The 71392-nt window shown below is 45.1% G+C and overlaps 1 protein-coding gene and 1 long non-coding RNA gene across 8 annotated transcripts in view; one reads left to right on the top strand and one right to left on the bottom strand.

Moving 5' to 3' along the window:
• Positions 1 to 19308, bottom strand: part of Zbtb43 (zinc finger and BTB domain containing 43) — a 19602-nt gene extending 294 nt beyond the window's left edge. The window contains exons 1-5 of one of the 6 annotated variants that reach the window (XM_063227704.1): positions 19173 to 19297; positions 14940 to 15062; positions 13053 to 13173; positions 5612 to 5665; positions 1 to 4936 (exon numbers count right to left, since the gene is read on the bottom strand). The exon at positions 1 to 4936 is cut by the window's left edge and continues 294 nt beyond it. In XM_063227704.1, the coding sequence (XP_063083774.1) occupies positions 3510 to 4936; positions 5612 to 5665; positions 13053 to 13146 (1575 nt within the window). In that variant the 5' untranslated portion in view covers positions 13147 to 13173; positions 14940 to 15062; positions 19173 to 19297 and the 3' untranslated portion in view covers positions 1 to 3509. Of the gene's footprint in view, positions 4937 to 5611; positions 5666 to 13052; positions 13174 to 14939; positions 15063 to 19172 lie in introns of all 6 variants that reach the window. The other 5 variants (XM_013153593.3, XM_063227718.1, XM_013153594.3 and 2 more) reach the window with 5 other exon arrangements.
• A 19428-nt stretch (positions 19309 to 38736) lies between these two features.
• On the top strand, positions 38737 to 61568 carry LOC134474272 (uncharacterized). Of its 2 annotated transcripts, XR_010045023.1 has the most exons (3): positions 38737 to 38912; positions 60066 to 60198; positions 61209 to 61568. It is a non-coding gene; the product is annotated as an uncharacterized LOC134474272 (long non-coding RNA). The 2 variants fall into 2 exon arrangements; XR_010045016.1 differs by lacking the exon at positions 38737 to 38912 and having other exon boundaries at positions 59807 to 60198.
• Positions 61569 to 71392: the final 9824 nt, after the last annotated feature.

Here is a 71392-nt window from a genome sequence, read left to right as displayed (position 1 = left end):
GGGAACCTCATAAAAGAAAAGAAGGCAGCAGCAACTGACATAACACAGACTTCAAGCAAAATTAAAAAAACAAAGTCACATTTGCAAAATGTGTTCCAGCATCTTCCCAAAGGGCACTATCAGTAGAGATATGAAATAAGAAACTTGTACCTTTAAATGTGTAATAGCAAAGAAGAAACAGTGAACAAACCCTGGTTTCACTGAACAAAGTCACTCATGAAAGCAACCTAAATTACAAAAATCAGTGGCACACATAGAGGGGGCTTGGCTTCCAGCACTCCTTAAGTGTCAGAGAGCTCCCACGAGCAAACTCCTGGAGTTGAGGCAGAGATGCCCTCTCCACCCCACCTGAAGCTGCAGCAAATACTCCCCCAGGACAGTACACAGCCTGCTGTGCCTCAACCTCCCTTCCACTGCAGTTCTAGGGGTGGCAGCCTCTGTAGAAAGGAGCTACTTGGAGCACATGGCTTTCCCAAATAGCTGGAGGCCTGCCCAGGGTCAGTGAAGTACAGCAAATGCTCATGAGAATGGAGGAAACCTTTTTGTGCAAACTCCTTTAAAGCAAAGAGTGGTCTAAAGGAACTAGAGAGCTAGAAATCAGAATGAGCTGAGAAATCTAGGAGCTGAGGGGAGGGCAACCACAGTATGCAGTTACAGTCTTAGTTGGACAGTGAGACCTCACTACCAAGTGAATTACGGTGACGTGTCCCCTAAAATTAAAGGCATGATATTGTAGAACATTAAATGCCATTGATGGTATCTTGAAGCCTTTTCCCACAGGGACTGGGGAAAAAAAAAACAAGACTCAAAGTAAGGGACAAATACCTTGGTTGTAGGCCACTGAAACAATCCTTGAAAGACTTTAAAAACTGTCACCCAGAATTACCTAAACTCAACTGGAAGGATAAGAATTTCCTAAAGCTGTTTCTTCTAAGGGGACAGACTATCACTGCAGCCCAGGTGTGGGGAAGAGAGGCAGGAATGCAGTATGGTCTCTTAATCCTAAAAAGTAGAACTTATGAATGCTCACTTTGAATGTCTGGACTAAGGTGATCCCTTTCCCAGCCTCCTGAACACGGCCAGCATCTCAGATACTAAACCACCTCAGTCTGGCTGACCAATGAACAGCCCAACTACCACACAAAATTAAAGACAACAGATGTGAGGAACTTATTTAAGTTCTATACTTAGCAGCTGATACACATATATGGATTTCAATTAGATATTCTTCAAACACATTAAATAAGTCCCGGCACAACTGAATGCTTCCCAACTGTCGCCTAGGGGCTGGCCATACTCCTGGATGAACAAAGGTTCTTTGTTACCACTTAGAACCAGGGTGCTGAGTCAGCATCACTGAAGAACCACGGTTCTCCCAGAATATTTTTATTTTACCTCTCAGACTCTTCTCCTCAAATGCCCCAATGCTCATTTAAATGCAACTTTTAATAGGAAACAGCACACTGGACCCTCTCGACGGCAGAAACTGTTTTGCTAATACCATGGGAGCAGTGATCAGCTTTTGGCAGAATGGAATGGCTTCACTGTCTTAACATGGAAATTTGTAGGAGCAATAAAAGAAAGAACTTCTCAAACATAATGGCCAGGATTATACTTAAAACCCATGGGCCTCTACCATGAGAAAAAGAGCAACTGAGTTTTGATTGTACAGTCACCTTTATACACTCTGTCAGGTACACAGAGAAAGGACTGTTAACTGGCAAGTTTCAACACTAAGAGAAGATGATATTAATGTGGCAAACAACCAAGAAGTAATATCTAGTTTCTAGGATAAAAAAACTATATATATATATATATATTTGTAATAAAGTTTTAAATACAAAGTGCTTTTTATATATTGAGAATGATACAGTGTTAGTGAATAGATCCCTGTTTTGTAATCTTGATTACAAGAATTAACTGGTAGATAAGTATTCTTTCCCCTTTCCAGGTAATGTTCAACAGGTAAACGCCTTCGTTAGGAGCTTAAGGGTTAAGAGACAGTTGCCAGCAATGCTTATCATATTAGAGCAAAGCCAAACTTTAAAAAAAAAAAACTTCACCCCAAATCCAACAGAAAGCATTTTTATTTTAAGGAAAAAAAATTTCCTACTTGGAATACACCCTAATTTTATGGGAAGGTGATGTAATATAGCACCCTGTCCTACGCTGGTATGTCGCACAGTTTAAAAGCATTCTGAATATATGCCTTCTTTTGAACCTAAAACATCTGACCAATCAGTAGAAAAGGTCAGCATAGCTGCTTTTCTTGCTTTTTTGCTAGGTGTAGACTTGTAAATTTGTGCAGCTTTTTATCTGTCACTTGGGAGCATGAATCTGTAGAATATTTTGCTAAAATTAGGACTCCTTCATTCCCATTTTACCATACATTCCAGCACATATAAAGAACAGGCAGTATTAGCTCAGTGTACCCCTCCGAAAACACCCCCCCACCAGTGTATTTTCAAGACTCTCCTTGGGCAGTTTCAGCCTCCCCTCCACACTCCTAAGATTATGCTTTTCCTCAACTCTCACTTTGAAAATGGGAGTGTTCCTGGAGCACTCTGTTAACTCCTCAAGTCCACAGGTAACTCTCAGCGGTGACTTCTGGCTCCTTCCCATGAATGGTGGTCACTGGCTGCCCTTGTTGAGAAGCACCATAAACTAAGAGCAACAGATGGGGTGCTCTGCGTACCGTGGTCCTCTGACCACTCTGCCAGACAGAGCAGAACCCACTGCATGGATATGCTACAATTAGAAAGCATGTGGGGCAGCAAACCAATTAGAAACACTTACCTCTGGCACCTCAAAGAATTACAGGATACAAGAGTTCAACTCAACTTTAGTATTAACACAAAACTGTGCCTTATCAAAGAACGAAACATGACAGTGGCATCTGACAGAAACTGAAGCTTGTACCATGTTATTTCAGACTTGGAATATCATCCTCCTAGTATCTCCATAGTTTTAGTTCAAATATCCTTAAGAATAAAACCAGACAATTTCTCATCCTAGAAATATTATTTGTAGTTTTTACCTAAGTAGCATTTCATTCCGTGAAGCAGCTACTGAAACAAATCCACATTACCTAAGTATGTATAGTAAAAGCAAACAAAACAAAATTCAACATGACCTTGTAATAATGAATGACCAATGCTGCTGCCACCTGAAATGGAACTGGTGGGCTGGAGTCCAGTTCCAAGTGCAGGTCTCTCCATCAAGTTTGCCTGCCTCAATCACAACTGGCTTGAAGGTTTCCCTCACCAGCTGGGCAGTGGGTTAACATATCACCACTATCCATTCCAAGCCAGGGCTGAACATACAAATTTGAGGAATTAGTTTTTTTAATTGGCCTACTTAGAGCTGGTCTTTCAGAAATATCTTCTTTTTTTTTTTTTTTTTTAAAGCTTTTCTCATAATAGCAAGTAGCACGCATCATCTGTGCCCAGATTTGCATTAATTACCATAGTTTATTTTTGTGCATGCCACTCAAGGGCCAGATCCTATTTTTAGTTAGCCTCAGTTGTATTCTGCTCCGCCTTTGCAGCTTCATAGGACTTAGTACAAGAAGTCACATGCCTATGGAAACTGTCCCTCCACATAAATCTCTTTGTACAGATATTACACTCATATGGCTTTATGCCCGTATGAATTTTCATGTGGCCCACGAGATGGTGCTTCATTTTGAATTTCTTACCACAGACACCACAGCCATAAGGCCGAAGACCGAGGTGCATGCTCATGTGTCGATCTCTCTGACTCTTGTGGGTGAAACTTTTACCACACTGACAAGGATACAGCTTGTCAGTGGCTGAGAATCCTAAGTGAGATGCTTCTTCTTTAATCCCTGCCACCATTTCAATATTCTCACTGTAGCCTGCTGCAAGAGCAGCCTCCTGTCTGTGCCCAATTAGATTCCCATCTGACCTCTCTCCGGAAAACTCTTCCATGGAAGAGCCATAGAAATCCACTTGCTCATCATAATTGCTTTCATCAGCTTGTTCATCAAACTCTGCTTCGACTTTCTTCTCCCTGATGTGAAAATCCTCCTCCACGCCCGAAGGCTGGACCGAGTGCTCCATCTGCATGGTATTGATAGACTCAGTAACCTGGTGCTCATCGTAGGCCGCGTGTACGTCCATGCCCTCGCAAGCTTGCTCCAGGCGCTCAGGCTTCACGTGGATCCAGCGTTTGTGAGCCATGATGCTGGGCTTGCTATACATGGGCCGAGTGTAATGGAACTCAGCACTGTCGCTGGCGCCCTCCTCTCCATCCTGGCTTGCCATTTCAGTGCTCAGTCGGTCATGCTCTGTGGACGAGTTGCTGGGCAGGTATTCATGCTCGGTGATCTGAGATGACAGCTCATCTTTGGTGCTTTCTTCTTCATTCTCTCCATCCCTCAGTTCTTGGGCTTTGGAGAAATCAGTGTGGCCCCCAGAGCCTAGCTCAAAGCTCTCTACCAGGCCGTTGTAACTACTACTGCTTGGAGATTGGTGGTCACTGCCATGATTTAGCTTCTGACAAAGGACTGTAGGGTTTCCCTCTAAAACCTCAGTGCATTTATCCACTACATGCCACATCTGGAGGAAGCTGGCCGCTGTTAAGTAACTTACAATTTCTGGAGCAGGCATTACTAGGCGGCCTGTGTAACTAGACAGGAGAATGTTCTCAAACACTCTTGGGTTCATCACATCAGGCAAAACAATTCTTCTGCTGTTTTTCAGGAGTACTTGGTCACAAAAGTAGGGTGAACTGGCAGCAAGAACGGCTTTGTGTGCCTGGAAAATGTGGCCCTGGACAACAATGGAGACATCACATAATTGTCCTTGCTGGCGCTGCTGGTTCAGTTTCTGCAGAATAGTGCTGGAAAAATCAGGAAATTCTACTCGAAAGGAGTTTGTTCCAGGCTCCATTTCATCACAAATCTTGAATAGTACTACAAGAGAAGGAGAAATTGGGATTAATTATAGCCCACAGAAAACTTAAACCCATCCTCCCTCTCCCTCATTAAGAAAAGTAAGACAAGCTCCCAAGTTCCATAAAGCCCTTCTGCCTTAGGACACTAGGAGGTAAAGAAAGGCTTCCCTGTGTGGGGGTGTCAATAGCAGGAGCCACAAAGCACCCTTCACAGTATTAATTCTTAATTTTGCCCTCTGTGAGTTGGTAAAAAAGTAATACCCACAGCAACTGTATTTGTAAGTTATACAAATCCTCTAATCAAAACAATGTAAATATTCCTAATCAAAACAAACATTGGTCCCTATAAAACCAACTGAATTTTAAGCCTCAGATTCAACTCACACTTGCCAAATTGTAGTGAGAGAAGGAAACCTGTGAGAGAGTTCTATGAGAGGACTGGGGTATAGCTCAGTGGTAGGTACAATGCTTGCCTATGACACCAAGACCCTGGGTTCATTCCCTAGCACCAAGAGAAAAGAAAGTCTGGGAAGAAGGAAATGGACACAGAAAGGGTCTCAGGTAGGCATGACTCTGCAAACACCTCTAGAAAGGAGACTAGGAAACTGGAGTAGTGGGGCAAAGACAATCGTGCCTTTGGTTTTTCTGCATCAGAGGGGTATTGCTGAAGCCCAAACAATGCCAATTTCTCTACCTGCTGAGGGAATTTTAGTCTTCGAAGAGCTTCTGATGATGAGGCAGAATAAACCTGTAAAGCAAGGTATTCTATTTATCTGGTGGTCTCCAAACTGTTTCAAGAGTTATATACTAGGGCTGGGGGTTTAGCTTAGGGGCTCAAGTGCCTGCTTAGTAGGTGTGGGTCCTGGATTCGATCGCCTGTACAAAAAAAAAAAATTATACAGCAATGAGGATAGTAAATGTTGTCCTTGCTGCTGAATGGATTCAAGACTGAAGAAAAAGCTACAGCAAAGAATAAATGATTCCCTGTGTTGTTACTGTACATATACTTTGTGGAACATGTTCTGCATTAAAAGATAATTCCTAACAACAACAACAACAACACAAGATGAACTCAACTAGAGACCTGCCCACAACCGTAATTCTGTAGTAAAGTGGATGAAAACAGTCAAATGATATATCACTATTTGTCACCTTGTTCTAATACCAGAATCAAACATTCGCTGCTAAATACCTCTATGGGATGAAGAGCCAGACAACTCAAACACTCCAAATCATCCTTCAGTGACAGGGAGAGAAGACGTGTGAAGGAGTTAATGTTTCCTAACTTTATATGCCAGGGACCACACATCTTTCTTTTGCATTTTAGTCTATAATTACTCTGCAAATGTAGGGCTTGGGATTTTTCCATTCAGCATTATTAGGAACTTTCCCAAGGTTAAAAGCTAGTTTTATTAAGTTCAGCTATGAATCCAGGTCAGTATGACTCCAAAGCCTGAAGTATTTTTCCTATTGCATCACTCTGCCTCCTCTCAGATGATGCAAAAATGTTAGATTAGCCATTAGTAATTTTAAGACACTGTTTTTAGAATAAAACATTAATTTATAGTTTCACACATCTTAAGTAAGACACTTCATAATGACTTAAAACCATGAAATAGATTATTTAGGTATCTGTAATTTCAGAAGGAAAAATTGATTATGTAAATGTATAGACTGGAGGTCTACATTTATATTCTGAGCACTATCTCTGAGTGAACATATTCTCTGGTTGGGGTGGGTTTTTTGTTTTTTGTTTTTTTGGTAGTGGGGATAAAACTCAAAACCATGCACTTGCTAGACAGGTGCTTATGCCGCTGAGCTAAATCCCTGTTCCTCTCTGCTAGTTTTGAACTGGCAGAATGTAAAATTTTGGTTTTAAACATTTGGAAAAGAAGGACAAGACAATGAATGCACATGTAAAAGAACAATTACAAGAAGGTATAAATTTTTTTCTTCATTATTCATTCTTAGTCTCCCTCCACTCTTGAAACTTTTTTTGTGCACATATTTGAGTAAGTCATATATAGCTTTAAAAACCCTCACCCAGATGGTTTTATTACCTGTTTTACTTAGCAGTTGGCCTTCAACATTTAATACATCTTGGGGATAGGGGGTCTTTGCAATATTATCGAAAAGAGGTGTTTATCTTGAATTTCAATTGTTTGGATTTCCCAAATTTAAATCAATACAACAATGAATACTAGTATATAACTACTTTGGTATGCATTTCTGGAAATATCTATAGGGTAATGTCTGTCAGTGGAATTGTTGGGTCAAAGGGCTTTGCATTTGACATTCTGATCTATATTACCAAACTACTTTCCAGGAAGTTGGTACTACAGCACACTAATACTAACATTAAGTGATAGTGCCTACTTCCCACACCTTCTCCAAAACTCGATGTCAGTAAATCAGAAAAAATTTCTGCAAAGGATCTAAGTGAATACCCTATGATTCACTGCTACTTTGACCTGCATTTCCTTAATCAGAAATAAGACTGATAACTCTGTACTCAAATTACTGACCTTTCGTACTTTTTCTATAAATTATCAGTTACAACCTTTGCTCAAATAAATTAAGCAAGTAATATTGATCTTTAAGGGTTTTTGTTAAATCCAGCAAATTAACTTTACCCTTGCCATCCCCCCCCTTTTTTTTTTGGTATGGGGATCAAACTTATGACCTCATGCTTGCCAGACAGGCACTTAAGCCACTGAGCTAAATCCCCGACCCCATTTTTTTCAACTAGTTAATATTACTGAATTTGTTGGCACAGTGAAATTTATAGTAAAATAACCATTCTTTTTTATCTTAAAGCACCAGGGTTTTATAACAGACACAGAAGGGCACTCTGAACTCCAAATTATGGAGTTTACTAAGAAAATCATTAAAAATATACTTAAAAATAAAAGGAGACTCAAAATGATATTAGACACACAGGCACAAAAATTTTTTTAAAAGGAAAAACAATATGGTACACTATCATAAAAATAAAAGATTTGAGGGGCTGTATTATCAGAAACAATAGGTACTATAGAGCTGGGCGTGGTGGTTCATGCCTGTAATCCCAACACTCAGGAGGCCGAGGCATGAGGATCATTGCAAACTCAAGTCCAGCAGGGGCAACAATGTAAACTTAAGGCCTGAACTGTGTTGTGAGACCCTGTCTCAAAAAGACCAAAAAAGAAAACACAAAAAACAAAAAAACAACCATCTAGACCTTGGTACAAGTATCAAAATCTTAACATATCAAATTCCATAGCATATTAAAAGAATTGTACACTAGGACCAAGTGGGATTTATTCCTGGACCACACAAAAAGTTCAATATAACAAAGCATCAAAATATATCACATTCATTAACAGAGTAAGTTGGGGGAGACCCAATATGGGTTTTGTGGTTTTTTAATTTTTTTGGGAGATGTTGCTATATAGTCCAGGCTGGCCTCCAACTCACTGTGATTCTCCTGCCTCAGCCTCCCAGAGTGCTGCTTATTACAACAGGTATTCAAACCCCTTTCTCAATCCTCTCTGCCTCCCCAGGCTACATGAAGAAATTCAACGGCCTTTCATGAAAAATCATTCAAGAAATTAGAAACACTGCACAAGGAAACCATTTCAACATAATAAAAATGATACATGAGCCAGGCAAGGTGGTGTATGCCTGTAATCCAGGAGGCTTGTCTCACATTTGAGACCAACCTGAGCTACAAAGTTAAGTTCAAGATCAGCCTGAACTACCTAGCGAAACCCTGTCTCAAAAAACCCAAAACAAAACCATACACGAAAAAAACCTATAAAGAACAAACAACAGCCAGAGATTTAGCTCAGAGGCATAAAAGCGCAAGGTCATGAGTTTGATCCCTGGTACAAAAAAAAAAAAAAAAAAAAAACCCAACAATCAACAGTGACAGTATGAAATTTTTCTCTCTCCGGATCAGGAATAAGACAAAAATGTCTGCTTTACCATTTCCCTTCAACATAGTGTTATAGGTTATAGCCAAAGAAATGAAGCAAGAAATAAATGACATGTAAATTGGAAAAGATGCAGCAAACTTATCTCTCTTCACAAATCATGACTGCTTCTGTAGAAAATCCTTGAGAGTCCACGTAAAACTGTTTATACTAATAAATTCGGCAAAATAGCAGGATACAACATCAAGGAAAAATCAATTGCATTTCTGTATACAAACAATGAACAAACCAAAAAAGTCAGGAATTAACTAACAAAGGAAGCAAAAAACTTGCACTGAAAAATACAAAAGACTATGGAAGAATACTACCTACAACATACAGAGTCAATGCAGCTCTATCAAAAACCCAAACATAATTCTGTAAGAAATGGAAAACTATCTTAAAATTCATGAATTTCAAGAGACCATAAATAGCCAGAACAATGTTTTTTTGGGGGGATGAGGTATTGGGAATCGAACTCAGGACCTTGTGCTTGCCAGGCAGGCACTTGTGCCCCTGAGCTATATCCCAGGCCCTGCCAGAACAATCTTGAAACAACTAAGTTGAAAGACTCACACTTCCCAATTTCAAAACTTACTATGAAGCTTCCACAGTCAAAATTGGTAATGGAATAAGGTGAGACACCTGGATCAATGGAATATAACCGAGAGCAAAGAAATAAACCTTCATATCTATTGCCAATTTGATTTACAATAAGGGGTACAAAGGCCTCCAATGGAGAAAATGCAATTTTTCTGAGCAAAGGGTACTGAAGAAACTGGATATTCACATGCAAAAGAAGGATGTTAGACCCTTCCATATACCATCTACAAAAATTAAAATGGATCATAGACTTATAAGATGTGAACTATAAATTCTTAAAATAGAGATGGCTTGATGCTGGCTTTGGAAATTGATTCTTACATATGATATCAAAAGTATGGGCAATAGGACAGACAAACTGGACTTCATTAGAAATAAAAGCTTTTGGGCATCAAAGGAAATGGTCAAAGGCTGGGCGTGTAGCTCAGTGTGAGTCCCTGAGTTTGATTCTTAGCAGAGCAAAAACGAAACCAAACAGAAACATGATCAAGGGTGAAAAGATAGTCCACAGAATAGAAATATCTACAAAACATACATGACGTAAGTCTAGATATATTTACTATGATGATTATAATAAAAAATAAAAATGAAATCAAAAGTTAAAATACGACAAAGACGCAAAGAAAATAAAATGTCCATATACTGCAGATGGGACTGTAATATAGTATAGCTGCTTTGGAAAATTCTGTCAGTTTCTTAAAAAGTTACACATAGAATTAACATATGCCACCCAATTCTACTCCCAGGTATATACCCCAAACCACAGGGGCTCAGACACTCAGGCAATTTTCAGTGGCAGAATTACTCATTAAATTGTAAAAGGCAGAAACAAGCCAAGTATTCATCAACAGATGAATGGAATAAGCAAAATGTGATATTCAATCAAAAAAAGGAATGGAGGTCTGATACACATTCCAACATGGGTAAGTACTGAAAACACTATCATAAGTAAAATAAGTCACACACAGAAGGACAAATGCACAGTTTCACCTACGTGAAGTATCTATGGCAGGCAAATTAATAAAGACAAAGTAAGATTTACTTTCTGTTTACCAAGGCACCTGAGCACTGAGGAACACTGAGAAATGGGGGATTATTGCTTAACAGGTAGCTTCTATGTAAGGTGACGAGAACAATTTTCAAAACAGTTTGTTACACAATACTGTATGTAATTAATACTATTGAATCATACACTCAAATAATGGTTAAAAGGACAAACTGAAAGTCATCCATTTCAATACACACACACAAACATGGACAAAAATTGTCATGTATCTTTTAACTATATCAAAGAGGTAAAGGTCATTGTAACTTAGGAAGTATACCTCTACCCTTAAATGGAGGTGAATCTGACAACACTCTGTATTGTTTTATCTTAGTAACATGTAGTCTGTTATAGGCTTTCCTGCTGTACAATATTGAAACTCCCAAGCAGCTGTAATCTATATTAAGAATACAACTGCCTTTTTTTTTTTTTTTTTGGTCTTGTTCTTTTTTATCGGTACCGGGGATAGAACTCACGACCACACTTGCAAGGCAGGTGCTTATGCCGCTGAGCTAAATCCCTAGCCCCCAACTGCTTTTTCAATTGATTAACACACTATAAACATACAATGTACAAGGGGGAACTTCAAGGACAATCAAGAAATGTTACTGTCCTTGGAAAGTTTATAATCTGGTAAGGGAGGTAAAAAAAAAACCTATGTATAACACTTATATTCAAGGCAAAGCCTGATAAATACCATAAGAAAATTACAAACCCAGGAGGAATGGGGAGAGGAGACAGAACCTGGTATACTCAAATGTGGAGACGGTGAAACTTGCAGAGCTTTCAGTGATACAAACAGTCTTCTGGAGCACATGTGCCATAGTTGGGTCACCACTGCTTTAGAGGTATAAGCTCTCAATATAAATTTTGGTATCACCAGGGTAAGAAGACAACTTGGAAGACAGGCATATAATTCTTATTTACCATATCCTTAACTCTAATCATCTAAGAAATATGAAAATATTATGCTGAATCCTGGAACTTAAAGACAGTGTTACCTACATGCCATAAACTTTAAGAAATGAAAGACAGAGTGGAGATGAAAACAGACTGAAGAGACACACTGCTCCTGCACTCCACTTCCTGCTCTAGGCAACGCTGGCACAGTAGTAGGAATGCCCACAGAATACCAGTTATATCCGTTCATTTGGAGAGCCCAGCACTAAGACCTAGGGTGGGTCACGGGGCAGACAGGTGCTGCAGTTTGGTAACATGCAGAAGTTGGTGGTGTCAGGGTACCGCTGGCCCCGGCCATTCCACTCAAGCAAATCGCTGGAGTCAATATACGACGCAGTGTCATACCCAGTTTACGAACAGTCCGTAATTCTAGCACTGGGGAGGCTGAGGCAAGAGGACTGCTCCAGATAGCACAGGAGATGCAGTATCAAAGAAACTAAGCCAACCAACAAAACAAAAATAAATAAATAAAGCCAACATGGGTGTGCAAATAGATTCTACAGTATCAAAAAAGAAAATGACAAGGGATAGGCAATTTGAACACATTTGTGAACACTTTTGTTAAACTGATGTTTTCCATAAAGTTCATGAAAACATGGTCTCTATGAAGTACAAGGAAGATGAGACAAAGATATCAGAATGATATAGAAAAAAGCTAAATAAAGACACTAAAAATTAATATAGAACAGAAATTTAAACAGGTCACAGAGAACATCAAAAAAATGCCCCAAACTGAAATGCACAGGGCACATTTGACTACATCTGTCTACCGATATAATAAAACTGGAAATATTAAAAGGAGGGTAGGGGACAAGGATATAAGGGTAGAAAATCTGCCAACTAATTTCACATAAAACCCTGGCATCAAAACTGGACAACATATGGAAAAATTACCTAAGCAAATATCCTTTATTAACACAAAAAAATTTGAAGTCACATGGCATTCTGGTTAATCTCTTGTGGGTTTAGTGCACCAAGATTATGGTATATTGAAGAAACTGAATTACTAGACCCATCACACTGAAGGTAAGAAAGGCATTTCACAGTATCTTTCCTGGCTCTCTTGTAGTTAAGATTAATCCGAGTGACACAGGGATCATTACTAGTGCTTTCTTCTACAGGTGGCAGGCAGTGACAGAAGAGCAATCTGAAACTACCCTACTGGAACATTAAGTGTGAGCACTGGGTACAGTACTGAAAACTTTGGAGTGAGATGCTATGGCTCAGGAGGGTTAATGTGTTGATGGACTAAAGGAGGAAGAAGTCTGAAGCAGCGACTAATTATAAGATTTTTGCCAGATGTGAAGTAATCAGAATATAGTGAGTCTGGAAATAGAGGAGAAACTGATGGGGCTGACAGAAATGGCAGGCAGGAAGATGCAAAAGTAAAGGCACAAATGAGATCACCAACAAAGTAAGGAGACAACCCACAACAGGGTAAGACTATAGCTGCAAACCATATACCTAATAATCCAACTGAAAACCAAAGGATTCAGTATTTACAAAAAACCAATAAACACGTGGTATCATTAGCCATTAGAGAAACAGAAATCAAAATTACAAAAACTCCATACCTATGAGGTTGGTGTAATCTACCAAGCAGACATTAACAAGTGTCAATGAGGATACATGGAGATTAGAACCTTTATACCCATTGCTGGCAGGCATATAAAACAGGACAGCTGCTGGCAGTCTCTGTAACAGGGAAACACAGTCACTGTGTAAGCATTAATTCTACACCTAAGTATACACTCAAGAGAAATGAAAACAGATGATCTTCACACAAAATTTGTGCCTTGAATATAAATGTTCATAACAGCATTATTCATAAAAGGCAAAAGTAGAAAACTAAAGTGTCCACCAATCCGTGGATGATAAACTATGGTCTATCCATACAATAGAGTACACTGTATTCGGCAAGAAGAACGAATGATGTAACAACACCGAACCCTTGAAACACCTAAAGCAGAAAAGCTAAATAGAAAAGGCCACATTTTGTGTGATACTGTTTATATCACATGTTCAGAACAGGCAAATCTATAGACAAAGAAAAGTAGTGGTTGACAGAAATTAAGGGTAAAGATGCCAGGCATGGTGACACATGCCTATACTCCTGGTACAATCCTGGAGGCTGAGGCAAAAGGATGGCTGCGTGTTCAAGGCCAGCCAAAGCTATACAGTGAGTTCAAGGCCAGTCTGAACTACATAGCAAGACCCTGCCTCAAAAAAAGGATTGGGAGTGAATGATAATTGGGTTCTTTTGGGGGTAGTCAAAAGTTTTCAAATTCAATTATGGTAATGATTACAAATGTGTGAAGATGCTTAAACCTTTTTTTTTTTGGGGGGGGGGTGTTGTTGGAGATTAAACCCAGGGCTTTCACAATGAGCTACATCCTCATTTTACTTTGAGACAGAGTCTTACCGAATCACTAATTTATCAAGGCTGGATTTGGATTTGTGATCCTCCTGCCTCAGCTTCTCTGAGTGCAGACATTATAGGCTTAAAACATCTTAAAATGTTTATGAATTAGGTCTCCATAAAATTGTATTTTTAAAAATTTTTACTTATCTATTTTTGGGTTTTTGAAACAGGGTCTCGCAATGTAGTTCAGGCTGGTTTTGACTCACAATGGCCTCAAACTCATGGAGTTCTTCCTATCTCAGCCTCCCTAACACTAGGATGACAGCTACGCGGGCTTTTAAAAGCAGATGATGAAGGGCAATATACTGAAGAATTCCTCAACTACAAGAGGGCCAAGATAACTTCCAATTCTGCTGTTTAATAGTAGCCATTACTTATTATTCAACTGAAGAAATGAGCAAATTTTATATACTATTTAAACAAGGACTAAACATCCTAAAAGTACAGAAGATAGCAATATAACAAGGAAGCAGACCCAACCAGCTACTTGTCTTGAAGCGTTTTAAGAGATTTCTTTAATGAGAGCATATGGTAATTTACATGCTGGCTGTATAAAGCACATTTAAACACAGTAAATGTTACTTTAGTAAATTTAAAGTCTGGCACAAACATACAAAAATACCGGCATTCCATGCCTGCCAGAATTCTTTACATTAGTCAAATGCTTTACCGTCCACACAGTACACCACATACACAAGGGTCTTGCAACACTTCTGTTATCATCCTACTCAGTTTAGAGGGAAGTAAACTCAAGATCAGATTAAAAAAAAGGCCTGCCCAAAGCTACACATCTTATAAGGGCTATGTCAAAGTTCAAATAGAAATGTAACTCCAAATCGAATACTTTTCTAAGAAAAAAATCATTTAGCAGAAAGTTTTTCTGAACTGCTCTGTCAGTGCAAATTTGGTATGGCTGTATTTGATTTTAAAATATGCACTAATTCATCTTCAGAAAACCTCAACAAACTACATTCTTATTTTTGCCAAAAAGCATGATTAATGTAAATTTTAAAACTGTATTAGCATATTTATAGCTTACCTAATGCAAAGTCGTAGGGTTGGAATAACCTTCCTTATGCATGGTCATCAAAATGCAATATGAATGAAAAAAAGGGATCCATTTCTGTTTTCTGTTTTGCTTCAAATTAAATCACACTGACTTCTGAAAGGAAAAATCATGTTGAAAATGTAAAAGATGCTGGTGCTACTCATTGTGTACATGTGCCTTCCAAATTAAAAATTATATGTGAGCAGCACAAAGGAATTCATCAAACCTGCTGTTTCTGCTTCTGTGCCTTTTATCCTGGAACTTCTCAGTTCTGTCTTTGTTATTTTAAAATTCAACGTTATTTGTTTGTTTTGGAGACAGGTTCTTCCTATGTAGTTCAATCTGGCCTTCAACTTGTGGCAATCCTGCCTCAGCCTCCCAAGTACTGAAACTGTAGGCGTGTGCTAGCATGCCCAGCTTAAATTTAACTTTGTCTGTCTGTCTGCCTATTTTTTTTTTTTTGGTACCAGGGATTGAACTCATGACCTCATGTTTGCCATGCAGGCACTTAGGCCGCTGAGCTAAACTCCTGGCCCAATCTGTCTATTTTTGGAGATGGAGTCTCCTGTAGCCCAGGTTGCTCTCCAACTACTGGGCTCAAATGATGCTGCAGCCTCAGTGCCCCAAGTATGGACTAGAGGCAAGTACCACTGTGCCCCACTCTTTGTATTTTTTAAATAAACTTTTGTTCTGTAATATATTTATGGAAGAATTAAGAAGTCAGGGCTGGGGATATAGTTCAGTGGCACAGTGCCTGCCTGGCAAGCATGAGTCCATAAGTTAAGACTCCCAGCAGAAAAAAAAAAAAAAAAGAATTAAAAAAAATCAGTGCATAGTTCCCATATGGCCCTCACCCCATTTTCTTCAATATTAATACCTATGTTAATATAACATGTTTATTAAAAGACATCAACCTAGTCAATGCCTGTGTAACCTTGTAGAATTAAAATATCCTTTGGGGACCAAAGGTGTAGTTCAGCTTACAGTATGTGCTTGCATGAACAAAGAAGGCCCTGGGTTTGATGCCCAACACCAACTGACTGACTGAATGAGCGAATAAATAAATAAATAAATAAATAAATATTCTTTGAAAAAGTGCAGCTGGTTCCCTGACAATTGTCTATCTGTATTTTCATATCTTTTCCTAATTGGCGCACTTCAGTGAAAGAGCTTAGTAAATTTATTTTAAGATTTTAAAACAGAAAGCCACCTACTTTGTGAAGTTAAGATTCCAAACCCTCTTCAATTTTAAAACACGGGTTTACTTAAAGCTTCAAAGCTTTAAACTCGTTGAGACTTAAAAGGTATTGTTCTGGGCACTAAACCTTCACTGATCAGTCTTTCTATCACTGCCCTTCAGAAACCGAAAGGAGAACTTTTAACCACACCTTGCATATGTATGAGAATACAAAATAAGAGGCTCAAGAGAGCAAGGGCATGGCAGCATGTAATCCCAGCACTCAGGAGGCTGAAACAGGATCACCACCTTGAGCCGCAGGCCAGCCTAGGCTCTGGGAGCTCTGTTTCTGTAGTGGGTTCAAGGCCAGTCTGAAATGCACAGTGAGATGGCGGTTTTAATAGTCGTCATCACTTAACACAACATTCCTGTGAACCTTATCAATATTTCTGATAGCCCAAAGGAGGATATGTAGAAAAAAACATGCACAGAACTGTGAATTGAAGTACTCAGTAGAAAAGGGCTTGGGATATTAAAAAGTCCAATGGACACTTCATTTTTTTTTAACTTATGCTTTTTATACATGCATTAGAATATCACTGATATTATATTTTACAGTTCAAGTAAATCAAAGTGTTTTCAATAAGAATGAAAAATGAAGTCTGAATAATAAGCATTATTGCTTACTTGACATTGTTTTCCCCTTCTTGGTGATACATAAAATAATCAGCAGCATCAAAGATTTGATGAAATATGTACAGCATTCTGTTGTTAGATCTTCTTAGAAAGTGTGATAAGATGGGCATGGTGGCCCATGCCTGTAACTACAGCACTCAGGAGACTGAGACAGAAGAATCACTGCTAGTTTGAAGGTACCCTAGGGTACCTAGGGAGTTCAACACCAGCCTGAACTACATAGCAGGACCCTGTCTCAAAAACCCAAAAGAAAGCTCAATGAAAATACCTTCCAGGCAAACCGAAGCCTTAAATAAGAGAAAAAAAACAAAACAAAACAAAAACAAAAACAAAGAGCCCAGTGTGGTGGCCCAAGCCTATAATCCCAGCACTCAGGAGGCTGAAGCAGGAGGATTGCTTGGAGTTCAAGACCAGCCTGGGCTACAAAGTGAGCTCAAGGCCAGCCTGAACTGCATAATGAGACTGTCTCAAAGGAAAAAAAAAGAAAAAAAAGGAAATGTATTCCTTGGTAAGAAATAACACAGTTTTTGTATTATGATAATAAAAGGGCTATTTTTCTAACCTTGGAAGTTGTTATGCAAAAAGTAAAACCTTTCTCAAGTTTCCTCAAGTAGATTTCTGCACTGATTCCAAAGGTGGGGGAAAGGGGGATTTAGTGCAAGCAGTGATCTTAAAGATTGGAACCAAACTGATTCCACCAAACTCCTTTTCTAAGACCCTGAGCTATATCTACTGCTGTAAAAAGCACCAATAAACACAGGTTTGACTAAATGTTCCTAACAGTCTCAATTTAAAAATCACATTTAAAAAGAGCTTACTTGTTCCAGGAGTCTCCAATGAATACCTAACATAAAACTTACCATTTTTACATGCACAATTCAGAGGCAATAAGTTAACAATGTCTTGCAACCATCACCACAATCCATTCCCAGAACTTTTTCATCATCTCTAAAACTCTGTATCCACTGAACAATACTCCTACCATTCCCTGGTTATGATAAACTCTTCTACTTCCTGTCACTACAAATCTGTCTGTTCTCGGTACTTTGTTTCTGAAGTCTCAAACAGTATTTATCCTCTTGTTTGATTTCTCTCTCCAGTAGTACTTTGGTAAAGCAGGGACAAATAATGACTAGGTTTCTCATAGTTTAAATGAAGACACTGACACAATCTCTGAGCTAAGCATGCAGCTCTTCCAGAAATTCTGCTACTGTTCCCAGGGCCACAAAGGCAAGTCTCTCGGCCTGACCCTTCCTCAGCCTGTAGGCAGCCTGGTTAAACAGCTGTAACTCAGAGAGGTTTCTGACAGCCTTGGAGGCCACAAATGGGTAAGTGGATGGAGCAAAGAGATGTGGAGAGCTGTGCAGGCCTGAAAAACCACAGGCAAGAAAAGTGAAGAATCATCAACTTGCTTTGGCCTGCACGCCAGGCATTCCTGCACCCATTAACTTGAGTAAGTCAGGTGACACCTATCAGACTTAAGACCAGACTGCGGTCACTGAGGATGGCACCCGTGCAGAGAGGCAGGGAGTTTTACGGGGTCATGAGTCACCTTCTATGGCTCAGAGGTCTTGTCCTGCAGGGACAAGGCAGACTTGTCCTGCCTCGCCCACAAAACTCCAGTTAGGAGAGACAGCAACAAGAGAAAGATGAAGTTGGCAGAAGTTGCCCACCTCCAGCAGCACCGCCACCAAATAAGAATCTGGTGTCACACTCAGGCTGAGTGAGAAGGACTGAGGGACAAAGACAGAGTCAAGAGACACACAAGGCAGAGAAAACAATAAAAGACAAGGTCTAAATGTGCAAAAACAACTCCAGAGGCACAGCGGAGAGACTACCAGGTTGACCGTGAGTGGGCGAATAGGGATGAAGAGAAACAAAAAGGACAGGTGACAACAAGTGAGAGAGACAGCAACAGAGGCGACACAGAAACAAGAGACCAGAGAAGTCCAGGTGCAGCTTTCCTTCTGGCCTCGGCACGCCAGTCAAGTCCGGGAAGCATCTGCCTGGCGTCCCAAGAAGGCTAACGGGATCGCTAGCCGTGGGGCCCGCCGAGTTCCGCGGCCGCGGGGTGACCTTGGCGAGAGGCTGCGGGGGAGGGGGCGGGGGCAGCGGTGGGGATGGGGGTTGGGGTGGGAGATCTTGGTGCCGCAGCCGGCTCTCTGGCCAGGCTAGGGATCGCAGGGGTCGGACCCAGGGCACTCGGCGCTCCGCGCCTTGGCATCCCGGTCGACCGGTTAGGCCCTGTGAGGACGGCGGCCAGAGCGCGGAGGCCTACAGCGACGTCCTTAACCCTTCCCCCGGCTTTTCTCCTCCCATCCCTGCCGGCCTTTGTCCGGACCCCGCCGTACCTGCCAAGGGCTCTGAGCTCACATAACCCGCCCGAGGCACTCTCTTCGCCGCCAGCGTCAGGCCTCCTCAAACTGTCGCGGCAGCGACAGCCTCAGCCTGTGCCTCCCGCCCCCGGAAACGCTTCCCGGTCCCCGCCCCCCGAAACCACCAGTGCTTCCGGAGGTGCGTCAGCGAGAAGGCGGTGTGCGCATGCGGGCTCCCGTTGGGGGTGGAGCTTGGGGCGGTGAGTGTAGGTGTCCAAGACCCTGGTGCAGAACTGCCTGGAGCAGGACGGTCAGGTTTGGTGGCTGACTATATTTCTGGACATTGGAGAGTCAGTAACTGAGTTCTAAACCTTTTGAGACCTTCACATATATTAGCTTGTCTAGTTATCTTCTAGACAAAATCCTTCACACACCGCTGGGCGTGGTGGTGCACACCTGTAACCCCAGCACTCAGGAGGCTGAGGCAGGAAGGTTGAGAGTTCGAGAGCAGTCAGGTTATGAAGTGAGCTCTAGGCCAGCCTGAACTCACTCAGCTTGACCTTGTCTCAAAAAGATTTTTAAAAAAAGTCCTTGACTGCCTCCACAGCGCCCAGCTTGCAGTTGGCAAGTAGTGGATGCTCAGTGAATGTTCAGTGGAATAATCAGTGCCCTCTATGTGGCTATCATTGTGTTGAACACAGAGTCGCAAAAATAGTGGACAGGACCCGTGCCTGTTGTCCCCAGTTCTGCCACCCCCAGCAATGCTCTTTTGCTTGCCTTAGACTTCTGGACCTGTTTAAGCCCCTCAATGCAGGAGCAAACTGCTGTAACTTCTCTTCCAGGCTGCTGTTGGAATTTGGTCAAAATTGTTTCTGGATTTAGGGTGGATGCATTTTTTGGGTCAGATACACCTTTTCGACTTTGTCTTCATACAAAGTGCTCAGTTTCCAAGCTGGTACTACCCCTGCCCTGCTTCTTCTTGACCTCTAGAACCCAGCAGTTTCAGAAAGGATTCTCAGTGTTCTGAGAAGGTTCGACAAAGAAATTCTGGGAAACAAAGCCAAAGCAAAGAAATGAAATATTGAAGCATCAAAATGGTAGTTCAGAGAAGCATGTCAAAGATTCTGAATCAAGAATCTACCTCTGTACCCTTTTTTACTCAATTATCGCAGATAAGACTATTGCAGTAATTCCCTTTCTTTGTGAGACCTCCTAACACACACACACACACACACACACACACACACACACACACACCTCAAAACAAAACCTTCCTTTTCTTCAGGTAGAGGAAATCCCTTGATCTCACAGGAAGTAGACCTTCACTTCAGCTGCAATAAATGGCAATCTCATTTTCTTTAATAATCGGGCTAGGCATGGTCACATGACTGATTTTTTGCTGATACTATATTAAGTAGAAGTCATTGAGTGGGAATTTTGAGAAAGTATTTTTTATACAGTTCATTAGGATTTCTATTTCACTGCTCTTTAAGTGCTTTACCATTTTAGCTTTCTTGTTGCCTCTAAGCAGACCTGAATTTTTCAAGTTCAGCCACACTGCATGTGTCCATGCAGTGACATGCAAATCCTAATGCTGGTAAAGCAAAAAAACAGAGTCTAGGTCTCATGACATTAAGTTATACTTCCGGTTTGGACTACTTATCAGATGCTTCGCATGAGCCAAGTAGTCTTTTTTTTTTTTTGCCTTTTTCCTTTTTATCAGTACCAGGGATCGAGCTCACGACTGCCTGCTTACAAGGCAGGCGCTTATGCTGCTGAGCTAAATCCCCAGCCCCCAAGCCAAGTAGTCTTAGTTAGACTTACTTATTTTTCTTTTTTGTCTTTTTGAGACAGTTTCTTGCTATGCAATTCAGGATGGCCTTGAGCTCACTTTGTAGCTCAGGATGGTCTAGAACTTGCAATAATCCTCCTGCCTCAGCCTCCCAAGTGCTGGAATTATAAGAGTGTGCCACCATGCCTGGCACTTAGACATTTCTATTAATATTGTAGACTCTGTGTCTCCAAGTATGATGACAACAAAATATAAAAGGTTGCTATGAAACAAGCTCTCAAGAAAGTCAAGAAAACCATCTGAAGAAAGGGAAAATGCAGGAACACTAACCTAGGAGGTTAGCAAATTTAAATGTCAGAAGTTATACACAGGTACTTCTGCACCTGTTTGCATTGTCAGTATGTCCCATAACTGATAAATACTTCGGAAATTGCTGAAGATAGATAAATGCTGCTATAGGGGCATTTACCTTGATCCAGGCAGGATAAGAGCTAAGTTGCAACATCTGGTTAGAACCTAAGGAGGAACATACCCTCAGGGGAAGGGTAAAGTAGGGCATAAAAGTCTGTCATATAGAGATGGGCAGCAAGGAAAGTTGTGTGTCTTTGCTCTGACTCTAAATGGAGGAAAACTGTCTAAGATTATTTATCGCTATAGTCTGGCTTTCACATGGTCATAAATTTGCATGCTTCAGAACTCCACAAACTGAACATTTTAGTGTAAAATGGACCTGACTAGGTAGTGATGGTGGTACTTGGCCAAAGCAAACAAAAATCTTCTCTGGAAAAACTTATGGTCAACCTAAGTCTCAAAGAATTCTCACAGTTAAATTCCAAATGAATATGCACTCATAATCAGAAACCACAAAACCCCTGAGGAAATAAGCAAAAAAGACAATCAGCAGATGCAAATCCAAAATTATGTTGAATGGTAGATATTTTAGAACCAGAACATGAAAAAGCATATTTAAAACTACAAGTGAGGATCAAGATACTCTCAAAAATTACCAGGCAAATGTGATAAAGGAACCATATAAGAATTATAGATGTGTTTATTATAATAGTTTAAATAATTTAAATGTATAATTCATTGGATGGTTCAACTAAATAAGAAATAGCCAAAGACAGATTAGTGAACTAGAAGATAGACTTGAAGGGAAAAAAGGCACCCTAGAGAAAAGAATATGGAAAAGAATATGGTCTAACATATGTTCATCTGTCATCAGAGGAGACAGGAAAGGGTATGTGAACACTGCCAAATAATGATGGTTGAGAATTTCACAGAATTGATGAAGGAGTAAAATCCCTTAGTATATATGATGCCTTCTAAGCAGAATAATGAAAAAGAACACCAAAGAACAAGAGATGAAAAGGAAAATCAGATTATGATGGAATAAATATTACCAACATGTGACTGTGAACAGCAATAATAGGAGTAGTGATAATAACAGTAGCTTGAAATAATAGCATTCATGGGAGAAGAGAAAAACCTGTCTAGATTTAGCAAAATAATCTTTCAAGATGAAAACAATATTTTTCAGATCAACAAAAACTAAGAGTTATTACTAATAGAATTTAAATGAGTGATTTTAGATTTATATTTTAGAAGCTGGATAGGGTCTCACACTTTAGTAAACCCAGCTATTTGGGAACTGAGGCAGGAGAATTATTTAAGTTAAAAGTTCTAGACCAGCTTGGGCAACATATTAGGAACACAGAAAAAGAAGGAGAAGGAGATATATTTTCAAGAATAAAATTATCCCAGGAGGAAGTTGTGAGGAAAAATAAATTTGACAAGAAAATATAATGGCCAATATAAATAAATGTAAACAAATATCAAGGGCAAAAAAGAAAAAAAGACGATAGTTCATCATTTATAGGATTTAAAAATGTAAAACTAAAATAATGGAACAAGTGGATATAAAGTACAAAAGGATCACTAAAGTTAAATCATGGTAGAAATGTGTCAGTAATCCCTGGCAAAGCAAATAACCTTAAAACCTCAAAGACACCTACATCTGATTATTGCTCACACATCTGAGGTCAGCTGGGAGTAGGTAAGCTTGCTTATATGGCCAGGGTCAGCTGATCTAGGACAGATGTGTCTCTTAGTCACCAGCTGGGTTCCCTGGCCAAGTCCTTGGGGCATTAGCAGAGAGGCAAAAGGGGATAAAGGAGCGCACAGGCACAGTTTTTGACTCTTCTTAGGTTTCAGTGACCAGTGCAAACCACATGGCCGACTGCAGTTTTGTAGGCTAGAACTACGAAGGTTTACAGCAGAAGGTTTGCATATAAGGAGAGGTAAAGAAGTTGTAGACATTTTATTGTGAGCAGCTGAGTTAGATAGAAATATTATAGGTAGGGCCAGGCCTTCGAGGGAGCCAGAGCAAGAGGACCAGACATCTTGTGACTTTGGAGGAGACGGACACCTCCTGCTGTGGGCCAGATCTCAAAACAAAAACAAATGCAACCACACCCTAAATATAAACATCAGAGACTGATATTCTAGGTAGGTGTGGATCACTTAAGGAAGCTAGGAGTCACCATCCCAACCCCCTAAGGAAAGAGTCCATTGCTCTTTAAGCATGCCCACTTGCTAAGCTACTCACTTCCCCATTTGTCCCTGATTTGGTCAATTTTACCTGAACAATTAATCTTATTGGTTGATCATAGTTCTGTCCCACCTCATGCCCTCCTGTCTTGCCAGTTCCCACATTTTCCCCACCTAGGACCAGTGACCTTGTGGTTTTACTCTATAAAAGTCCTAGAAAAGACTGAGTCTTCAATAAATACATCTGCTTTTAACCTCCGTTGTTCCTAAAATTCATTCTTCAATTTTAGAGAACACGAGCTTGTACCGGACATTTAGTAGGTTGGGTTTCAATCCCCTATATCAATTTGAATAATCCAAAAAGTTGTCCATAAAAGTTTAGACTTTAAATACAACCGCTAAAATTTTGAGAGTTACTGCTGAAAAACAGAATCCTATGCCAAGCGAGAACCAAACAAGAGGGGCTGGGGATTTTGCTTAGTGGCATAAGCGCCTGCCTTGCAAGCAGGCCGTCATGAGTTCGATCCCCGGTACCGATAAAAAGGAAAAAGAAAAAAAAAAAAAAAAAGAAGAACAAAAAAAAAAAATTGTGCAATTTTTAAAACAGAACATGCAGAAAAGAAGGAAAGATATACAGAATGACAGAAATAGCAAAAACCAGAAGAAGACAAATCACAGAAATGGGGACAAATAAGTTCAAGTGTATCAGAACACAATAAACACATTTTTTAAAAAACCCTAAATAATCTAATTAAAAAACAGACTGTAACACCAGGTTTTCAGCAGGTTTTTTTTTTTTTTTTTTCTGCTATTGGAGATTGAGCCTACGACCTTTACACTAAGCTGTGTCCCTAGCACTCTTTTGTTTTTTTTATTTTGAGATAAGGTCTTGCCAAGTTGCCTAGGCTGGGCTCAAACTTGAAGTTCTCCTGCCATACCCTTCTAGAATTCTGGGCTTATAGATATTACACCAAGCTGGATATAATGTAAGATTCTTTTTTTTTTTTTTCCCTTTCTTTTTGAGACAAAGTCTCACTATGTAGTTCCCCCAGGCTGACTTTGAACTCACTTATACAGCCCAAATTGGTCTCGAACTCATGACAAAATCATGGCAACCCTCCAGCCTCAGCCTCCCAAATGCTGTAATTACAAGCATGCACCACCACACCCAGCTAAGGTTTTTTGTCTTTAAATCAAGCTATATACTGTGTAAAACACAAAGAAAACTTGAAATAAAAGAACAACGATGGGGCTGGGGATTTAGCTCAGCGGCATAAGCGCCTGCCTTGCAAGCAGGCAGTCGTGAGTTCGATCCCTGGTACCGATAAAAAAAAGGAAAAAGACAAAAAAAAAAAAAAAAAGAAGAACAACGAAAGATGTTCTGTACTGGATTAGCTACACTAATATTGGATAAATAGAAAAGGCATTGCTAGAAATATTGTGATAATTACCTTATTATCTCAGCACTGCGCTGGCCCTCTTGTGGGAGGCCTGGCCTCACAGCCCACCGCCCTTGGCACTCAGGGAGAAATATGCACAGCTAGAGCTTTAGTGAGCATCCATCAGCTGAAACAATTTGTTCCTTCTGCCTTGTCTTTGTTACTTTCCTTGTTGCTGAGACAAAATACCCAACTTTAAACAGCAGAGGTCTGTTTTGACTCACAGTTTGTAGAAGTTTCAGTGGAGAGTTGGCCAGCTGGCTCCCAGAAAGTGTGGCCTGGTAAAAGGGCCCAAGCAGAGGAAAGCCACTGACATCACACATCCAGGAAGCAGAGAGAGAGCTCAAGTGAAAGACAGAAAAGAGTGACAGACCTTTCCCAGTCACACCCAAAGTGACCTTCAAACCTGACCCCACCTCCTAAAGGCAAGCAAATCAGCTCTAAGCCCCATAATCTTAGTGTTTTCCCTAACACGAGACTTTGGGGGCAATTTTAGATCTAAACCATAGCATGCCTAGAATTTGTAGTAAAGATGCCAGAATGAAGACGGATAGATAGTGCCACAAATGACCCATAAAGGATATAGTATAATGGGAATAAGAAACTAACCCTGTTTTTGTAAACCTCAGGGATTTTGGAGGTAGGCGTGGTCAGGTGACTTGACTATGTAAGATGAAACCCTGAGAGGGTGGTTTAAGAGCCAGTGCCTGATTCATGCTACCAAGGTATTATTGTAGGACTCAGTAAAAGATGACTCATATACACTAGCTATTTTGTAATAAGAAAAGGCTCAACTCACCAGGAATATGTAATACTAAATTGTATTCACATAATACTTTAGCTTCCAGCTATGCTGTAGAGTGACCATGGATAGAAGTAGAAAAAGAAATAGATTCACTGTCATGGCAGAGACTGTGGAAGTCATTATTGAATGTTTGTGTCCTTCCAAAATTGCTAGGTTGACACGAATCTCTAAGGCAATGGTATTAGAAGGTGCGGCTTGGGTGGGAAAAATAGCTCCGTGACACAGCGCTTGCCCGGCAAGCATGGGTCCCTGAGATCTATTCCCGGTAACCAAAACAAAGGAACAAACAAACAAAACCAAAGAAGGTACAGCTTTTCATTAGCTGATTGGATCATTCATGGGGGCTCCATCTTCATGAATGGAATTCATCAAGGTAATTGTACTGATAGAACTGTGGGGGGACTGGCGGCGGCTGAAAAGATAAGAAGTATGAAATATAAATGACCTTTATTTTGAGAATGTGGGGAGAGACACCCCTGATCCCCTGGGCGCGGCATCTCCCCCTGGGATCTCTCCGTGGAACACGTGGGGTGGAAGCATATAGTAGCTTAGGTTGGGGATGGAGCCTGAGGGGCATTAGGGATGCACAGGTAGCCCATTGGTATTCACTGGTGCCATAGGTAAATTCCTAGGGGTGGGGGAGATGGAGCTCCTTGGTTCCGCCTGAGGCTTTACCGGCTACAGTGTCCTGTCTGGGCCAAAACTCTTTCATGTACAACTACTCTTCTTTTATAAGGTCTGGTGACCTTATAGAATAAAATCAGACCTTATAAAAGAAGTATAGTTGTACAATTACCTCTCTAACTACAGTTGGGATAAATAAGGCATGGATAACCAAAAGATGAGATTCCCTGTTGTGACATTTTAACTCATGAAAATAGCAGTTTAAAAAAAGATATTTTTAAAAACACTTTTTATTTTGAGGCTCAGTCTCACTACGCAATTCAGGCTGCCTTTGAACTCATTATGTAGTCCAGTCCTTGAATGATCTTCCTGCCCTCTGGAAAGTTGGGATTACAGGCCTGTTAGACCATGCTCTGCAAGAAAGTTTAAATGTAATCGAATGATAGTGAAAATACATTTCAAATTTATGTTTTCAGCAGAAAGTTTTTTTGGCCTTATTAGGGATTAATTTTTCCCTGGACAGGATCTGAGGAGGTTCCCCACAGCGCAGATGGGGAATCTGGCATTATCTCACCCATCTGGCGGATTGCAGGTTGCTAATATCCATCACAGGAAAAGAATTTTCAAATTGTACCATTGTAACCAGCACTGAAAAATGGAACTTTAAAGATAAGATTTTTGTCATTTAGAAACAAGCAGTTTCTCTAAATTTCCTCAGTCCTGAGGTATAAATGGCTGCCCCACCTCTCCTCAGCTTAGATGAATGGACAGAACATGCAGATGCTGGTACCAGGATGTCAAAGCCCAGTTTCATTTCCTTAGGCCAGAGAGGGACTGAGTAGGGTCCAGGAAGAATGACAGCTGGGCATGGTGGTACACACCTATAATCTCAGGATTGGGGAAGCTGAGGCAGGAGGATCACTGTGAGTTTGAGGCCAGCCTGAACTGCTTATCTAGATCCTGTCTCAAAACAAACAAACAAAGGAGCTGAAACAAGTCTGGTCATTTCTATTGTCTATTGTTTGTATTCCCTTCTACCCCCTTCTTTGGTATAAAAGACTCAATACATGTGTAGATGATGAAACGGTGATTTGATTTGAAACAAATGAGCCCCTCTATCTCCTCAGAGCTAGCTTTGAATAAATCCTTTTTCCCTTTTACCAAAATAAATGACTTTCTGTGATTTGGTCAGCAGTAAGCCAATGAACCTGAGCTTATGAAGCTAAGAGATTGGTAACATCAGTAAGAGACATGAAGAAGTTTATCAGGAAGAATTTTAAAAGTGCACACTAAAAGAGAATAGTGTGAGCCCTGAGGGGGAGAGAGAGAGAGAGAGAGAGAGAGAGAGAGAGAGAGAGAGAGAGACATGCCTTGGAGTCCAGGGTGGGGGTGTTTTACTTAGCCATGGGGGTGTTCTCAAGATGGGTTACCTGGGATGTGTATTCCTAGTGTCTCTCTGGTTTACCCAACTGGCAGGCTGTGTTAGATGCAAACCATTTACATCCATGTGTTTGAAGCTAAGATATGTTCTTTAGGAAGCCCATAGGAAGTAATGAAACACATAGGTGAAAGACAGGTTAGATCCTAGTTTATAGGCTTATTGTCTTTAAGAAACTTAGGAAAACAATTTTTAAAAAAAATGAGTTTCCTGGAAGAGAAAAAGGACAAGTAATATTTGGGTCCTGAAACTGCAGTGTTTTTGTTTTTTTTAGAAAGTACAATTTAAAAATTATGATTTTCAGCTAAGCATGATGGCACATGTCTACAATCCCAGAAGTCTCAGGAGTGAAGCCAGAAGGATTGCCAAAAGTTCAAGGCCAGTCTGAAAAACATAGCAAGACTCTGTCTCAAAAAAAAAATTACATTTTTTGTCTCCTTTTCATCTACCTTCATTGCTTCAAAACCAAGGCCTGAGCTACCTCCCTAGTGCGTATGCATGTGAATATGTGTGCATGCACAAACACACATACACACTTTGAATTTTTGAGACAGAATCTTGCAAAGTCACTAAATTACACAGGCTGGGCTCAAACTTGTGATCCTCCTACTTTGGCCTCCCATAATGCAATTGCAAGTGTATGCTGCCACACCCACCTAGCAGGAAGCATTTAAGAGAGAAATGCACATCCTCTTACTCTTATAAAAGAACAAAGGTGTAAAGTAAATGTGTTAATCACTTAAGTTTTTATGGTTCCATACCACATTTTACTTCTCCATTCACAAATTGATGAGCATTTGCATTTCCCCCACTTTTTAGCAGGTGTAAATAATGTTACATGGACGTTAATGTCCATGTTTTTTAGTGACGAAGTTTTCTTTTCCTTTCTTTTGCATATATACATAGGGTTACATGGTAACTCCATTTCAAATTTTTGAGAAACTAGTAGTTTTTTCTTTCTTTAAAGACAGGATTGTTACCGGATTCTGGGGTTCTGTAGATTCTGTCCAGCCTTGGTGTCCTGAGTAAGGAACTGGACCAGACACATGAAAAAAGTAACGAGGTTTTATGTTTATTAAAGGCAGGAAAAGAAGAGCGCCGTACAGGGTGAGAGCAGGCCAGGGAGAGCTCACCGTGGATCCGGCTGATGTCTTCAGTACTCCTCTTTCCTCAGGCTACTGTCAGATCTGGGGCATCAGAGCTGCTCTATTTCGTGCCAGTGCCAGTGCTATATGCAGCACTTTCTGATGGGTGCCAGTCGCAGGGCGGAGGACCTGTTTTCTGTGAATGTGTCCCGGATCTCTGTGATTGGCAGGTCACAGCACTTGCACAACAAGTTTGCCACAGCCTAGTCTCCTACCTCATGGCCTCCCTCTCTAGTTCTAGTTGGCCTTGAATTCTGTGTAGTCTGGGTTGGCCTTGGACATGCAGTGATCCTTGTGCTTCAGCCTCCTGAGTACTGGGATTGTGGGTGTGTGTCACCCCAGATTGTTTTTCAAGATGTCTCTAGCACTTATAATCATACCATTTATGTCTGAGGGATTGTTTCTTTACACCTTCAGCTGCATTTGTCATTTTATGTTTTTGTTTACAGCCATCCTAGTGGATATGAAGTGGTTTTAACTGTGGCTCTCGTTGTGGTTTTAATTTGCATTTCCCTGAGAACTGATGTGTAACTACTTAATTAAAAGGTTAGGCTGGAGGTGGTAGCACAAGCCTCTAGTTCTCATACTTGGGAGGCTGAGGCAGAAGGATCATTCTCAGGTGGAGGCCAGCCTGCTACATAGTGAATTCAAGACCAGCCTGAACTGCATACACAGTGAGACCCTGAGCTACATATGAGACCCTGCCTCAAAAAAACAAAAACAGACAAAGGTTAAACAAAACAGGAAAGAAACTCAAGGAAAATTTTAAAAAGGGCATATATTAATTAGAAAACAGATACAATAAGAAAGGTTAATAAAACCTGAAATTTTTAGTAAAGCTTGGTTAAACTGACAAATTTCTGATAAGGTTGATATATACCATGTATATATAATTGTATATGTATATTTACATATTTACACACATATATTTAACATATAATTACATACATACGCACAAACATACATATATATAATCTCTGTATGTCCATTCATTTATCAAATTTTATCATTTAAAAAAATATTTTTGTATTGGGAAGTAGAAAAGAAAACAGTCCCCAGACTGGACCCTATTCAGTGGCACAAATTTTATCATTTAAGTCACTATTTTGGGAACTTTTCTCTTACTAATAGCCAAACATATTTCCACTGATAACCAATCAAAACAGAAAGTAAGATTGTGATTGAAAACTATGAACATTTTCTAAGCAGGATGGAATGTGTTACAGAAAGTAATCTTAGTAAGGTTTTTTTGTTTGTTTGTTTGTGTTGAGAGAAGATCTTGCTTTGCATGTCAGACTGGCCTAGGAATCACGGTGATTCCCCTGCTTCCGCCTTCCAAGTGCTAGGATCCCAGGGTTTTCTGTTTGAGAACCTCAGTGTGGTTTTGAAATGTAAGGGCCAGCCTGGAGCTGATTGAGAGAAAGGGTCACAGGAGAAAGGAACGGGGAAGAATATCAGTTAGCTATTGTTAATACTAAAGGCTTCTCCAGCTGGTGGGTTAAAGCAGCTTAACTCATGACTTCTCTGATTTAAGCCCGGTCTCCAGCTGAGCCAGCTTTGCTCTGTAGGTTGTGTGTCAGTCTGCCCCACAGGTACTCACTCCAACAGGCCCAGGCTGCAGGGACCGCAGCTGGCCACAGGCTGCCCACCTTGTGATGATGTCAGAGGCCCTAACGTTTAATCTTTCACTTTTGGCTTTTTGGTGTGTAGTACATACTGACTATATTCATCACGGGCAGTTGGTACATGCACACAACACATCTTAATTCTTTGGACTTCCATGTTCCCTCCCCCTTTCCTTTGTCACTTTAAACTTTGTCTCATTTTACTTTGTGGAAGGAAATGCACTCTACTTCTAGAGGGAGAGACCATAAAGCAATAGGACAGCAGCTGTGACCCAGGGACAGGTGAAGAATTGAGCGCAATAAATAGACTGCTAGAATTTGCCGCTCACAGCTCTTTGAATTCCTCTTCAAAACAAATTCACTCCAATTCCAGGCCTTCCAAAGCCTCAACCATATTAAAAATCTTTTAAAGGCTCAAAGTCCAAGTTCTTACCATATTATTGAAGTCTGGGTGTGGTTTCTCTGGATTCCATGATCAATGAACAAAAAAGACACATTATCTGTCCCCTTACTCCAACACCCAACCTACTGTGAAGCAGTACTAAGACACCTTTCAAATCACTCATTTGAAAAAGAGGAGAATGGTAGTGAATAGTGGTCACCAACCCATAGCAGTTCTGAAATCTCCCTGGACGAACACTATAAGGTCTCCCTGTCCTGGGATTAAGGTATGTCTCTAATCAGGCCTTTGATTTCTCCCCAGCAGTGGTTTCCAGTTCATCCTCCACAGTCATTTGTTCTGCCCTCTTGAAACTCCTTTTCTAACAAATTGCTTGGTTAATTCTGAAAGGCTGTCTTTTTTTTTTTTTTTTCCTAGTACTGGGATTGGAAGCCGGTACCTGGCATTTGCTAAGTAAGCACTACACTACTGAGTTATATCCCCAGGTCCTGTCGAGTACCCTGGAGAAAGCACTGAAGAATTTACTCTTGATAGCCGATCAGCTTTCTTAGCTTGGTACATTCCCATAGAAAGTTGGGAAATCTCTACTTCTTTTAGTTTGGGATGAAGTGCTGTTGCCAATGCATAACTCTCAAATACATTGTGAGATTTCTTTGTATTTGATTCCAGTCAACTCCATGTGACAAGACCCACTTAATTCTGTCTCTCAGGGCTTCATGATGTGTGTATGCACATGTGGTTAACTTGCTGATCATCTGGGCATCAGACTTTTATAACACATCATTTGAGTTCTTTTGTCATCATCTGAGTCCTTTTGATCTCAAAGGATCCATACTTTTGATTTGATTTTTGCCCCCAAATTGTATTTTAATTTAAGAACATTTTAGGACAGGGATTTAGCTCAGTGGCATAAGCACCTCCCTGGCAAGCATGAGGTCATGAGTTCGATCCCCGGTACCACAAAAAAAAAAAAAAAAAAAAAAAAAGAACATTTTACTGGCTAGAGAGGCTGAAGGGTACAAACTTCTATTTTTCATGTTAGCAATTTCTAGACTTACATTTTCCCTAATGACTGCTTGCAAAGACTAATTTGTTCTTTACTGAAATGTCTTTTGAATTTATAATATCAGAAAGTCTTACTTATGACATTTTGCCTTTATACGTCTTCTCCTAACTCTAAAAATTCAGTAGACAAACTTTCTGCCATCTACTCTTCACATACAGTCTTGCTAACATTTCCCACTGTTTCTGCCTCTTGTGAATTTCCTCATCATATTTCCAGCCTCTTGTAAATGTTTCCCTGTTGTTTGTTGCCTGGTCCCACGCCCAGTGCCCCATGTTTGAGGTTTTGTTATGGCAGTTTCCCCATCTCCAGGACCAATGCTGTATCATATCAGCCTGCACAACAATCCACCCCATGTTCCAGTGGCTTAAGATAACAGTTATTTATTTTCACTTGCGTGTTTGCACATCAGCTGTGGGTTGGTTGATGTTTTAAGTCGAGCTCAACTGGGCTATTTCTAGCCCAGTTGGGAGCTGGGAGTCCATCTGGGATTTGCTCTTCTCTGCAGGTTGGGTTCAGATCATGTGTTTTGATGGATTACAGAGGTGTAGGAGAGCAAACCTTGCTGTGCGAATCTATTTTCATCCTTCTATCATTGCATTGACCAAGACAATCATGGAGCTGAGGCCAGGCCAGGGAATAGGAAAGTATACTGCACCACTAGGGAGTGGAGCTGCAAAGATCCGTGGAAAAGGGCATAGGGGTAAAGAATGAGGGCCAACAGTTCGGTCTATCACTGTTACTCTACACATGGAATGAGAATTGGGAGCAGTCCGTCTAGGGGAGGGTGATGAAGAGGAAAGATGAAGGGGTGGTGAAAATCTGTTATGAACAGTGAGAAATCTCTAGTGAAAGAAAGATAAATATCCATTTAAGATAGATGATATTTAAACTGGATGTGTTGGTGCATTCCTGTAAATCCAGCACTCTGAGAGGCTGAGGTAGGAAGATTGCTGGTTCAAGCTCAGCCTAGACACTTCAGCGACTTCTTGAGACACTGTCACAAACAAAACAAAACAAAACAAAACAAAACAAAACAAAACAAAACAAAACATACTGTGGGTGCATCTTAGTGCAAAGACCCTGGGTTTAATCTCCACTACCAAAAAACATGTTTATCTTTTAAACATATGAATCTAAGAAGTTTTATGCTTGATGCTTATGATGTTAAACTCCTTCTGTCATCTCAGACTTTCAATAAAGATTGAGGGATCCACAAAGGCCATGTAGAGATGGTGGTGGTGGTGGTGATGATGATGATGATGATGTGTGTATGCACATGTGTACATCAATGCTAGGGGCGTTTCTTTGCATACAGTGAGGTGCCAGGGCAGAAATCAAACAAATTCTACATAAGCTGTCACTCAGGTCCGGGAATGAGTAGAGAGACGTCTGTCCTGGCTACTTATAGACATCTTGGCAGCACACTGAGAAGTCCACAGAAGAAGGGATGGTGGTTGTAGCGGATCATATTTGTATTTTAAGGATTCAGGAATCTAATTGACATCGGAATTGTACCTAAGATGATCAATTTCCGGCCTGAGGGAAGTTAAATCTACCTCCCTGCCATTCCACCCTTCCATCTGGGATTTCAGTTCTTCCATATTGGCCCCAGGGTACTCTAGACCTCTCTTTGTGGAGAAGGCTCTTCCTTTCCAGCTCCCTTCCTCAGTCCCACATCGTCCTTGTGCACTATCAGCTCAGCTCTCTCTCTCCAGGCAGGTGGCAGGCATTGTGCCAAGCACTAAGACTGCCTGGCTCTGGCATCATGCCCTCATCCAGGCCTTCTTTTCACTGCTGATTTCAATAACTTCCATCCATTAACATGATAGATCAATATCTCCTCACAGTTGTTCATGACCTCATCTCTGGAACCTGTGTGTCTTAGCTACTTTTGTCGTTGCTGAGACAAAATACTGGACACTCAAGTTTAAGGGAGTAAAAGTTTGTTTTAGCTCATAATTTGTAGATGCTTCAGTTTATAGTTGGCTGGCTCCAAGGCAGGCAGCACAGCACAGCAGAGGTGAGACAGTTCATGGCAGGGCAGTCAGGAAGCTGCAGCAGCATCAAACCTCCCTTCCCCTTTTGTCCCATCTGGGATACAAGCTTATTGGTTGGTGCCACCCACACCCCCACAGCGGGCCTTCCCATTATCCACACCCAAAACTATTCTAAACCAGTCAGTAGGCTACTTTGGTTATCCTACACCCTTAATCCATATTGGCACGTCCTAGATCAGTGATGGCAAAACTTTTGGAGATGAGTACCCAAACTGCAACCCAAAATCTACTTATTTATTGCAAAGTGCAAAGCTGCAACTGAACCTGAATATTGAAGTTTCAGTTTAGAAAAAACAACTCACACATTAACATTTTTTTGTCTTAGAAGAAAAACAAGTAACATGCATGTCACAGGTTTGCACCAGATCTAGCCACCTCCAAAATGCCCAACCTATGAGGGCATGAGGCTTTAGGAGGACCTCTAGATTTAAGCCATAAAACAGTGCAAACGTTATTTTGTATGGAAAAGAGAACTTTGCAGATCTGATTAAAGTCACAGATCTGGAGATGGGGATTTATGCTGAATGCTCCACGTGGACCCATTTAAATCGTAAATTCCCTTTTAAGGGAAAAGCTTTTCGGGGGGGGGGGGAGGTCTGAGAGATGAGATGAAAGAAGAGGGAGGAGACATTTGAAGCATGAAGACAGAGGAAGATGACACAAGCCAAGGGCCTCTACAAGCCAGAATGGCCCTCAGCTGACAGCTGGAAAGGTAAGTGTCAGTCCCTCAACCTCTACAGAATCAAATTCTGCCAACAACCTGAACATGCAAGGAAACAGCCTCCACTTTAGCCTCCAGAATGAGTGACTAAGTCAGACTTCTGACCATACCCTCATCCACAAGGTGGTTCTACAGAACTATTTAAAAAGTCATGCGGCTCAAGCTGCTAAGTACGTGTGAAGTCAGAAAGACAGCAAAAGATTTGGTTTGGTATTAAAAAAATTGACCATATGTGCATGATAGCAGTAACCTTTGCTTTTCTTTGGTCCAAGTTTTCTGTTTATTTTGCTTGTCATTTGCTATGTACTTTAAAAAGGTGTCTTTATGAAGTTTGCTGTTCTGGCAATAAACTTTTAGACTTCGGAAAAAAAAAAAAGAAAGACAGCAAAAGAGAACAATTACCATTAGCAAATGTTTACAGAGGACTTAGGACGGTATTCCAGGCCTAGTGCCAGACCCCAGGATTCCCTCACAGTTCCTGCCCTCAGCAGAGTTCCTGACATTGCAGAGAAGCAGATGACAGTAAAGGCAATTCCAATCCAGCGTGGCAGCTGTGGGCCGTGGGAGTGCAGAGGCTCCAGTCTGGGCTTTGGGTTCTGGGGTCAGGCAGAGCTTCCAGAAGAAGTAACAGCCAACCAGAAACCTAGGGAAAAGCTGGCCAAGGCGGAGAGAAAGGATCAGAGTGTGCGAAGTCCCAGTGATGGAGGAAGGCCCCTAGTACAGGCTTGTGACGTCATGGTGCTTGGGATGGGAGGGGTGGAGATGAGCTGGGGGCTGGCAGAGGTCTCATCACTGCAGGCTTGGGAAGCCACATGGGCTTGCTTCAGAGGACAGGAGAATGTGTAGGGGAGTAAGGTTGTTTGGGCTAGAATGATATTGGGGCCATTTGGAAAGTTTGTGATGGTTGCCAAGAGAGGTTGGAGACTGAGGAAGTGAGCCTGGGTGCAGAGACCTGTGAGGAGGCTGCTCCAGCTTGCGATGGGGGAGGGGTATTAGCATGGGTGTGGCTACATTCAGGAAACAGAAGATGGTTTTCTCATCTTGCAGATGAGGTGTCTGAGGCCCTGGCAGAAGCAAAAGCCAGATTTTGTTGCCTTGGAGAGGAGCCTATAAAAAGGAGGACCCCACCAGCTATAGAGGACCGGGCTTGGAGCGTGGCTAACCCTCTTGCTTTACTGAATGACTCGGTTCTTCCAAGTTCACAGCCACTGTACATATTTTCTCAGGCTGCCAGAACAAAGTGCTTAACAATAGACGGGGCTTAAACAATAGACGCTTGTTTTGTCACAGTTCGGGAAATGGAGAGGTCTGAATGAAGGTGTCGGTGAGAAAATCAGTACACCCCATTTTCCTGTTACTAGGATATGTTCATGTAGCCCAATCTAGACACTTCAGGATTTGTGGGTCAGCTCTTACAAGAGACTCTTTTTTGGTCTGATGGTAGGAAAGGGCATCAGGTTGGGAACTTTGTGGACATCTTATTGCTACACAAAGAGAACTTGCAGATGCAGGTATCCAGGGGTGTCTACGAGGGGCTGCAGATGTAGTTGACAGCAAGAAAGACATCAAAAAGAGAAAAAATCAATTTCCTAGTGCATGTTTGGATCCAGCTTTGCCTGTTACCAGGTTTGAGGATGCAGGAGTCTCCTTCTGGAGGTAGTTTTGAGGTTCTTTCTATCCTGAGCAAAAAACTGGTCAAGATAAGCACAAATGGTAGCAAAGTTTTATTAAAGACAGGAAAAGAGCCCAGGCATGGTGGCACATGTCTGTAATCCCAGAATTTGAGGGGCTGAGGCAGAAGGATCACTGAGTTCGAGGCCAGCCTGGGTTATTTAGTGAGTTCAAGGCCAACCTGAACTACGAAGCAAGACCCTGTCTCAAAAAAACCAAAACAACAATCAAAAAATAACTAAAAATAAAGGCAGGAAAAGAAAGTTTCTGCAGAGTGGGTCTGGGCCAAGTAAAAGGAAAAGAGGTACACCCTACAGCTTGAGGGTGTCCGCCATGCCAGAGGGAGCACAGTCGTGAAAAGTCATTGTGGACTGTGCTTTTTGTATCACCCCCTCCTCAGGCTCTGGACCATCCCATGAAACCTGCTCCAGTTCTCGCGAGAACTCCACGTGCAGCCCTTTGGGAAACTAGTATGCGCATGCGTCCTGGAATTTGGTCATGCTGGCTTACCCAGCCAGTTTTAGCCACGCACCACCTTCCTGTCTCCTGACCGGACCCACGAGAACAACTATATCCCTTTATTGTGCATTAGTTTGAGAATTTGCTGTATTTTGTTTTTTATAATCAAGGTGATTTTAATTGGTACACAGGGAGTAGGCGGCTGCCTCTTTGCTCGTGGGTCCCAGCTGTTGGAAGATGGGTGCACGGGTATTTGGTAGTACTGAGTTGCATGGAAGGAGGGAGGATTTCAGCGGAAAAGGGATGTACTAACGGGGTCACACAGCTCCTGGGAGGGCTGGAGAGTCAAACCCCGTGATTGTATGGTAAATCACACCTCAATCAGGCCACAGCATTGGGGCCAGATGGCTGCTTCCACCACCACAGCTGTGACCATGGCCACCACCATTGCCACTGCTGACCAGACGCTCCGGTCTTCTCTGTTGCTGATTTGCTGCTTGGGAGGCAGATCTGGCTTCAGCTTCCACCACTGCCTTCCTGAGCCACCAAGTCAGAATCCTCGGGCTGGCTGCACCTGAGCCCCATCCTGCCTCCTGGCAGCAAGGGAGGCTGCGGAAGCAACTAAGAGGCCTTGTGGGCTTCTGCAGTGGGAGGTGGGTTTGCCACCTCCAAGTCCTGTGAAGTGAGGATTCCTCAAACATGAGATGGGGCTCCCAGCGGGGCAGTCAAAGAAGTGAACCAAATATTCAACCTAGGGAGCAGGAGACAGAGATCAAATAAGGAGGTTCAGCTTTATTCATCGTGAATTTGAATTGGAGAATGCCTCTTGAAGGTGGAGCCACGATGAGGCTTCCAACTCCTTTAAACTAAATTTCCCTGGGGCCGTGGGGACCCCATCCACCTCTGCCCCACCCGGAAGGGATGCTTTTCCTAGAAAAGCAGCAAGAAGGGGAACAAAACAGGCGCTGTTCCTGAAGGCAGGTCAGGCGAAGGTGCAGGTGCGGGCAGCAGGGGCAGCTTTCCCAGTGTCCTAGAGATGAAGTTGGACACCCGGAGGTCCAGGAAGGCGATGGCAATGAGAGAAGAGGAACTGACACTTCGCCTCAGATGTATGGTCTTAACTTCCACACAGAACAATGCCCGCTTTTATTTGTCTTTAAACATTTGCTCCTCGCTGCCTCTCTGCATTTTTGGTCTTGTCACTTCTGAAGGACACAGCCTATGGCTGTCTTTTTCTACTTGGACCTTCCTTCCTTCAGATCCTTTCTGTCTTGCCTTCCTGGCTGTGTGGTGGGGGGCTGACCTGCGTAGGCTTCTTTGTCTGCAGCTTCCAGCTTTCTGGGGGCCCATGGGAGCCCCAGAGGAGGTGGGAGGGAGGAGAATGCATTTGAAACACTGTTGGGGGGCTTCTGTCCTTGAGGCGGCTGTGGTGTTGGTCTGTAGTCCCTCTTCAGGCCCCCGACCACATCCCTTCAGAGCTGCCAGTGTTAGTACCCTGTATCATTTATTCCCTGTTGCTTTTTCTGGGCCCTGGCAATACCTTTACACGTAATTCTACTACTAAATTGTCCTCAATCATCCAGAATGAGTGAGCCAACTGTTTCCTGCTGGAACCCTGAATGAGTCAGGGGTTGGTTCTCAACCCACTAAAAAACAACAGCTCACATGCACCAACACACAGGATTGCAGGGAGTGTTGCAGTTCTGAGTGTAAGGAAGACAGTAGGGAACAGTAGGGATTGTGACAAATGGGAAGTTTGTGGTCTCCCAGGCACCAGCCTTTTGTTACCATGACAACAATAGTTCTTTCTATTTTTCAAGAGTAGGGCAACTTCATTAAAGTGAGATCTCCTGATGATACAGATCCGTTTGCATTTTTAGAAATCGTGATTGGATCCAGGCATGGCAGCTGGACTTGGCCCGTGGATCACCAGCGTTTGGTCTCTCTTTCTCTACAGTGTCCTGCCAAAGCCCAACCCCAGCAGGTAAGAGCAGCCCAGGGAAAGGGCTACGTGTGCAGGCCACTCATGAGACCCTCAGGGGTGCCCTGCATAAGCCCCTGGCCGCGGCTCCTCCTCCTGGAAGGCTCAGGGATCCAGACCACAAGCTCAGGTTCCCAAGATGCTGCTCCAGAGCCTGCAGCCTTGCTGCGCCTGCCTGGTCCATCACATCTAATATGGGTGTCAGCCGAAAGTAAATTAAATCCGCTAGGCTGTAATTTGCAAACGAAACATTTTATGGCAGTAACTAAACAGAGCATTATGTTTTAATCAGGGTTTTTAAATGTTGTTTTAAAAATCATTTTATCGTGCAGAAGCGGGTATCCTAAGAGCTATAATTCCTTAACTAACAGTATGCTAATGCAATACCCTCTAGTCTCGATGTGCATAGCAGCTGGGGCATTTGTCTCGATGCTTTTAAAGTATATATGTTCAGAGTAGAAGTGCTACACTGCCTTCCAGCTGCTCAGATGGGAGAAACCTGACAGCAACTTCCTTAGAGGGCAGTTGCTTTTTGCCTTGGCTTTGAGAGAGAAACGAAATAATTTGTCTTTATTTCACTTTATTTGGTAGTATGTGTATGCCGCTTATGTGTGTGTGTGTGTTTATTTAGAAAGTATTTGTGTTCTGCTGAGTATGCATTCTACAAGCACTAGCCCAGTGAATTCTATAATCCCTCGAGCGAGGTGCTCCCTTTTGGATAAATACTTTGAGGCACAGAGAGGTGGATAGGAGGTCTCATAATTAGTAAGTGGTGGAGATTGACGCCTGGCTCCCAAATCCATACTCTGGACCACTGCTTTCCGCTTCCCACCCGAAGCCTCCAGCTCACCCATCTTTCAGGGCTCTTTCCTGTCTCTTCTCTCTCAGCCTCTGCTTGCTTTTTTTCATTTTTCTCTCTCTTTTTTTTTTGAGACAGGGTCGTATGTAATTCAGGCTGGCCTTGAACTCATGGTGATCCTTTTGCCTCTGCCACTGTCTCCTCTAAGTGTTGGGATTACAGGCATTGGCTCCCAGATATTCATTTATTCTTGCATTTTATGTACATTGAGCACGTTCTGTGTGATGTGCCAGGCTCTATGCTAAAAGCTGGGGAAACCACGGTGAGCTGTGCTGACGGGGTCTCAGTCAAGTGGGGCTCACAGTTGATGAAATAAAGGAAGCACGGATATCCCCACAAGAGCCTATTAATGCCTGTGTTAGGATTAGACAAAAATGCCTCTTGCTCCATCACTTTACTGCTACCTCCGGGAAAAGTCACAAAGATGCTCGTGGTGAAGGGGAATTGTGCCCTTGGAGCTGTGCGCATCTCTCTCTATAGCTGTATTCGCGGTGGGCTGTGGGGCGGGGCCGGGGGGTCAGAGGAGGGGCTGCTGAAATCTGGAGGGAGGGGAGAGAGGCATCCAGCAGGTAGTAGAGATCGCAAGGATGAGCAGGTATGGGGAGAGGGACAAGGGAGACCTGTGTCCCACGCAGGGAGGCCAGGACATAAGAAGAGCTGCAGGGGGCTTTGGACAGGGTCTGCTTAGCTGAGCAGGCACTGCGTTTCCCGGAATGGTCTTCTGTGAGGTTCTAAGACAGGGCTGCCTTCAACAGAAACCCGTGTTCAGTAGTTAGAAAGGAGAGACCGGGCGGCTGGCTTAGTGACGCTCAGAGAGGCGCTGTCCCAGCTCAGGTGTTAGACACAGGGAGACGGACTTAGAAAAACTGCTTAATCCAGTTCCCGAGATATAACGTCAAGTTCCAACGCTAAATCCTTAATGAAGAGGCATCAGTTGGGAATAGTGGTGCGTGCCTGTAGGCCCAGCACTCTGGGAGACTGAGGCAGGAGGATCAAAAATTTGGGCTCTATCTGGGCAATCTGGTGACGTGGCAAGACCCGATCTCAAAATGTATAAAAAGGGTCAGGATGTAGCTCGGTAGGCCAGGGGTCAGTCCCCAGTGGTGGAAAATGAGTGTTCCAGGGGCTTTGCATACGGAGTTGAGTCGTTGGTGCAGTGGTGAGCAAGGCATGGGCTGGAAGGTCAGGCCAGGGCAGATCAGGAATGGTCCTGGGGCACTGGGAGCCACCCTGAGTCAGTGTTTTCTAAGTATGAGATATAATTTCATACACTGTGTTATCCTCTAAAAAATACGGTTTAGTGATTTTTGACATATTCATAAATTTGTGCAATCCAGTTCTAGAACATTTTCATGTCTCTAGAGAAATCCTGTGCTCATTAGCAATCAATTGTGCCCCATTCTTCCTCCCTCAGTTCCCAGAAATCACTAATGTACTTTCCATCTCTTTGCGTTTGCCTATTCTGGATGTTCCTATAAATAAAGCTGAGTAACTTTTGTATCTAGCTTCTCTCACTTAAGTGTAATGTTTGCAGAGTGCATCCACACTGTCTGGGTGTCAGTATCATATTTCCTTTTTTCTGGCTGAATAATATTCTGGGTACTTCAGTTGCTTCTACCTTTCCTGCCAGTAGGAAAGATGTTACTGTATATATTCATGCGCAAGTTTTTGTGTGGATATTTGACATTTTAAAATCTCTTGGTTATATACCTTGATGTGACATTGCCGGTCATGTGTTAACTCCGCGTTTCAATTCATGAAGAATTGCCAAACTATTTTCTATCGTGGCTGAACAACTTTATATTCCTACCTGCAAAGCGTGAGGGTTCTCCTCAACCTTGGCAAGCCTTGTTATTGTCTCTCTTTCTGATTACAGCCATTTGGGTGGGTATAAAGTATCTCATTGTGGCTTTGGTTTGCATTTCTCTATCGACAAATCATGTTGAACTTCTCATGTGCTTGTTAGATCTGTTTATCTTTCTTTTTTTGTTTGTTTATCTTTCTAGGAGAAATGCTTATATAGATCACTTAACCCTTTACAAACTGGTTTATTCATTTTTTTTTGTCTTTTTGAAACAGGGTCTCTATGCAGTTCAGGCTGGCCAAGTGCTCACTTTGTAGCCCAGGCTGGTCTTGAACTCTCAGTGATCCTCCTGCCTCAGCCTCCTGAGTGCTGGGACTACAGGCATGAGCCACCAGCCCGGCTATTCATCTTCTTATTACTGAGTTGCAATCACTCTTTGTGTACTCTGGATATTGCATCCTTACTCTGTATATGGTGTGCAAGTATTTTCATTTTCTCAATAGTGTCCTTTGAAGCATATTTATTTATTTATTTTTATTTTAAAGAGAATAAAATAAAGCAAAACAAAAAACCAAAGCAGATTAGAACAGAACAATGCAATCAACACAGGACTTCAAAACAAGACAAGAGGAAATCAACAGTGGCTACCATAATGTCTTTTTTCTTCAAAACAGCTGTCCATACCTTCACACATATTGACATCAAATAATACAAAACAGACTAAAAACAAAAGAATGAAAGCATTATAGGACTTCAAAACAAAGTAACAGGAAGTGAATAATGATTACTATAATGTCTCATTTTCTTCAAAACAGTTGTCTACTATCATACACAATAAAGTCAAATAAAAGCTGGGGATTTTGCTCAGTGGCAGAAGCACCTGCCTGGCAATCGCTAGATTGTGAGTTTGATTCCCCCCCACACCCAAAAATTCTACCTATAGCCGGGCATGGTGGTGCACACCTATTATCCCAGCGTTTGGGAGGCTGAGGCAGAAGGATCATTGTGAGACCAGCCTGGGCTATAAAGTGAGCTCAAGGCCAGCCTGGACTGCATAGTGAGACCCTGTTCAGAAAGGCAAAAAAAAAAAAAAGCAAACACAACAGAATAAAACCAATCAAAACAAAAGCATAAAAGCATTATAGGACTTCAAAACAAGATGGTAGGAAATCAGCAATGGCTACCAAAATATTTCATTTTTTAAATTTATTTTTCAGTTACTTAAACTTTTTCTTAAAAATTAAAAAAATTTATTATGCGTGTTTGTAGGGAATTGGTACCTGTACATAGCACAGCCCAATTCTTTTTCTTCTCTTTCCTTTCCACTCCCGTTTTTGAGAATTTTTTCTGCCAGCATCAGATTAATTTATTTATTTTATAAATTATTATCAAGTTTAGACATAAATGCAGATTAACCACCAGACTAGCAGGCCAAAAAACATACCAGACATTTATACTAAGTCAAGGTACACTTTTAGATACGTTGTCCACGCTCCATCTTTTCTATCTTTCTTCCTATGGTCTCTTTTATTTTGTACTTTATTTCTCTAGTGATTTCTCACGAAAAGGAAATTAGAACAGCTAGCACAGTTGGAGCTGTGAGCCATGCTCCCTCCACCCAGCCAAATTTGGGCAAGAGCCATCCTCCTTCCATTGTTCTAGAGAGGCACAAATAAAAATGACAAAGACCCTGGAGATCTCTACAGCTCCAGGCCAGAGCAAGTATCTGCTAGATGTTGGCCTGAACTTCTGTAACCGTTTCCCCCATTCTTCAAACATTTCTGTGAGATAGGTTAAAGGCTCATAGGGTCAGGCTTGGTACTGCACACCTGTAATCCCAGCCCTTGGGAGGCAGGAGGAGCCCCCTGTGAGCTTGAGGCTGCCCTAGACTACAAAGAGAGTTCAAGGCCAGCCTCTGCAGTGAGGCACTGTCTCAAAAAACTAAAACAGCATGGGGCTGGGGATTTAGTTCAGCGCATAAGTGCCTGCCTTGCAAGGGTGTGATCATGAGTTTGATTCCTCGTACCAATAAAAATGAAAAAAAAAGAAAAAAGAGAAAACTAAAACAACAAACCTAAATGAATAAATAAAATGAAAACAAACCACAGCAGGTTCATACCTGTGGACTGTGTCTCATGTATGTAGTTTAATCGGAATGGGTTTGGGGGGAAGTACGCATGTGGGAACCTCAACACGCTATCAGTCTTATCCAGAGACCCCGGAGAGGCCTCTGAGAGACCCTTCTTTTAAAACCCAAAAGCCTGCTTTAATGATTTGCTTTTCACTTCCCCGTTGTCCTGACACCACTTTTCTGTCTGCGCCATCTTTTTGCTTCTGTTGGACCTGCCCTGAAGTCATCTCTCAGTAATCTCCAATAAATGCAGCTGCTTTTTCTTTTACTGTTGGATGTATATTTGCAATTCTTTGCTTGATGTACAGAAGAGCCTGGAATCTATCCATTGGATCCATCACTTGGTATCAAGACTACACGATGTATAAATTTGTGCATCTAATTTACTTCAGTCAACATTATGATCTAAAGGCACGTTTATTTTCTTGCATTTATCTTTCTTTATGTACTCCATTGTGTATAAATAAATCTCACATTTTCTTTACCTGTTGATGGACATTTAAGATGCTTCTACCACTTAGCTATTAGGAATTATGCTGCTATTAACGTGGTGTGCATACGTCACAGTGATATCATGACTTTAACTCAGGGATGAAGCATAATTTTTTAAGAGGACAGGAACTTGCTACATTGCCCACGTTGACCCCAAACTTCTGAACTAAAGAAACCCACTTCCCTCGTCTCCTACGAAACTGGAACTATAGGTATACACCAGGGCGCTCAGCTGAGGCACAAGAATTTTCAATGCTGTTTTGGAGTTGAGTCATTTTTCCTTTGGTTACTTGTGTTTGATGTTGTATTTAAGAAACAGTTGCTGAATCCCAAGTCCCAAACGTTTCTACCTGTGTTTTCTTCCAAGAGCAGTATAGTTTTAACTCTTTGTCTTTGATCTATTCAGGTCTTTGAACCCATCTGAGTTAATTTTTGTGTATGGCGTGAGGTAGGGGTCCATCTTCATTCTTTTACATCAGGACATCTGGTTATTGCAAATAAACAAAGGATTTCTCTCCTGATCATTTTGGTATCCTTTTTGGACATTAATTGACCATTGCTGTAGTTGGGATATAAAACGTCCATCCAAAAGGGGTGTTGGAGGGTTGGTTGCTGATGGGCTTCTGGGAAATGTTTGCTCATGAAAGCTTTAACTTCATTGGTGAATTCACCCACTGATAAGATCGTAATTTGATGGCCGTATTGGGGGGTTACAGAGGCTTTGGAGGTGGGACCTGCCTGGAGGAAAGCAGCCACCATGGGCCTGCCTCTGTGGAGCGGATCTTTTCTCTGGCTTTTGCTCCCTACTCTGCTTCCTGGCGGCCATGAAGGGAGCAGATTTCCTCTTCCCTGCCCTTCTATCATGATATCTCTGCCTTTGAGCCAGTCGATCATGGGCAAAACCTTTGAAACCACAAACCCAAATACACTTTCTTTCTCTCTCTCTCTTTGAAACCTTTACTCTTTTAAATTGTATGTGTCAGGTATTTTTTCTTAGCAATAGGAAGCTGACTAATACAACCATAAATTTGTACTTGGACTCCCAATTCTGTTTCATTGAGCAATATGTCTGTCACTGTGCTGGTAACTGAAAAAAAAATTTTTTTTTTCTATGCATTTTCTTTAGTGAGAAAAAAATTTTTTTTGCACCAAGATTGAACTTAAAACCTCACACGTGCCAGGCAGGCACTGTGTTGCTGAGCTATATCCCCAGCTATTTTTTCTTCTTTTCTTTTTTTTTGTCTTTTTCATTTTTATCGGTACCAGAGATTGAACTCATGACCGCACACTTGCAAGGAAGGCACTTATGCCGCTGAGCTAAATCCCCAGCCCCATTTTTTTCTTTTCTTTGAGACCAACTCTTGCTATGTAGCGCAAGCTGGCCTCAAACTCACTGCAATCCTCCTGCCTCGGCCTCCCAAGTCCTGGGACTACAGGTGTGCACCACTATGCCTGCCTGTAACCAGAGCCTTTAAAGGGAGGGCTGACTCACCTACTTTAACACAAATGGAGAGAGACCTGTAAGGAGGCTCACTAGCTGTCCATCTGAGGGTTTTTTTGTTCATTGGTGCAGGAATATCTCTGCAAGTTTAAGGCCAGGCCAGCCCGGACTACTTAGTTTAAGGCCAGCCTGAAATACGGGAATATATGGTGAGCCCTGTTATAAATAAATAAATAAATGAATAAAGGAAAGAAAGAAAAAACAGCAAACAAACGTACAAAACCCCTGAAACCTGACATTTTCACTCTAGGGAATGAGCCAGTTCAAGGGGGTTTCTGCATTTTGCAGCTAGAGCACCCCAACTTCTGGGCTCTCCATTCCACTCTGATGTGGCAGCCAGCATGGCTGAACTTTGGCATGACCTGGGCAGGGGAGACATAACTGGGCCACCTGCAAGGCCCAAGAGCCAGGGGGGCGAGCTGCAGGGAGGGCCCGAGCCCGAGCAGTCCTCAGGCAGAACTGCCCGCTCAGGTCCAGATGTCCGCCTCACAGCAGGCCGCGTGGTGAGGAGAGCCAGTGTGACCCTGCTTTCCCACTGTCCCCTGCTCCTTCTTAAGGGGGAAGGGAGGAGGCTGGCAAGCTTTCTGGGTGGTATTCTAGGCCCTCCACAGTCTGGTGCTACCCACCACTCCAGATATACCCACCACCTTTCTCTCTCTCTCTTTCTTTTGAGACAGAGTCTGGGTATGTAGTACAGGCTGGCCTTGAACTCACTATGGAGCCCAGGCTGGCCTTGAACTCAGGGCAGTCCTTCTGCCTCAGCCTCCTGAGTGCTGGGATTACAGCTGTGCACCACAATTGGCTTTCATTTGCTTTGTATCTGTTATTCTCCCAGTTCCCCCAACACCTCAAGCCCGTCTCAGTGCACTTCTTGTCTATAGTAAGGCCACCACAGCACAGAGGCTCCACATCTGCCCTCTGAGGGTTGGTGCTACACCCGTTTCCTGTGGCTTACCATGTCCTTGGACAGTGACTTACTCTGAGCCTCAGTTTTTTTGGGTGTAAAATGGGAGACTGATACTGACCCAGTGAGAACACACTAAAAGCCCCACTGCAGTGCCAGCATCTAAACTGCTCTATAAATGTCAGGAGGGGATGAGAAGCAGAGGGCTGGGGCAGAGCAGCCATTGTGGTTCCTGAGAGCTCTCCAGCTCCTCATTCTGGCTCCTCCTTGAGGCCTGCACACAGTTTGCATTGTTGCCTGAAGTGAAGGAAGAAATTTTCTTGCTCTGGATACCCAACTGTCCCAAATTACTAAGGACCTGTGCTTTGCAACTTGACTGTTCCCCAAAGGCCTACAGGCTTGGGTGGGGGGAGCGGTGTTGGAAAATGTGAGAGGTGGGGCGGAAGGGAATCTTATTTCCCTGAGGCGAGCTGTGGGACCTTAGCCGCTCCTGGTCTCTTTTGCCTCCTGGCCACCAGGAAAGTGGTTTTACTCTGCTATAGGCCCTGCCAGGAAGTGTGTTTTATCATAGCCCAAAGCAACAGGCCTTACTGGTCAGGCACAGAGAACCCTGAACCAAAGCAAACCTTTACTCTTGATAAGCTGATAGCCTCAGGCATTTGTTACAGTGCCAAAAACACTGCCACAAGGACCTCTCCTTTCCCCCAGTGCGCTGTGGCTGCTTCTGCCATCTGTCATGCAGGGGCTGTTGCAGGTTTCCCTTGCTCTCTGTTGGCCTTTGTGTCTCTTCTTGTGCTGATCCCGCATTGTGAGAATTGCCATAGCTTGGCAATAGTAAGTCCTGCCACCTGCCACCTGTCGTTCTCAGTGTCTCAATTCCCTGTCACAGCGGTTTTTTAAAGCATGTCAGCAGGGGATGCAGCTTAGCGGCAGATCACACACTTAGTACGCGCAAGGCCCCGGGTTCCATCCACAGCACCAAAAATATTAAAAAATATATGCATGACTTTGGGGGTGTTCTAGAGATGATTGGCATGAGTGCTAGTGAACGGAGGTGGGGGGCCCACCCTGATGGTGGGTGGCACCACCTAGTGGGCTCGCAGCCCGGTTGGAGTAAAAGGAAGTCAACGTACTCAGACAGCTCCGCGGCACTGCCGCTGCTTGTGGACGTCAGACTCCAGCGCCTTCGTTTCAGCACTGCCTCCTGTCCGGAGCTCAGGGAGCTTCCAGGCCTTCACTGTCAGGCTGCCGCTGTATCCCGGATCTGCCCCGCCGGTCCTGCAGCTTCCAGCTCTGTGACCTGAGCAGCTACTGGATTCTGGCCTTCCAGCTTGAGGCTGGCCACGGTGGACTCTCCCACTGCTCATCCGGAAAGCCGGTTTAGTAAATGTCTAGGGAGCCCTAAGCAACGCAATGCATTTTTAAATGCGTGTATGTTGACACTTTCAGCCTGACTTCTGCAGTGGCTGAGCAAAAGGACGCCAGGCCGAGTCTGGCTGCGCTTTAAGAAGTGCTAGAAGGGACCCAAGTTGCTGGAGAAGGCAGGCAGCACTTTTTCCTTGCCCTCTTCTCTCATCAGCCACCTCTCATTCTCCTCCTCTTTTGTTGTTGTTATTTTGAGACAGGCTCTCTGCTATGTAGCTCAGGCTGGCCTCAAACTTGCAGCAGCAATCTCCTGTCTCAGCCTCCTTAGTGCTGGGATTGCAGTCATGTACCTCACTGGCTTACTGCACTGCCTTTTATATACTGAGCCCTTCTTCTTTCTTTATGTGAGGTTGACCATTTACCCAGAATCCCTACCAGAGGTGGGCATCCAGGAGCTGCCCGGCCAGCAAGACTCTGCCTCCTTCCGTGAGGCTGTTGTGTGAGGGGACTGCAGTGTATCACACATCATGCATTTTGCCTCTCAATACTACTCCCCACTAAGAACAAAGACAGCTCTGCTCCCTGCCCTGTCCCCCCCCCCCCCAGCAGTCTGTGCCCTATCTTGACTGCCCTGGCCAGTGAGGTGCCATGCAAGGGGCTCCCAGCTTCCCCACTCTCATGCTGTGCCACACACCAGCTGTCCTTGGAGGGTGACAGAACAGTCCCACCGAGCCCAGCCCCCATCCATCCAGCCCGGTGAGTGACACAGAACCGTTGTGCTCAGCCCTAGAGCTCTGGGGGCATTTGGTAAGGAGCACACGGAGGCAGGCTACCAGGGAAGGGTCTGAAGTGGGTGTGGGAGGCCCTCGCTGTGGCTCGCTGGCTCCCTCTGTGTCTCGGGAGTGGGCATCCCCGACCGTTTGCATGAGCGAATCCAACGTTCGGGGCACCGTGATGCCTCGACCCCCCAGCAGCCATTTACTCAACATTGTTTCCTTCTATCAGCGTCACGCCGGGCCCTTGCACTGTGACTGCAGGTGGGCGGGGGCACATAAACGGGATCAATCCCATTACAGGTGAGGATGCAGTCTCTAGAAGGATGGAAGTGTTACTAGGTAACTCCCGCAGTGTGGCTGACTAAGCTAACCAGAGCCCTAAACCTGAGCCCTATTCCCAACGCTGCACCTGCCTTTCTGTCTAACCGAAGCTCAAGTTCAAAGTGGCAAGAATGAGCTGACTGTGCCTGTACCCTTTCAAGGCAACACCTGTAATCCCAGCACTCAAGAGGCCGAGGCAGGAAGATCAGCATGAGTTCGAGGCCAGCCTGGGCTACATAAAGAACTGCACAGTGAGACCCAGTCTCAAAAAGCAAGACTTGGAGAGGGAGATTGAGGCATTTCTGAGATCTGGTTTGATAGCTCAGGAGCCTCCGACTCTGTCACCCATGGGGACTCTTCAGATGCCATGACACAGACCATGGCCCCAGAGATGCTATATGAGGGAACCTGGAGAACCTGGTTCCACCTACTCCAAACAGGCATCTCTCCCTGGCTGTGGTAACTAGTTCCAGTAAGCAGACTTTATGCCCTAAAGCCAGGTCATTCCCAGCTCACAGTTTATAGAAATAGGCACAAGGCTTACATTAGGCCAACGAGATGTGAGCAGAAGTGTTTTTCTGACTTCAGAGAAAGACTGTGCTTCCTTTCTGAGAACCCTGCTAGTTCTTTTTGTTGTGGGCTGAGTAGGTGCAGATGTGAAGCCTGGAGCTGCTGCAGCCCTTTTGCCACTACAAAGGAAGCAGCCTCAGGAAGATACTAAGTCTGCAGAAGACAGAACCAAGAAGAAGAAAGGAAAAACAAAATAGGTTCCTTGATAGTTTCACTGGCCTCGAAATGAAACAAAGCCCCAAACTGACCTTACTTCTGGACTTCCCAGTAATTGAAGCCAGTTTGACATGAGCTTTCTACGATCTGCAACCTACAGGATTACAGAGGCACCTATTTTCTTTTCTGACCGTGCTGTACCTTATCTCGATGAGCGGCACCTCCACATATATCTGGTTTGGCAGCCGTGAGTCACTGGGTGCTTCTCTGTCTTACACACTCCCTACCTGACCCTACCCAAGGTTCCTCCCTCCAGCCCCTCCTCCCACCGCTTCTCTCCACCTCCCTCCATCCCTCTCCTGGGCTGCCGGGCTCAGCCCTGAGTCTCACCTGGCTGCAGAGCAGCTCCAGCCTGATCTCCCTGCCTCCGCCTCCCGCATGCTTCAGGCACTGCCTGCAGGAGACCTGGGAGACTGAAACCCACACACATCCCTCTCTGCCTCTCTGCTCCCAGGCCAGAGGGTAAAAGCCACAGCCTAGATGTGGGTCGTCCCTGTGCCCACTACCCTGGCACACGCCAGCTTTCTTTCCACTTTTAGTTTCCGCCAGGTGCCAAGCACCTTCCTGTCTATGACCCTGTCACCTGTGGCTCCCTCTTCCCTGGGGTGGTCCTCTCAGCTGGCCATTCCCTTTGCATCCGGGCTGCTTCTCATCACTTTCCTGGGTCATGATAGGATGTTACTTCCTCTTGACAGCTTCCCTGACCCCCTCTCTGCTCCCAGGGACCCTTTGTCATTCACTCTACAGTTATGTATTTTGTACCAATCATGAGTCAGGCTCTAAATGGTAAACACAATGGATACCTTCCCGTGTACTCGGAATTCACATTCAGCCAGGCATGGTGGGGCACCCCTGTCATCCCAGCACTCTGGGAGGCTGAGGCAGGAGGATTTCAAGCTCAGCTTGAGTGGCTTAGCCACTTAGCAGACCTTTCTCTAAATAAAACAAAACCAGAAATAAAATAAAAAGGCTGCCGATGTAGTTCAGCGAGGAGGATCCCCGCTTCGATGGCCAATGCAAAGGAATTTTACCTTCTGGTTGGGGACACAGTGAAAACAGATTAACGGAAAAACCAAAAGCCAGTTAAATTCCACAGAGAGGACCAAACCACAGACTGGGGCTGTAACAGCGGGCCAGGAAGGCTTGAGCGAGGGCGGCTAGGAAAGGCCTCCTCCGGGGTCCCCCATGATATGAAGAGCCCTTAATTAGAGAAGCTAAGGCACCAGCATTGAGGCAGAGGGAACGGCCTCTGCCAGGAGGCTGAGGTCAGAGAACACGGAGCACTGAGGAACTGGGAGGCACTCTGGGCTGGAACAGGAAGGCAGGAGAGAGAGAGAAGGGGTCAGACCACAGCCTGCTCCGACTCCGCAGAGTCTTTCAGGGCAGGCGGGACACAGAGCTCACGGTTCACTTAAAGTCGATGGGGATTTAGCTCAGCGGCATAAGCGCCTGCCTTGCAAGCAGGCAGTCGTGAGTTCGATCACTGGTACCGATTAAAAAAAAAGAGAGAGAGAGAAAAAACAACAAATAAAGTCGATGGGCGCCATCCGAGGCCGCGTTGAGTAGAGGTGGCCTGTGAGAGGGAGGGGCTGAAAAGGCCAGGGTGGCCTGGGTCCAGGGGAGAGGGGTGAGTGCTGGGACTCAGGAGTAGGGACAGGAGGAGGGTCGCGGTGCCCTTCCACGGCGCAAAAGAGCGGCCTTCCAAGAAGGACTGGCCGTGTGGGGGGTGATGAGGGAGGTTCCGGCCCAGCCTGAGTGTCCCCTCTGTAGGCTGGGCACGACCCTCCTTGCAAGCACCCACAGGGAGACAATGAATGCCAACCTCACAAACAGCTCGCTGTCAGGAGTCTGGCTGCAGACGCGCACGCGCAAGTCCTCAGGCCGGCAGGGTCTGCAAAGACCTGGCTTTTTTTTTCTTTTCTTTTTTGTACAGGGAATTGAATTTACGATCTCGAGCTTGCTTAGGGGGCGCTGTGCCGCTGAGCTACGTCCCTGGCCCCACGTTTCTTTCTTGAACCCGAGGACTGACCTGACCCACTGAATGATCAATGAAAAGTATGCATCTTGTTTTAAAAACTGTTTCCAAAGGTGTTGCTGGGAGCGGTGGTGCCCGCCAGTAATCCCAGCATCCCAGCATCCTTTGGGAGGCTGGGGCAGGAGGATCAAATGTTTAACATTAGGCTGGGCAATTTAGTGAGTTCCAGGGTATCCTGGACTACACAGGAAGACCCTGAAGAGAGCGAGGCTTAGGGGCTTGGAGTAAGGCAGAGGGGGAAGGGAGAGGGAGAGAAAGAGAAAAGGAAGAAAAAGCTTCTGAAAACATCAGGCCTGATTTTCCTCTATTCTGCTCTCCAAGACTCCTACTCCAAATTCAAATTTGGTCTCCAGCTAGAGAGCTGCAGTTCAGATTCCGGCCAGGAGATGGCGATAGAGACTAAGGGAAGAAGCCCCCTCCCTCCCACCCTCCCCATCTTTGGGTCTTGGAGCGCCCGTTGTCTCCCTGGGTTTGCAGAGCCAATGCAGCTCCCGGGCTGCTGTGGCAGCAGGGGCCCGTGGCCGAGGGTACTACCCACTCCTGGAGACACAGACCCATTTTGAGGAAATAGCAAGTCCAAGAATCTGCTGGGACTTTTGCAAGGGGCCCCCCACCGTGAGGCCGCTGGAGGTCCAGTGCCTGCCCTCCCTCCCTGGAAATCACTAAGTAGGGCAGAGGGTCCCGAGCGAGAGGAGAGGGAGGTTTTCCTCTGAAGAGCCACTTCATTTGTGAACAAGGCACTGTGAAGCCTCCCAGAACAGCCTGTGACCTCCCTGTCCATCCTGTGTAAAATATGAAATAGGAGTTTTAATTACCAAGCTTGGAAGGCAGCCGACACGTTTAATATTTAATGTCTGCAGTGCTTGTGCCCCAGGCGAGCCAGCACTGACAGAATTGGGGTTTCCCTCGAGTTGGCTCTAAATATGCCTGGAGAATGGCCAGGCTGCCGCCTTCCCAGCACCTGGGATCCTCCAGGCAGCCTGGCCTTGGTCTGGACCTGCCCTGGGCCTCCCACCCCCTGAGGGACTCCTGCCTGCACCCCAGGCCTGGGGAGGCCCAGCGGGCCTGGAGCTTCGGAGAGAGGCCTTGCAGCCCGACCCAGATGGGTCCTGGCAGAAATCACGTAGCCCGTGGAGATGGAAACACAGGAGGTGTCAGACAGATGGGCCTGGGTTTGAACCCAGCTTTCCTTAGAGTCACTCGGCCTCTCTGGGTGTCACTTTTATTATTCATAAAGTGAAGAATGTATTTCCTGTGTTATGGGTTGTTAATAATAACCGATCATCATTTTTGAGGTTTCGCATGTGTCTGGAGCCTTGCTAAGCACTTTACATGTACTGTGTCTTCGTCGTTGACGACAGCCCTTTGAAGTGGCTAAGTTGGAACTTGGGTCCAGAACATTTTAATTCCAGAGCACATGACTATGAATGCCTCTATGCAAAGCACTTCATGAAGCTGGAGAAATATGAGCTTGAAGAGGACAGGTCCCAGGCCCTAGTTTGTCCTGTGCTGCAGGGGCCCCTCCCCCCTCATAGACAATCAAGAAAATGACTAAGGAAGGCTCCAGGCAACAGCCTGCACTAAATTTCCTGCATTGATGCTATTTGCCCAACATTTCTACTTCCTGGAGGGAGGTGGTGGGCATCCAAGCTGCATCTGATTGGTTGATGGGCATCTGTGGAATGGGTAGAATCTTGGGTCTGGTTATGCACTTGTCTTTAGGCTCACATGCCATCCCTTGCGCCAAGTGAGTGATTGTGGTCAAGCTAGTGGCCACGTACACCATTCCTGGCAGCATAGTGCATGATGACAGCAAGTGATGGGGTGTGGGGGCACATCCAGCCGTGGGCGCCTCTTGTCTTTAAAGATGATGGTCCATGGCAGAGAGGAGGCTTTGCCAATTCCGTCTGCACCAGGAGGGACGATGGTTCGAGTAGGAGAGAGGTGAGAGGTGACCTTGAGCTCTGTTTTAGAACCCTCTGGCGGGCACAGGCTGGTGAAGAGCTGGGGACACAGGAACCCTGGTCCTTGTAGAGAGCACGAACCCTAGGCCCCAGTGATGCCAGCTTTCACAGGGATGCAGACACCTGGCTGAGGATCTGAGCTTGTACTGGCGAGAGGGGGGAAATAACAAAAGCGGCCGGTGAAGGAAAGGGTCAGTGTCACATGGCAGATGTGAATGGTGCTGTCCTATGCAGCAGGTCGGTGGAGCGGCCTGGCAGGGGAAGGAAAAGTAATGGCAAATAAGATGCCCAGCAGTAGTGCTTGTGTAAGCTGCTGTGTCTGTCCTCATGGACACACACACACGGACACACACACGGGCACACACTCACACACTGAGAGCAAAAGAGTGTTTGCCTATGGGGAAAGGGGAAGGAAGAGGAAGAAGTAAACAAACACAAAGAAGACCAAACACAAAAGGACCCGGGAAGAATCCCGAGGTGAACTGAAGTTTGCAATCTTTCTAATGCCGTGCATCTGAGATCCAGAGCTGAAGGGGAAAAATGGGGTAAGTCAGGTCCGAGCTAGGCTGACACATGCGCTCTCCAGACCCTAATGGAACTGGTTCCTGGTTCTTCCTGGAAGCCAAGGATGTGTGTTACTTGCGTCTTCTCATTGCCACACGTACCTTACAAAGGGGCTCCGAGAGGGGACTGCACTGCCCAGCCCCCCAGCTTGCAGGTTGTCCAGTCCCCCAGCTGCCCTCCTGGCCCAGGCCTCAGGAGGGTTAATCCAGGTATCCTGGGGTTTGGAAAATGTGCTTCTCGCACGGCCTGGAGGTAGTGTGGTTGTAGCTGGTCGGTGGCAGGGGAGAGGACCGAGCCTGAGGGTGGGGTGGAGGACACTGGAGGATGGTGGGATTCCCTCCTGGGCTTGCCAGGGCCACACCAGCTCTGGGAGCAACAGAAAGCTGGAAAGAAGGCGGGTGCTGCGCTGATGCGTGTGAGGAGAGCGTTGTCTGGATTCGGGAGCCCGCCTTGCACTGCGCATTCTCTCCCATCCCAGGAGGGAGACAGAACGCTGTCTGCGAGGCTGGCCCGGGATGCCCACCCGGGCAGTCCTGGGCCGCGGTGGGCATCCCAGGTGGAGGTGTCCACACCCCCAGGTTGGCCTGTTACAGCGGTGGCCCCACTTCCTCCCTGCTTCACTTTTTGGTGTGCTCTGGGGCCTCAGGCCCGACATGGCTCTTCCTAGGAGCTCCTTGTGGGTGAGTGTTGGCAGATGGTAAGTGCTCTGGACCATTCCCAGCGCCAGGGACCCGGTGCAGTCAATCCACTTCTGATCACTGGGTGTCTGGGGATCTATTCTGTCTGGGGAGTGGACAAGCAGAGGCGAGGGGCAGCAGGGGCAGAAGCCGGGGCCTGCTTGCTTGGTGGGGGAGGGGTCGCTGTATTTCTGGGTGACACCCAAGTGTAGGCTGAGCACACAGCAGTGGCTGTGGCATTGGAGATGGGGCAGGACATGTGGGGTGCACTTGAGGGGGATGCTGCCAGTGCGAGGAATTTGCCTTTGTTCGGATTCTCCGACCACGGCTGCAGCTGAGTATGAGGCGAATGGAAAGAGTGGGACGCAGGATCCTGGGTCCCCAGAAATGTACAACCCTGAGCTGTGATGTTCTTCCACTTAGGGGGTTATTTCAGGCTTCCCTGTGGGACCAGGCGTCTCTTGTGAGCTTTGGGATCTGAAACCCATCGACCTAGTAACATCGATGTTCTAGATGCCTTGGACTCGGAGAACAAAGCCAAACCCATCACTTCTGTGCCAAGCCAGGTTCTCCTCCTAGTTGCCCCTCTCAGTCTTCGCCCTGGGCCAAGCGGACAGCCCGAGGCTGACCCCTGACCGGGTCTGTTTTCTGTCTCCGTCGCTCTCCGTGTCTCACCAGTCACCAAAGCCTATGGATTTCGCCTGCCTTTTGCTTCCCTTCCTTCAGCCCACCTGCCTTCCCTTCCTACCTTGCTTCCTTTCTCCCTTCCTCCTCCTTCCTTCCCTCCCTGTTACACTAGCACAGGTCTAGCCTGCAGACCATGCATATTAATGACAGCACAGCCTTGCACTTCGGTGACAGGCGGGCATATGAGTCGCCTTCTGGAAGGTAATGTGGCAGAATACATCAGTCCCCATAAATGCCTTCCTTTACCTGCTTATTCGACTTTTAGGAATCTGTCCTGAGAAAATAATCCTGGCCTCAGAAAATGCTCTCTGCACACTACCAGGACAGCATTGTTGTGGTAGCAAAGGCAAAAACACAAACCGGCCAATGACAGTAAGCCCGGCCAGCGCCTAAAGGGCAGCGCTGGGTGATGCTGATCTCGCCGTGGCACCGCCCTCCCTCAGGCAGAGCCCAGTGCAGCTCTTTCCAGGTGACAGTCCGCCACATCTTTTCTTCTCAAGCCACACGGTTTCCGGCGAGGCAGCCCTTCCTGGGTCTGGGTCCCGCCTATACCCGCTGATCCCAAGTCCCAAGCCGACTAGGCCCTGTGTGTGAATGACCTGAAGCAATGTCCGCCTCAAGAGTCCAAAACTGACCTTCGTGCTGCCTGTAGCCCCCAACCCGGGCATCCTTAGTGGGTACCTTACCTACCTTAGTGGCTGGCACCATCATCACCCTTCCAGCAACTAGCCCACCACCAAGTGTAGTTCTAGTTTTTTTTGGTGCTGGCAATTGAACTCACAACCTTGTGCTTGCCAGGCAGGCACTTTGCCTGGCCCCTATTTCTATTTTTAAATTAATTTTCTTCCTTCCTGTTTTCTTTTTTCTTTTCTCTTCTTCCTCTTCCTTTTTCCTTTGGTTTGTCTTTTGGGACAGGGGCTCACTGCGTAGTTCAGGCTGGCCTTGAACTCACTATGTAGCCCAGGCTGTCCTCCAACATGCAGTGATCCTCCTGCCTCAGCGTCTCCAGTGCTGGGACTACAGGTGTGCTAACCACATCCAGCCCATTTTCTAGATAATTTTCATGAACATCTGTTAGCCCCTGTCCTCACTACAACTAGCTGAATCCAAACCACTGTCATTTCTATCCCTGTCTACAGCAGTAGCGCCTCATCTGCCCTCTGTCAAAAGGGTCAGCTGCTCCCAGAGCCCGTGCGTGCTTGGACTGTGCTCTGGCCAGCACCCAGACACTTCAGAATTATGAGTGGTTTCCATTTATGCCTTTCCCTCCTCCTCTCCCTCCTCCTCCTCCTCTCTCTCCTCCTCCTTTCCCTCTTCCTCCTCCTCTGCCTCCTCCTCCTCCTCTCCTTCCTCCTCCTCTCCCTCCTCCTCCTCCTCTCTCTCCTCCTCCTTTCCCTCTTCCTCCTCTCTGCCTCCTCCTCCTCCTCTCCTTCCTCCTCCTCTGCCTCCTCCTCCTCCTCTCCCTCTTCCTCCTCCTCTCCCTTCTCCTCCTCCTCTCCCTCCTCCTCCTCTCCCTCCTCCTCCTCTCCCTCCTCCTCCTCTCCCTCCTCCTCCTCTCCTTCCTCCTCCTCTGCCTCCTCCTCCTCCTCTCCCTCTTCCTCCTCCTCTCCCTTCTCCTCCTCCTCTCCCTCCTCCTCCTCTCCCTCCTCCTCCTCTCCCTCCTCCTCCTCTCCCTCCTCCTCCTCTCCTTCCTCCTCCTCTGCCTCCTCCTCCTCCTCTCCCTCTTCCTCCTCCTCTCCCTCTTCCTCCTCCTCTCCCTCTTCCTCCTCCTCTCCCTTCTCCTCCTCCTCTCCCTCCTCCTCCTCTCCCTCCTCCTCCTCTCCCTCCTCCTCCTCTCCCTCCTCCTCCTCTCCCTCCTCCTCCTCTCCCTCCTCCTCCTCTCCCTCCTCCTCCTCTCCTTCCTCCTCCTCTGCCTCCTCCTCCTCCTCCTCTCCCTCTTCCTCCTCCTCTCCCTCCTCCTCCTCCTCTCCTTCCTCCTCCTCTGCCTCCTCCTCCTCCTCTCCCTCTTCCTCCTCCTCTCCCTCCTCCTCCTCTCCTTCCTCCTCCTCTCCCTCCTCCTCCTCTCCCTCCTCCTCCTCTCCTTCCTCCTCCTCTGCCTCCTCCTCCTCCTCTCCCTCCTCCTCCTCCTCTCCCTCTTCCTCCTCCTCTCCCTCCTCCTCCTCCTCTCCTTCCTCCTCCTCTGCCTCCTCCTCCTCCTCTCCCTCTTCCTCCTCCTCTCCCTCCTCCTCCTCTCCCTCCTCCTCCTCTCCCTCCTCCTCCTCCTCTCCCTCCTCCTCCTCCTCTGCCTCCTCCTCCTCCTCTCTCTCTTCCTCCTCCTCTTCCTCCTCCTCCTCTCCCTCCTCCTCCTCTCCCTCCTCCTCCTCTCCCTCTTCCTCTTCCTCCTCCTCCTCTCCCTCCTCCTCCTCTCCCTCCTCCTCCTCTTCCTCCTCCTCTCTTCCTCCTCCTCTTCCTCCTCCTCCTCTCCCTCCTCCTCCTCCTCTCCCTCCTCCTCCTCTCCCTCCTCCTCTCCCTCCTCCTCTCCCTCCTCCTCCTACTCTCCCTCCTCCTCCTCTCCCTCCTCCTCTTCCTCCTCCTCCTCCTCCTCTCCCTCCTCCTTTCCCTCCTCCTCCTCTCCCTCTTCCTCCTCCTCTTCCTCCTCCTCCTCTCCCTCCTCCTCCTCTCCCTCCTCCTCCTACTCTCCCTCCTCCTCCTCTCCCTCCTCTTCCTCCTCCTCTCCCTCTTCCTCCTCCTCTCCCTCCTCCTCCTTTCCCTCCTCCTCCTCCTCTCCCTCCTCCTCTCCTTCCTCCTCCTCCTCTGCCTCCTCCTCCTCCTCGTGAGCTCCAATCCCTCTTTCTGTCCTTCACCCGTATTTCCTCTGACACTCCGGGACCTCCTAACCACTTTCCCCTGTTTCAGCTCTTTTCTGGAGTGGGTCACTGCAGAGCTTTTTCAGGGCACTTTCCACGACCTCATGCCTGAGGAACTTGCCTTTTGCACGTTCATTTTCTTCTCTCTCTTTTTCGTCCCACGAAGGCCGTAGTCCTCTGTGGAATGGCTCATCCACGCTTCTGGGCTCCCTGCCCCTCACAGGAAAGTCGTGTCAATATGCCGAGCCGCTCCTCCCTCTGTGCTCATCGCCTCTCTGACCAGGACGCCTGCTCAGAGAGCCTGTGTGTGGCCCTGTGGCCCTTTTGGGACCGTCTGTGGACTATTCTTGCCCTCAGTCTCCTCTCAGTCTTGACCTCTGTCCTCTGCCTCGTTTTAGCCGTGGCCAGTGTTCCCTCTTCTTCCCCCTCCACCCACACTTCCGTCCTCACTTGCCCAAGTCTGTCCTCTGCTCCCCTCCCAGCCTCATGGAACTCAACCCAAACATCTCACCTCCCTCTGCCAGACAGCTTAACCCTCCATAAACTAAACCACAGCTCCGCTAGGCTCTCCCAATACACTTGACTTTAATATCCTACAGGATCTACGCATTTGTCAATGCAGTGGACAATGGTCCGAGGCCCACGCTTTTTTTGCTCTTTACAGCTGACCCCAACTCTGCCTCTCCTGCTTCTCCACCCCACCATCGCCCCGTTCTCCACCACCACCTCTCACCCCCGCACTCACTGCCTCTGGTGGCCCTTCCCACACGTGGCCTTCGGTTTCCCTTCCCAGTCACCTCTGGCATGATGCTCACCCCAAGCTGTCCTTCCCCTCTGTGAGGTGGCAGGTACTGAAGGGTTAATCCACGTGGGTCCCTTCCCCCCCTCTGATCTCCCACATATCTTCCAGCCTATCACATGCTTTGCTGTTAACCCACACGGTTATTCTCACTCCTACTCTGTCCCCTCAACAAAAAATTAAACTCCTGTTTTATTTCCCAGGCAATGCCAGACATTTAACCTAAATTCAAACAGATCTTGGGCCTCAATCCTCCCAGCGAGGAGGGATTCATATCTTAGATATGAATTTCCATGTCTTCAACAATAGACAAAAACAGGACACCTTAAAAAGGTTACATTCCAGGACGACCTTAAAAAAAAAGGCTGCATTCCAAGCTGAACTTCAAGGCCAATTTCTGGCCTTGGAGGCTGCAGCAGCAGCAGCAGCACCTGGAGCTCAGGATAAAACAGGGGGGCCAAAAACCTGAGCCCCCACCTCACCACCGAGCTTCCAGTGTGTCAGGAGAACCACACTGCACACAGCCTGCCCTGACCTGCGGCCATGACTGGGAACTCATCCCATCTGCAACCATGAGGGCCACTGGAAGTGTGACTGCCCTGTCCACCAGACAGCGGGTCAGTGGTCACCTTCCTGCCTTCACAGGATGTTGACGCTGCTGCCTGGGACTCAGGACCTGTCACTGGCTCGGCGTCACTGCTGAGAGGATGAGCTGGGGCTCTGGCCCATGGCCTCACCAGGTCTCCCTCAGAGCCCCGAGTCTCTCTGGACATCCCAGGTAAAACCCTCCCTTTCCTTGTTTCTATGGAAACCACCCATAGCATCTTTCTGAGTTTCTGGGCCAATGTTCCCAGTCTGTAGTCTCTGTGGTGGGAGTTGATGGCCAATACACGACCTCCCCGACAGGACCTACTCCCTGCAGATTCCAAACCCTTTCTTCACACACAGCTATCTTATTATTCCAACCTGTCCTGTCCTCTTTTTGATTAAAAAAAAACCTCCAAACACCCAAACACCCATCTCTCTTCCACTCTCTCTCTCTCCCCAGGCTCTTATACTCCAATCCCAGCCATCATGGCAGCTGGCTCAGCCCCTCCCCTTCCCTGCTTCCTGGTGACCCTGCAGTCTGCCACACGTCCAGTCCTACTCAGGCCACTCACTTTACTCTGCTACTAATTCGCCTCAAACACCCTCAGTCTTCCCTACTGTTCCCCAATACCCGGTAGCCCTAAACTTCAACGGGGGCTCAAACCTATAATCCACTGCTTGTTACCCAATGGGTTTCCAAAGGTCACACACTCACCTTATGACACCCCAAATGACACCTGGCTCTCCCTACCCTCAAGTCCAATGGCTCCTGTCGCCTAGTCCAAGGTCCCAGAGCTATTCACAGTGGGCTAACGCCAACTCACCCACTGGTGCTAAACCCTTGCACTGTACTGTCTCATATGCCTACATTTTCACTGTTCCCTTACACCCTGACTGCAAAGGTTTCTTTGCCGTCCATCTCTATCACAGACCACCCTTGGTCTCTCAGCCCCCGTATTCCTGTAACCTGCCCTTATTTCTCCTCTCAGACCCCACCTACAGCACCTCAGGCTGCTAACACTGGCCCCACCCCCAGTTTCTCTTCTGAGCCCCTCTCTCGGCCCTCACCCTCCTGGCCCCCTCACAGTTCTCTGCGTCACATTCCTGCTCACACCGAGTCTCCTCTCCCAGTCCACAGCAGCCACAAAAGGTACCGCCCAAAGTTTTAACCAGATGCTCCTCTTGGATTTCTCTTATCAGATGGTGCCCACGGCTGATCCCGATGGTGACCCTACCTTCCCAGCCTTCCCACTTCACCCCAAGCCATCCTGAAGCAGCCAAAAAGACCTCATCACCAGACTCCTAAAAACAAAAGGCTGGAGTAAAGGGTCAGCCTGTCCCCTGAACCTGTTCATGCTTGGGTTGCAAGAAGACAAACTTTCCAGAACCAAAAGTCAACCCTGCCCAGGAGGGAACCTGAAGACACCCGTGTCACACCTGGCTCACCCGCAGAGACACTCCCCCAGCATAACCCTTAAAAACCCTTTCCCCAAGCAAACGGGCTGCCTTGGTCTGCATGGCAGTCCACCCCCTGCCCAATAAAGCTTCTCTCTTGCGGCAGAGTGTCTGGTCTGGTTTCATGTGGGTTCCAGTTCATCGTCAGAGCAAAGCATACGTTTGATAACGTCCTGGCTATATGGACACTGGGATTTACCTCTACGTCCACTAACACAACACCTCCAAGTTCCTTGTGGGGTTTTAGGAGAATGGGCGCTGTCTCCACAGTGGAGTCACTCCTAGCCCTGTGTGATACCTAGCTGGCTCCTGGGAGGTGTCCCTCTGGCAGTATTCACAAGCAGTCTCTCATTCATTCAGACATATTTGTTGAACACCTACTATGTGCTAGAGCATGCAAACTTGCAAACTTTCACCTCAGGGGATAGAAATTCATTCCTCACAGGGGAATGGGATATTGCAATGCTTTGTGGGCCCTAATTAGATCTAAACCAGTGGTAGTGAGCTAATGACACATGTGCCACAGTGGACTGTTATCAAGGTTTGCCATCACTGCTAAGCGTCTGTGTCTTCCCAAGCCATGTCTTGAAATCCTAATTCTCAGTGTCACGGCTTTTCTTTCTTTCTTTCTTTCTTTTTTTCGTTCTTCTGTCTTTTTCATTTTTATCGGTACTGGGGATTGAACTCACGAACGTCTGCTTGCAAGGCAGGCGCTTAAGCCGCTGAGCTAAATCCCCAGCCCCCTCTTTATTTATTTTTAAGACAAGGTCTGGCTCTATAGTTCAGGCTGCTCCTGAACTCCTTCTATAACCCAGGCTGGCCTTGAACTCACAGTGATTGTCCTGCCTCAGCTTCCCGAGTGCCGGGATTACAGGTGTACACCACCATATTTGGCTCTGTAATGACTTTTAGAGAGTGGCTGTAGAAACATTTAGTATGGGGTTAGGTCTGGAGGGTGGGGCCCTTGTGATGAGATTAGTGCCTTACTAAAAGATGAGGAGGCCCAGGCACTTTCTCTTGGCCATGTGAGGTCACAGTGTTTAGAAGACTGGTGTGTACCCCAGGAATCGGCCCCACCTGACATGCTGACCTCGGGCTTCCGGGCCTCCACAGCTGAGAGGCTCTGTCATTGTTTAAGTCTATGATTTGCTACCGCAGCCTGGGCTAATACTCTTCAAAGTGCAGCCCCTCCCCATGTGCTTATTTTTTAAAACAAAATCTTATTCTTTAGTACTTAATTTCTCTTGTCAGGCAGAGTTTCAATTAAATTATAGTAAAATTTTCTCCTTAATGGAGCAATAGTGAAAAAGACATTTGAGAAACTCCATGCCAGGCTTTGGCGACACACTCGTTCCTGAGTGCGAGGTGCCCCTCAGCCTGCTGAGTTTCCTCTCCTCCAGGAAAATGGGCACTGAGTGATTCTACAGCGATTACTCCTGAAGCCAGAGCCAACAGGCTGAAAGCTGCAGGTTCCACTTTGCGATGTCCTAGGAAAGACAGAGCTGTAACCTGGCAATCAGTGTGGTGGTGGTGGTGGGGCTGGGGTAGGGAAGAGGATTGATTCTGAGGATCTCCAGAGAATTCTCTGGGTGGCACAGGCATCCCACACCCTGTGGGGAGTGGGGTTCCACAGCTGTGTGCCTTTGTCAAAACTCAGTAAGCTGTGCCCTGAAAAGGGAGAGTTTTATGTGTGCCAATGATATCTTGACGACATGCCTTGCTGGGGATCGGGGCTCACAGGAGGCAGCTGTGGGTGGCAGAGCTGGCCCCATCCAGCAGCCATGGTACCCGCTGAAGCCAGCTGACTCCGGATGATTCTTCAAACTCAGGTGATGGCAGTAGACGTGGACGGAAGTGGACAGGTTCTAGGAATCTGTAGGGGCTAAATAAACTGGACGGTGTGGCCAGTTTGACACCTGGGGCTCTTTGGATTCCCATCCAGCTGATCCTGGTATGCAGGGGCTCTTCTGAAATAGAAAACCCTGGGGGAAGGACTGGGTTATTGGCAGATACCTAGGCTGTGTGTTTTAAAGCAGTTTGGGAGTGTCTAGGAAGGGAAGGCATCATGTTCAGGAGGCGCCTTCTGATATACCGGGCACCTGCCTGTCTGGAAAGCACACTCATCTCCAGCCAGAGAGAGGCTCCTCACCCAGGCAGGGTCTGGTGTGGTCAGGGATGAGTTGCGTGGTCCAGAGAGCAAAATCAGCAGCTGGAGAGTTAAGATCGGAGGAGAGATGGGACCAGGGCTTGCCCTGATGTAGTGTCACCCGAGAGACACATGTCTTGTGCTGACCTGCTCTGCCCCCTGCCCATTCTGAGGTGCAGCTGACCACCTCTGACTTGGACTGTGTGACAGAATCTAATGTTGTTCCAATGAATCCCTGGGATCTTTTGTACTAAGATTGAGCCCAAAGCCTTTGCATCCCCAGCCTGCCCTTCTTTCCTTCTCTCTCTCTCTTTCTTTCTTTCATCTTCTTTCTTTTTTCTTTATTTCATCTTCCTTCCTTCCTTTCTTCCTCTTTTGTTTTTGCGACAAGGTCTCATTTAGTTGGTGAATTCTCCAGGCTGTGATTCTCCTGCCTCAGCCTCCCAGTGTGCTTAGATTATAGGCAATGTACCACTATGCCTGGTTAATTCCTTTTGAGATTAAATTAAAAATTAAATCGAATGTATTTCTAATCTTTGCAAGTCCAAAAGCTTCAACAGAGCCACCACAAATACATGTTATTTTATTTTTGTACTTTTTTTTTTTTCTAAAAAAAGGAAAAAGCTCTTTTGAGGGCAGATGTTGTGTATACCTGTAATCCCAGCTACTCCAGAAGTAGAAGGTTTGTAGGTTCAAAACTAGCCTGGACGACTCAATGAAAAAAAAAAAAAGAAGGGCCGGGCTGGGGATATAGCTCAGTGGCACAAGTTCCTGCGTGCCAAGTGCGGGGTTGTAACTTCAATCCCCGATACAAACAAAACCAAACAAAACCAAATCTCCCCTCCCCCAAAACCAAAAGACTCCAAATGCAAAAGGACTGTGGCTCCTGTACTACAACAGAGCAAAACAAAAAAACCCTAAAGAGCCCTCTGTTGTTGTATTTGCAAATTTGTCTACCAGTAGCTCAGTTAAGTTTTATCATATTTAAACCAACTTCATAAAGCAAGTCTCCAAACCATCATTCTTTTTCTTTTGTCTGTTTGAGACAGGGTCTCACTGTGCAGTTCAGGCTGGCCTTCAGCTCACTTTGTAGCCCAGGCTGGTCTCGAACTTGCAGTGATCCTCCTGCCTCAGCCTCCCGAGTGCTGGGATTACAGGTGTGCGCCACCCTACCCAGCTCCAACTATCATTCTTTTGCTTCACAAATTTCTTGGCTCTGTGCAGTTACTCTACCCAAAGAACTACAGAATTGATTTCCCAAGGTAAAAGAAAAATCCCTATGATTGAAATCGCACACCAAATTTAGGGGTGGCCTGAGGGAGGATTGACACTTTTACAATCTTGTTCAAGAACAGGCCTCGTTTCTCCATTGATTGAAGTTTTCTTAAAACATCCTTCATCCAATTTCAGCGCACATTCTGTGCACATTTTGCTAACCACGTTCTTTTTAGTCCCCTGTTGCTGTCTCACATGGTATTGCTGGTGTATGAGACGGGAATTGATCTTGATGTATTTATCACCCGTGTTGATCTCTTTAGTCAATGCTCTGATTAGTTCTTGGAGTTTTTCAGTGCATTCTCTTGGTTTCTCAGCACATGACCCGCAAAGGAAGACCATTTTGCCTCTGCTTTGCCAGTATGTACACTCTTCCTTCTTCTTTGTTCCTTTAACCCCCGAAATGGAGGCAAGTAACAGTTGTAATAAAAGCCACTTTGTACAAAAAATCCTCCACTGTGATGTTTCCAAAACTGGCATTTTTGAACAATGGTCCACAAAATGCCAATTACTGTTTTATTGAGAAAAAGTGTTCTGGGTCTGGGTAACTTTAGAATATGTTGGGTTAAGCAGTAACAGACTTCCTCCTGCCTCAGCCTCCCAGGTGCTGGGATTACATCATGCCTTGGCAACATACCTTTAACTTGACCACTGATCTTGTTTGGTTTCGTGTACATGTCTCTTGGAATGGTGGTCCACAGGGTGGCATCTGCACCGCTGCTATAGCAGTTTACTGTTAGGTGTGGTACTCACTGCGATTTTAGGAAATGTAGTCATCAGTTAAGTGAACAAATACGTTTATCATGGTATGATGATTTTCTTTAATTTCTAAATTTACTGAGAGTTTTTAAAAATTAGACATAGAAGTTCATTTGATTGAATGGTTTTTTTCTTTTCAACTTAGCTCTCAAAGAAAAGATTGAATGGTTTTTAGATGTCTATGGAGTTGGTCATATTATTTTTCACTTTTAAATTAGTGGAATTCTACCACTGTACATTAAATGTGGTTCAAAAGACTTCACAGGCTCCCAGGACCGTGCGACTGTGATGTTAACGCACTGAGCAGCCCGAGGGGTCTGGTGCCCGGGTTCTAGTGTAAAGGCCAGGCGGTCCCCACTTCCCCTGCAGTTTGTTGCCTCCTGGTGGTAGCAGTGCGACTGCCATATCCCCAGGGCCGGTCCTGAGCACGGGCCTCTAAGAGCAGCGATGCCAGGGACTCAGCGGGTTATCCGACACTAACTTTGCCAGGCAGTCTAAAGGGATGGAGTTGGCGGGAACCTGGGAACGCAGGACTGTACCCCTGCCGGCTGCCCCTTGAGTTTGAGTTTTCTCCCTGCCTTGATTTCCTTTCCACGTTCTCTCCACTCCTTCCATTCAGAGATTAGAACATCTCCAGAGGGCTGTTTGAGAGCCTGGGCTGGGCGAAGGGCTCAAGCCAACTGCTAATGCAAGTAGGTTGTTTTTTGTCTTTTTTTATCGGTACCGGGGATCGAACTCGCGACTGCCTGCTTGCAAGGTAGGCGCTTATACCGCTGAGCTAAATCCCCAGCCCCAATGCAAGTAGTTTTAACATTATTTGTGAAACAAATACTACCCGATCATGGTTGAGTACCATATACTATGGATTATTTTAATTTAATCCTACCATTGCTCTAAATCAAATATTATTTTATATGCTGCCAAAGTGAGCACAGAATGAAATAGTATTATTTCCAGTTAGCAAGCTGAAAAATAACCGCAGAGAGGTTATATCACCTGCCCAGGTTATCCAGCCAGTTCCTGAGGAGTAGCAAAGCAGTTTGCCTCTAAAATCTATGCTTGTGAGCTTAGCCTGCCTTGTGTTTTGATTCCAGGAATATGAGATGTGATCAAAATACACAGTGAATGTTTACATTTTGAATAATTATGGCAAATGACGGATTGTCATTAACCTTGTCACTTACGACCCCTCATTCAAACATACACTTTTGTTTGTGTCTTTTTGAGACACGGTCTTACTATGTAGTTCAGGCTGACCTTGAACTCACTGTGTAGCCCAGGCTGTCCTGAAACTCACAGTGATCCTCCTGCCTCAGTCTCTCAAGTGCTGAGATTACAGGCGTGAGCCCCCACACCTGGTCGTAAACACACTTATCCCATTATCTTTGCCTTTTTTTCTTTCTTTCCTTTTTTTTTTTCTTTTTAAAAACAGGGTCCTGCTATGTTGCCCAGGCTTGCCTGTACCTCATGGTGTTGCTCCTGCCTCAGCCTCCGAAGTGCTGGGATTAGAGGTGGGTGCCACTACATATAGCTCGACATCTCCATGTCATTTAGGGTGAAGACTCTGTGTGATCCAATAAGATTTAGAGAATAAAGTAGCGAGAACCTGGCATCTTGTAGTGCTTCTTCTCAGCTTTGAAGGCTTTTTAAATGGAACAGCAGTGCACAAGTGACAGGACCGTGAGATGCTGCGGACAGGGTTGGCAGCCCCTGGCTGACCTCTGTGGACCCACAGAACCCACAGGTGGCCTCCACCTGCATCCTCCTGCAGCCTGGGCTGCAGAGACCTTGTCCTTCCCTACAGGGGCTGTGAGGAAAGTGGGCTTCTCTTTTCCTAGGTGGCATTATTATTATTATTATTATTATTATTGGGCTCAAGCTTGACCTTGCACTTACCAGGCTGGTGTTGTGCCACTGAGCTGTACACGCAGCCCTAGGTGGCTTTATTCCTGCTTGGACAGATGGACTATAAAGTTTCTGTATAGCTATTTCATGTGTATTTGACCCACAAAACAGATTCTTCTTTTTTCACTTAAAAGTCTTTTTTGTGCATTAAAAAAATTAAATTTTTTCTGTATCCTTTAGGCTAACCAAAATCCTGAAAGATATAACCAACCATAATCCCAAAGGCTAAAATCCCTCCAAAATCAAAATTCTATCACCTAAATTCCTAAAACTTAGAATCCTGAAAGATTAAAATTCAGATTGTTGAAATCTTGAAAGCCAAAATCCTGGAAGTCAAAATCTGAAAGTCACAATTCCTACTGAAAGAGAAAGTCTACACAGGGACAGTGGGCTCCCACGGAAAGCGTTAGTGCATTCTTGGCTGTACACAGGACGGGTGTATCGTGTCCACTGGAACAAGGGCCCAGGAACCCAGGAAAGTATTATTCTGGGGCGTTTGCAGAGATCGGGCTGTCCCACCAGCTGGGATCCAGAGAGAACAAAGAGTTTTTGTTTTGCTTTGTTTTTGTGTTTTGAGACAGGGTCTCCCTGTGTAGTTCGGGCTGGTCTTGAACCCACTATGTAGCCCAGGCTGGTCTCAAACTCCTGGTGATCCTCCAGCCTCAGCTCCAAAGTGCTAGGGATGCAGATGAACACCACCTCTCCTGGCTAAGAGCAAATACAGAAAGCAAACTGGTTTCTCCCTGAGAACTGAAAGAGTTCTGTTCTGCACATCAAGACGCCAGGTTTCTGCCCTTTGGGCCCCAAAGATTCTTTGGGTTTCTTCTGTTGTTGGTTTTCTTTTTCCCTCTTTATTAAGACTTTTTACAATTCACTTGGTGATGTATTCTGCCTTTACATCATTTCTAAACTTCCCAAATTTAAAGACTTCTTCTTTTTTTGGTGTCAGAAATTGAACCCAGGCCTTGTGCTCGCCAAGCAGGTGCTGTACTCCTGCCCTTCTGATTCATTTTTGCCATTTTCGAAAATTTGACTTCATGAAAGTGCGTTATCACGATGATGGCTTTGTGTACGTAAGCACTGTGTGTGTACATAAATGCTGGAACTTTCTCATTATGCAAAATGATGTCCCTTTTTGTATAACTGCCTTTGTAAAACACAAACTTTCTCAAAATTTCAGCTCTTCGGATGACCTCTTATGTGGTGGTACCTCCTGGCTTTTGATGCATTTCGTCAAAAAGTTTACATTGCCTGGCAAGACATTTCAGATGGCTGCAGTTATAAAGCTGGGTGCATACAATTATCACCACAGGTGATGTCTTTACACATTTCACTTTTTGACATATCTTTTTTTTATGTTGGCAAATTTATTTATTTACTTACATGTTTGTGATACATAATGAATACATTCATTGTAGGGAATTGTTACTACATCTTAATCCTTTGGACGTATTTCTTTATGATTATGTTTCATGGGCTTGTATCTGCTCAGGTGTGATTGTTAGTTTCTCTGAATGTTTCTTTTCTTTTCTTTCTTTCTTGCTTGCTTTTTTGTGCCAGGAATGAAACTCAGGACCTTGTACTTGCCAGGCAGTCACTGTGCTGATAAGCAGCACTCCCAGCCCTTCTCTGAATGTTTATGCTTCCAAAAGTAGGTATTTTATTTTTGCCTATTTTCTTGTGTGAAGCAACCTGTGAAGTGTTCTATTGTGTTTTTATATGGTTCCCATGTAAATCCTCCTTGAAAAATCCTGATATGTCTTTTTTAAAAAATCGGTACCAGGGATCGAACTCACGACCGCCTGCTTGCAAGGCAGGTGCTTATGCCACTGAGCTAAATCCCCAGCCCCTAACATGTCTTTTTTATTATTTATTTATTTTTGAGATAAGGTCTTGCTGAAGAGTTCAGGCTGGTCTTGAACTCACTGTAGCCCAGGCTAGCCTTGAATTTGAGCAATCCTCCTGCCTCAGGGTCCTGAGGGCTGGGATTACAGGTGTGTGCCACACACACCTGACTCTAAAGCTATATCTTTAAAAACTTTTTTTTTCTTTGTACCAGGGATTGAACTCACGACCTTCCACTTGCCAGGAAGGTACTTACACCAGTGAGCTAAATCTCCGGCTCTTTTAAATAATTTTAAAACTATTTTTTTTTAAAACAAAGACTGTAGACTTTTGGGGTTTTAGATTTCAAGATACAGATTTTAGAGACTTTGATTGGAATTTCAATGTTTGGGATTATAGAGTTTGATCTATAGAGTTTGAGTTCTTATTTTTCAGATTATGGCCCAAACCTGTGTTTCTGTCTCTCTCTTAAAGATCTCACTTTAGTCATGACATGTTTTTGCATTTCATTTGTTTCTTTTCAGACTTGGCAGAAATGTAATAACAGTCACTATATCCGGGAAATATAAGAACAAACATTTATAAGGTGCTTATTCGCTGACAAGCTCTGTTCTAGACTGCACGCATTCATTTCATCATTATAACAACTTTATATGTTAGGACTTATTATCTCATTTTAAAGAAGCAGAAACTCAGTCACAAAATCAGTTAAGTGTCTTGTCTGAGAGCACACAGCTAGGTGTGAGGGGGTTAAAGTTAGGCAACTTACAGTTTTAAATTTATTAAATTTTACTTCCTAATTGTGTTAGTTACTTTTCTCCCATTGCTGAGACAAAACACCCAATGCCCAAGGTTAAATGAGGAAAGATTTAGTTAGCTCACAGTTTGGGAAGGTTTCAGTCCATACTTAGCTGGCTCCAAGGTAGGGTGGTGTGGCAGAGGAACAAAAGTTCATAGTGGTGCAAGACAGAAAAAGTAGCACAAGCAAAAGGGGAGGAGAGTGGAAAGGAGACTCTTTCTGTCCTTTATATTGTATGTAGGTCTCCCACATTACGGTGGGTATAGCACTCATCCATAATTCTAGCATTGGACTATGAATCAATCACAAATTCTAGAACCTGCCCCCATGTCTGCATGAGGCTTTGGGGGAAAATTCAGATACAAACCATAACATTCTGCCCCTGGGCACCTCCCCCCAAGGCTCACACCCATCCCTTCATGCAAAAGACATTTAATCCATCTCCAAGAGTTGCCAAGTCCTAACCGTTTCAGCACTGCAGAGAAGTCCAAGTCCCAAGTGTCCTCTGACATCTAAGACAGACTTTTAGCTGTGAGCCCCTGTACAAATGTTAAGGAAGTTAGACATCCAGCATTCAATGGCACAAGATAAACATTACCATAGGAGAATATGAAGGATTGGGACCAAAGCAAATCCAAAATCCAGAAGGGCAAACACTGAGTCCTGTAGTTCCATGTGGAATATCCAATCTGTGGTAAACTGTGAGCTGCAAAAGGCTTGCACAACTCCACCCCTATGGCACTTCTGGTGGTTGTGGCTCCCAGGGCTTCTCTCTTAGGTCTGATCTGCTCAATCCTGGCAGCTTTCCTTAGACGATCCTGGCTTTCCCAAACTTCTGTGCTCTCCACTGCACCTTTTGACATGACACTCACAGCTTCCGACACTGCTTTCTTAGGGGGCACACTGCAACCAGGGTGGAGCCTTCTTAATCTCAGAACTCTTGTGTTCTGCATGCACCTAAACCAGGTGGAAAATGCCAAGGTCTGCTGCCAACTGTAGCAGTAGCCAGGCTTTTCTCACTCTTGGTTGTAGGGGTCGAGTGCCTGGATTACTGGGCACTCTGAATCCAAATCTGAGAGACAAGTTTTCTAGGCCACTAGCATTACGGACCCTGGAGTGGCTGCTGCCCCCATGCTGGAATGTGGCACTCTGTGGCTTTCTTCTGAAAGCAAAGTCACCGTGGCATTTTCGAGGCTGCAG

The sequence above is a fragment of the Cavia porcellus genome, unplaced genomic scaffold, assembly GCF_034190915.1.
Source record: "Cavia porcellus strain 051 isolate PalLab524CR breed Dunkin Hartley unplaced genomic scaffold, mCavPor4.1 scaffold_1, whole genome shotgun sequence".
NCBI lineage: Eukaryota > Metazoa > Chordata > Mammalia > Rodentia > Caviidae > Cavia > Cavia porcellus.
This window is presented reverse-complemented; position numbering and strand designations above follow the sequence as displayed.